General features: G+C 43.5%; 1 protein-coding gene across 9 annotated transcripts; it reads left to right on the top strand.

The window, feature by feature from the left end:
- The first annotated feature begins 5,679 nt into the window (after positions 1 to 5,679).
- Positions 5,680 to 50,458, top strand: MOBP (myelin-associated oligodendrocyte basic protein). Of its 9 annotated transcripts, XR_003507737.1 has the most exons (7): positions 5,680 to 5,783; positions 9,515 to 9,592; positions 28,749 to 28,958; positions 29,241 to 29,532; positions 37,379 to 37,598; positions 47,745 to 47,816; positions 47,920 to 50,458. XR_003507737.1 is itself a non-coding variant. In XM_027522517.1 (5 exons), the coding sequence occupies exons 3-5, from the start codon at positions 28,753 to 28,755 to the stop codon at positions 37,416 to 37,418; spliced, it is 492 nt and encodes a 163-aa protein (XP_027378318.1). In that variant the 5' UTR covers positions 5,680 to 5,783; positions 9,515 to 9,592; positions 28,749 to 28,752; the 3' UTR covers positions 37,419 to 40,165. The 9 variants fall into 9 exon arrangements, 7 of the variants coding, with proteins under 7 accessions (XP_027378318.1, XP_027378323.1, XP_027378321.1 ...); XR_003507738.1 differs by lacking the exon at positions 29,241 to 29,532; XM_027522517.1 differs by lacking the exons at positions 47,745 to 47,816; positions 47,920 to 50,458 and having other exon boundaries at positions 29,241 to 29,486; positions 37,379 to 40,165.
- Positions 50,459 to 60,948: the final 10,490 nt, after the last annotated feature.

Raw genomic sequence — 60,948 nt, 5'->3', positions numbered from 1 at the left:
TAAAATCTGGTTTTTACACTTTAATTACTATTTAGCTTGGGTTTTCTTTAACACATCACAACAATACATTCTTATTCTGACTCTCTCCTCTTGCTAGAATCTTTGCTTATTGCTACCCTGTGTCCACTCTTTCCTTTTCTAATGGTAAAATTAAAAGGGGTAGTACAATCAATCCATGGTTTGGGTTCAGAAAGTTGAACAGAAGTGTGTCTTCTAAAGAGTGACTTTTAACCCAGCAACTGGATAAAATCCAGTCCTTTAAGCAGAGAACATAATGTACATATAGGTCACTAGTAGCCAGAACACAATTGTGACTGCGTCCAAGAAGAGAGAGAAAGAGAGAGAGACACTGGATGTGGAACTCGGGAACACACAGAGGCTTTGTCTGAATGGCTGGTAGCTAACTGGGTGTCGTATTCCTCTGATTACTGCTGAAAGTTGGGGACAGTTCAAAATTGGTAAGGTGCAGGTCAAAGTCTCGGAGGAGACAGATTTACTCTGAAAGTGAGGATTGAAGGGCAAACAAAGAGACGCTTCAGTTTGTTTCTCTCTGATTTGATCAATTCAGTATTATTTACCCTGCAATAATTTAATGGTTTTACAGTTATTTATAAAGGCCATTTTTTCATATTTCCACAGGAAAAATAGCATTGCCATTAATCTGAATGTCTGTCTCTAGCCTATCTTTTACAACACATACTTTGGGAAATGATTTTATCAGGTATACACCTGTCTAACTGTAGCTGTGACTTCATGCACATTTAACCTGCTAGGAAGAATATGGAGACATCCTCCTCTCATCAGTGTCTTTCCTAAGGTAACTTTTTCTATAGAGATTCCCTCACTTTGTATTAATATTCAGTGATGGCCAACACAGTATTTGCTGTATCCTCTTAACTCCTTTAATGTCTGACTCTACGTGCTGATATCAAATAGTATTATGTTTCACTGCTAATCAGTATGAGTTTATTTTTAGAGTGAGGAAAATGCTACATAATTAGATAGTGACGGTGCTTTCACATCCTTGTGATTATATTCAGTTCCGTTCAGTCGCTCAGTCGTGTCTGACTCTTTGCAACCCCATGGACTGCAGCACACCAGGCCTCCCTGTCCATCACCAGCTCCCAGAGCTTGCTCAAACTCACGTCCATCAAGTCAGTGATGCCATCCAACCATCTCACCCTCTGTCATCCCCTTCTCCAATCTTCAATCTTTCCCAGAATTAGGGTCTTTTCCATTGAGTCAGTTCTTTGCATCAGGTGGCCAAAGTACTGAAGTTTCAGCTTTAGCATCAGTCCTTCAAATGAATATTCAGGACTGATTTCCTTTAGGATTGACTGGTTGGATCTCCTCGCAGTCCAAGGGACTCTCAAGAGTCTTCTCCAACACCACAGTTCAAAAGCATCAATTCTTCCACGCTCAGCTTCCTTTATAGTCCAACCTTCACATCCATACATGACTGGAAAAACATAGCTTTGACTAGACGGACCTTTGTTGGCAAAGTAATGTCTCTGCTTTTTATATGCTGTCTAGGTTTGTCATAGCTTTTCTTCCAAGGAGCAAGTGTCTTTTAATTTCATGGTTGCAGTCACCATCTGCAGTGATTTTGGAGCCCAAGAAAATAATGTCTCTCACTGTTTCATTGTTTCCCCATCTGTTTGCCGTGAAGCGATGAGACTGGATGCCATGATCTTAATTTTTTGAATGTTGAGTTTTAAGCCAGCTTTTTCACTCTCCTCTTTCACTTTCATCAAGAGTCTCTTTAGTTCCTCTTTGGTTTCTGCCATAAGGGTAGTGTTATCTGCATATCTGAGGTTAATGATATTTCTCCTGGCAATCTTGATTCCAGCTTGTGCTTCATCTGGCCCAGCATTTTGCATGATGTAATCTGCATAGAAGTTAAATAAGCAGGGTGACAATAATACAGCCTTGATGTACTCCTTTCCTACTCTGGAAGCAGTCTGTGGTTTAATGTCCAGTTTTAACTGTTGCTTCTTGACCTGCATACAGATTTCTCAGGAGGGAGGTAAGGTGGTCTGATATTCCTATTTCTTTCAGAATTTTCCACAGTTTGTTGTGATCCAGAGTCAAAGGCTTTGGCGTAGTCAATAAAGCAGAAATAGATGTTTTTCTGGAACTCTTATGATCCAGTGTATGTTGGCAATTTGATCTATGGTTCCTCTGCCTTTGCTAAATTGAGCTTGAACATCTGGAAGTTCTCAGTTCACATACTGTTGAAGCCTTGCTTGGAGAATTTTGAGCATTACTTTGCTAGTGTGTGGGATGAGTGCAATCGTGTGGTAGTTTGAACATTCTTTGGCATTGCCTTTCTTTGGGACTTGTATGAAAACTGACCTTTTCCAGTCCTGTGACCACTGCTGAGTTTTCCAAATTTGCTGGCATATTGAGTGCAGCACTTTAACAGCATCACCTTTTAGGATTTGAAATAGCTCAACTGGAATTCCATCACCTCCACTAGCTTTGTTCATAGTGATGCTTCCTAAGGCCCACTTGACTTTGCACTCCAGGATGTCTGGCTCTAGGTGAGTGATCACACCATCATGGTTATCTGGGTCATTAAGATCTTTTCTGTATAGTTCTTCTGTGTATTTTTGCCACCTCTTCTTAATATCTTCTGCTTCTGTTAGGTCCATACCATTTCTATTATACCCATCTTTGCATGAAATATTCCTTTGGTTTCTCTAATTTTCTTGAAGAGATCTCTAGTTTTTCCCAATCTATTGTTTTCCTCTTTCTCTTTATGTTGATCACTGAGGAAGGCTTTCTTATCTCTCCTTGCTATTCTTTGGAACTCTGCATTCAGATGCTTATATCTTTCCTTTTCTCCTTTGCCTTTAGGTTCTCTTCTTTTCTCAGCTATTTGTAAGACCTCCTCAGATAACCATTTTGCCTTTTTGCATTTCTTTTTCTTGGGGATGGTCTTGATCACTGCCTCCTGTACAATGTCATGAACCTCCATCCATTCTTCAGGCACTCTGTCTATCAGATCTAATCCCTTGAATCTATTCGTCACTTCTGCTGTATAATTGTAAGGGATTTGATTTGTGTCATACCTGAATGGTCTAGTGGTTTTCCCTACTGTCTTCAGTTTAAGTCTGAATTTGGCAATAAGGTGTTCATGATCTGAGCCAGTCAGCTCCTGGTCTCGTTTTTGCTGACTATATAGAGCTTCTCCATCTTTGGCTGCAAAGAATATAAAGGATCTGATTTTGATAGTGACCACCTGGTGATGTCCACGTGTAGAGTGATTATATTAAATATTAAATGTCTCTAAATTTTACAGTTTAAAATCATGACTATTATAGTATATGAATTATGTTGTTGTTGTTTAGTTGCTAAGTCATGCCTGACTCTTTGTAACCTGCCAGGCTCTTCTGTCCATGTGATTTCCCAGGCAAGAATACTGGAATGGGTTGTCATGCCCACCTCCAGAGGATCTTTGCAACCCGGGGATTGAACGCAGGTCTTCTGCATTGCAGGCAGATCCTTTATTACTGAGCCACCATATCCCAATAAAAACAATAATAGTTTTTTTTTTTCTTTTTGGTTAAAAGTGACAGGTTGACTATACAAGCTTATTTATCTACTTTTATCCAAAAATTTTTACTAAAATTATAGTACAATATTTTTTAAAAGGTAAAGAATGATTTTTTAAACTCTCACAGGGGCAGTAGAGAATTTTTAAAAAGGTTTTAACCCATTAAACAAAAGATGGGTAATTATAACACAATTTGGGAAAGTAGAAATGAGTGGAAGGCGGTAACTGGCTTGGCTGTCTGAGAAGTTCCATCGTAAGAGCTGGCAGGGGCCATGCCAGAAAAAAGCATGTCACAATCATGTGTCGAAACACCACTCATCTCCAGGCTTGGGTGGCAGGCAGAGCAGAAAGTGTGGCAAGGTGTGGGAAGGTGCACATTCTGAACAGATTTCCAGGTTTACTGCACTGACCTGCCCTGGTTCTGGGAAGTTTATTACGGAGAAATTTCCAGATTCAGAAGCTGGGCAGAGCAGGGTGATGGGCAGGGCTTAAAAAGGGAACATCTACATAACTCATGTAGGCCCCTTGCCCACCCTGATCACAGAATATCAGTGGTAAGATACTCCAACTCCCCCACCTTCCCTACCCTGCTAGACTGGAAGATAGATTGCTCTTTGCTGAAGAGACGGAATGACCAAATGGGAAAACCTTCCAGCTACTTGGATTCTGAGGTCTGCCCATGCGAAGGCCAGCCTGTCTGCCCATTCCACCGCTTGTCAACAAGCCCTGGGCTTGTACTTAGAGTCGGAGTCCTGTGACCATCCCAGTGCTCAGAGCCCATGCTCTCAACCACCTCACTCTACCTAGCCCTCAAACACATCCCCTGCAGCACTGGCAGAGCCCTGGCCTCATGGCAGGAGTCAGTCAGCATACATTCATAACTCCTTACTCAGAGACACATGTTTAACTAGCCATGAGGTTAGTGCACAATGAGATTTCTTTGGATGTCTGTAGTCCAATAGGTTGCCTTTTCAAGGTTCCCTGGGTGATTCTTTTTTGCATACAACAGACAAGAGCCTAAAAGGAAACTTGACAGCAGTGTTGGCCTTTATATCTCACCATCAGGAGCTCTGGAATTTACGAGGCAAGGCTGCTGTTGGTTGGATTAGTTTCAGAAGTGATCTTTCCTCTTTCAAATCATTTGTGTATTGCTCTATGTACATAAAAGGAACTTTTGCAGAAGCACAGGCTTATAGGAACCATGAAATTTAACAGAGGCACAGAGCTATAGGACTCAATGGTATGACCCACAAGTTACCGGACAATGATAAGAAAATGCAAATGTCTAAGACTGAAGTCGATATTACCATGTTAGTTGCATGAGATTAGTTACAGAAATCAGGTACCAAAAGAGATGATCTTTTTCAAAAGTTTGCATAAATTTGAATGCAACAGGTAATGTCACAGAATCTTCCAAATCCAAGCTCAGTTGTGACTAGACCAAGGTGCTCTTGTTTAGTGTATGAGGGCATGTGTGTGAATGTTATCTTGGGCATGTGTGGGGAGGTGTGTTAGGGAAGGCAACATGTATGTGTATTTAATCTGCATAGAGTACAGAAACAGAAGCCTAAAAATAGACATGTACCAGCGTGACTCCAACGCCTTTTGTGGTGGGTGGGTTTGGCTTGTGGTGTGTGGTGTGTGTATAGCACGATGGGGTGACATGCTCGCTGAGGTGGCGTGGCGCACTGGAAGGGTGTGTGGTGTGGTTGGACCTGGTGTGTGGTTTGATGGGGTACAGTTGGTGTGGAGTGAGCCTTAGTGAGGAGTTTGGCAGGAGTCTGATGACATGGGAGGTGGAAGACCAGAGTTGGTGCGTGCATGGGGATAGCATGTAGTATGGTGTGTGTGTGTGAGGCAGTGATGCGGTTGTGGCTTAGCCCAGCTTTTGTTTAGATTTTCTTTTGCCCTTTGTTTTGCTCTTTGTTTTTGTCTTTGTTAGGCCTTTGTTTCGCCTTTGTTTCCTTCTTTGTTTAAACTTGCTTTGGCTTTTGTTTGGTCTTTCTTTAGCCTTTTGTTTAAACTTTGTGTGGCCTTTTTGTAGTCTTTGTGTAGCTTTGTTTTTAAGTGGATCTTGGCTGAGAACCCATCAAAAACACCTTGTGTAATGAAAACCCGGATATGTAATCTGCCCCTATATATTCTGCATGCACTGAGGGGCCCCCACCCCACCCCGGGACCTGGTGCAGACGTGGAGCCTGTCTCAAACAGCTGCTGCTTGAAGGTAAGGGGTTCCACGGGTTTTCCTCTCGCTGCGTGTTGTGCTTCACTTTTGGCGGCGAGCGCGCATTTCTGTACGGGTCAATTTCACTCTATCCGAAGGGGAACGGGGTAATAGCAGCCAAGGTCGGGAGGACACAGAAGAAAGGAGGAAATAAGCACAGAGGACCCCAAGGGGATTCTGCTGTGGGCCGTGGGCCTTCCTGGAAGGTTCTGGCTAGTGTTTGGGATTGTCTGAGACTCGACAGAGTCTCCAAACCTCAACCCAGGCTCTCCGGGGTGTAAAGTCCCATGTTACCGGGGCTAGATCAATAGCATTCTTTGGCTTCTTTTTCCCCAGTTCTTTTATTGCTTGTCATAATTTGAAAATGAGTTTCTCTTCTTATTTAGGATCAGCCTCTTTCCTCATACAGCTGGGTTTACGTGTGGGGAATACTTGTGGAACAACAAAGCCCACATCTTGTTAGAATTTTGCTCCCTGTAGACTAGCAACTTTCAATGAAAAGATGCTAATGCTTTGTCTCGTACAGAATCTCCTAAAAATAACCATTTTCAGCGTTGTGGTTGATAGAAAAAGGAATGAAAAGATTATGTGTGTCAGAGGAATAAAACTATTGAACTTGGCTAGCATACTAGGAGGAAAATGGGGGAAAGAATTTTGAATGTTCTGTGAGTAAAACAGGGAGGCAGAGAACAGACTGCCACCAGATAGGCAGCTGTCATTCTGTGTTCATTTAGAAAAACAGGAGAATGCCTTGGTGGGTAGATTTTAAGAATTGTTTCAGATTTACAAAAAAAAAAAAACTGCCAACAGTAGGAAAATTTCAGATGTACTTCCATCACTTGAATGTTGACACTGTGTCATATTTGCTTTACCACTCTCTCTCTGCATATGCACTTATATATTTTTTCTAAGCCTTTTGAGATTAAATTACAGATGTGATCCAAATCAGAAAATGACCCTGAGGAAATGCTCTCATCTAATCAACAGACATCTAGATTTCACCAACCATCCTTGGAGTGGACCGAGGATCAGCCATCACCTTTAGTTAACGTGTTTCTTTAATCTCCCTTAATCTGGAAGGGTCCTCAGACAGTTGTTCTCTCATGATCTCTACAGTTCTGAAGAGCACACTGGCCTGTTATTTTGTTAAATGTCCTCAATTTGGATTTGGTCTGATGTCTTCTCATGATTAGGTAATAACTAGGCAGTTTTGTAGGGATAGGCTTGTATTTTAGCTCATACATATCCAAATTCATACTTGAATTGTACACACTTTTAATTCGAAGTCTTATTCATCTAGGATGAATCTCATTGACCCAGGATTTTAAATGAGTACCTAAAATATTACAAGAAAATACAAAAAACTAAAAATCCAGAGCTTTTATATGCAATTCTCAAGTATTCAATCAAAGTATGTAAGTGCTGTCCTTGAATTATAAATGGTAATTACAATGATATGTACAGGAACTTGCTAGGCAAGTAGTGAAGTATTTATCGAGTTTCTTTTGTGTGTGTTGGATTCATGCCTACTGCTCTGAGTATTCATTTCACCAATATGACCCTTCTTTTCTAAGCAAAATCATCTGCTGAAAACAGAGTTCAATAAAGTATTGTCCTGAGGAGCAAGTCCAGATTCACTGGCCTTTAGCATGTTGACATGGTGTCTGGTAGAGGAAGAACTTTCATCTTGTATATAAGTGGGAAAACTTTTGTTTGTAAGTATTTGGCAATTACCATTCCAGAATTTCCCATCAAACATCCTTTGTTTGGGAAATATTACCAAACTGGATTCTTCAGATATGCAGATAAAAATCATCCTTTTTTTTTTCCCCAGAGAAAACTTTGAAGTCATCATAAATCTGAGTATGGGGCAATTGATTAACTTGATTACAATCTCTTTGGTTAAGTGAATATATTATGGCTTTAACAGAACTGTTCCCTGGATTAGGTAGATACTTTCAAGTTTGGGGTTCTGCTCGTGGTGTTATTTAATGTTGAGGAACTAAGCTTTGGAGAAAATGTATATTACCGATTTACCTATTAGGGCCCTTTATCTGGGCCACCAAAGTCACCCTGGAGTTTGAGGAAGTATTTCGACTTAAAGGATTACGTGTTTCCATGGTGAACATTTTCCTGTATCTTCCAATCCTGTAAATTTATTGTGGGCTGAACACTGTAGTAGCATGATATTAGGTGGCAGAGGTTCTGGATTAAGCTAAATTACTGGAGGATCACCTTGGTCCTGTCCAGGTTTGGTTTTAGGCCTTGTTAGGGCTTGTTTGTCTTTGCCGTTTCTCCTAGGCATGCTCCCCTGCCCTAGGGTGAGATCTTTCTGGGGCTTCAACTGAAAGTCTAGGGTGTTCACCAGGGTCTTGCAATTGCCCCAGTAATGTGCAAGCCCTGATGTTTCTACGTAGTTATCAACCTCTTTGTAACTGTTGGCTTCTTCCCCCTGGCCTTCCCACAGTTTCACCCTGCAAACGCACAACTTTGGAACTGGCCAAGGATCTGAGAAAAGTTATTGTGTCTTCTTAGCAGGTCCCTACTATCTGTTGCTTGCATCTCAAACCCCTTCTGGGTCCCTGCAGTCTTAGCGACCCCTGGCTCTGATCTCTGACTCTTCTTCTCCACGCTCAGGCTCTTTTCCCCTGTAGGACAGTTTGAAAACTATCTTCAGGCAGAAAACCAGGGGAAATCTTCTCTTGCTTCCTTTCTCTCAAGGATCAAAGCCCTGCAATATTTGCTCCCCAGTGCCTGCAAACAATTCTTTTGCATGTTTTGTTCAGCTTTTGTGGTTGTGTAAGTTCAATACTTACAGTGGGAGTGTAAGTTCAATACTTGTTAGTAGATCATGATTAATTTTTTAAGTAAGAAAACTTGTAGAGTCATATGATTTCAATTATTCTGTCAAGTAGTTGGGAGAAGAGGAACATTCTAGTGATCTTCATCTGATCTGACAGAAAAATCTTACAAAGATTTATACAGTTAGACAGAAGTTGCCAATTACAGCATTATCACTAGAAAAAGTATCAACTAAGACAACCAGTTAGAATTACAGATTTTTTTTCTGGAGGTTTTTTTGTGTGTGTGTGTCTAGAATCTTCACAATTTTATAAGACCCCTTTGAACATTTCCAAGATCTGAGATGTATTAAGAACAGGACAAATGACATGAATAGTCACAAAGATCTCTGTAGTACAATGAGAAAACTACATTGATATTTTCTAGAAGTTCTCAATTTGCTACCTTGTCAAAGGATATTTCATTGAGTTTACAATGCAAAAACCACGTCTCTTTCCAGAGCTGTAAGCGAGGAGGACATTCCTTCAAATCTTTTCTTGGGGTGCTTTACTTAATTATGAAGATTTGCATTTTTAGAGCAGGACTCTGGAATTTTATTAGCATTATAAGCAAAAATCAGGTTTGTAGAGCTCAGATTTATTAAGAGAAATGACTATTTTTTACCTAGTGATGGTGAATTAACTGGATATATGTCATTTTTCCTCTATGATGATGAGGTGGACTTTAAAAAGTTTGCATGTAATTTTGTCATTATACCCCCTCCTAGCCAGCCCATCCTCCATCTGACAGACAGTATCTAGATGAAATACCATGATCCTTCCTGGGGCTGTGTGTGTGAAGCTCTGTGATTAAGACACTTGAGTTAACTACAACTTCAGTCATCAAAACACTAAATTAACCAGAATACATTCTACTGCTTCATTTTTTAGGGAAAAAAGAAGCAAATGATACCAAGAGAAGCCCACAACAGAGATCTATTCACCAGATGTGCACGGATGAAAATACAGGTACAAATGAATCTCCCACTCTCTTTTGGATCAGCAACTAAATTATGGTATAATGATTACTAGTATTCAGAATGTCAAAGTGGAATGTAGAATCAGCGACAGATGGAGCAATCAAACTTTCAGTAAGAGTTACGCACTTTAGAAAATGATCCCAGGTGTCTTACAGTATTCTAGGCTTGGGGAATAGAGACATGATACACTTCCCTGTATCAGGCAGAGGCACTGCGACCCACACCACCACTTGTTCACGTCTGACAAACCCACGTACCACAGAGCACAGTGAAGTTCATCCCCTACAGCCTTGGACTCTCCTCAGGAGCTTCTGTCCATCTCATTGTCTTAACTGAATCCAGCCAGTCTTCTGAGAACAATGCCTCGTCTGTCAGCCTGTCGAGTGAGGACCATTTTACACTCCGAGAAGCTCCAGATTTGAGAGCAAGGCAGCATCCTCCCCATGCCACATTCAGACCGCGGCTCCTTCACTCCCTCGTCATTTCTCCGTAACCTGAAGCTGTGCTGCATCCCCTGCGTCAGTCTTCATCTGACTTCCCGGTCACTCCTTGTCATTCACTGATAGTTTTGTTACCAGATTCCGTGCTCCCCCACTCCCTCTCCGTTTCAGTTGCACCCACCTAGACGACGTTAGTGTCTGTGTGAATAAACTCTTCACCGCTCCAGGGAATTATGCGCTCTGCCGCATCCACCCGCTGCCATGCTGGAACTTAGCAATACTCGAAACTCTCCTCTCTGAATCAAATCGCGCAAACATCTAGCTAGCACCTGATTCACAACCTTCCTTTCTTTCAACTTTGTTAAGTGCCCCACTACAACCATTCTTTCACCAGGTGCTTCGGATTGACTTGCCCCTTCATCTCCCCATCCATCTATGAATCCATTTACTTATCCCTTCATCAATGCATTCACCCATCCATTCAACAATCACTCCTTTCGGCCTTTCTTTCTATTATGAATAGACTCTAGGGTTTATCACTTCAATTCTTCTGCACATTCTCTAGCAAACCCCAACCCTGGATGCACCTATGCGTCTTCTCTGTGTCTCCACCCGGGCTGCTGCGAACATTTGGAGAAAAACACCAGGCGGCTTGGTATCACTGCAAATTAATGGTCAGTGACCTCGACTGGGCCACCAGTGTAACTTGTTTCAACCACTCCGTGGAGACGGTTCCTGTTAAATTCACCAAATATCTCCCTATCCCTTAAGCGAATGTACTCTTTTTGGTTTTCTATCTCACCACATCTCAGAATCACTCTGCATACAGCTCTGACCACTCCCTCTGTTTAAACGCTCCTGCCCCTGGCTCCCAGCATGCCGCATGCTCTGGGTTCCCTCCTTCCTCTCTGATTCTTCTCTTCTTCCTTGGTCAATCACTTTGCCCCTCCACCTGACCTGCAAGTGTGGGAGTGCCCCGGCACACGGCCATGCTCCCCTCTCAGGCCACGATCTGCCACCTGGGCAAGTCTATTTATCCCATGGCTTTAGTCACCATGCACTCTGGCAACTTTCGAACTCCATCTCCTGCCCAGATTTCTCTGAACTCTCCACTTGATGTTGCCATCTAGATGCCCCTCAAACACTTCAACGTGAATGCATCTAGAGCTGAACTCATGATTTAGCCTCTCCTCTCAAAACTTCTCCTCCAGTAGGGGCTCCTACCACTGACCTAGCCGCTCAAACTATATACCTCGGAGTCACCCTCGACAGCTCTTGCTTCTCTTGGAAGAGGTGAATGAATTCAATAAAATATGGTAAATACAAATTGCGAAAGGGAACAAAGATAAGTGGCATTTCATCGAGCTGAGGAAGTCCACAAGTATCACCGCTGTTGGCTGACTCAGATGGTGACCTTGGACACAAAATTTGGGAAAAGGTGTGGTTGATAATCGGCTTATCTCTAGCCTGGTTTCTTGGTCTCCCTGAGACTGATGCCCTTTGAAAACCCAAGGCAGAACCCAAAGCATGTTAAACATTCTGAGTGGAGCGATAAATCCGTCAGTCAGCTAATTTAGGTTCTCTTCTTCAGCACCTCCACCACCCCACTATGACCACAGGCCAAATCAACATTTGGGGTTTTAAATACGACAGTGCAAATCTGGAAGATTGGTTTCCTTCTCCATCATTCTGGAAGGAATTATGAGAGAGAGGATTTGTGTTACCTATGTTTGTGTGCATTCAGAACCCCATCATTTTCACAGAGAAAGAGAAACATCTTTATTTTTGTATCACAAACACTGGATTAAGAAAGACAAACAATTTTTCACATCTTGAAAAAATGAAATAATAATAATATAACTATTTTATGTTAAGGCCTTATTTCTTAAAATAGCCTTGCTGGGAATCTGACAAAAGCAGCTTGAGTCCTACATGATATCCCAGGGGTCACTCCTAACTTGATCCCAGTTAATACTCATTCTTTGAGCAGAAGCAGTGGCAGAATCCTGAGGATTCAGACGGAAACCTTTCCCTCACAGAGTCCAAGTGGAGGTTCAGACACACGGCCACACTATTATAACAGTGTGATGTGCTCACCAACAGAAGTACATACACATTACCTCCCAGAGGAGAGAGGATCCTTTGCTGGGCTGGGACCTTAGCTGGGTTACTTGGTTCTTTTCAACTTTCCTACCGTACTTGTTGACAATAGGTCTCGTGCTTGTTATTTAGCCTTAGATGGAGTTTACCACCCACTTTGGGCTGCATTCCCAAGCAACCCAACTCGGGGAAGATCCATACTGGCCTCACACAGTCCACGGGCTGGGCCTTGATCAGAAGGCACTGCCACGTTGGAAATGTACCCAGTGGTGCCAGGTCGCCAGCCGGGGGGTGGTCTCCTGCCGACCCCACCCCCGCCCCCGCCAGCCCACCCTGACCAAGCAACCACGCGGGTTGTCTAGAGTGAATAGTGGTTTACTACACAGCCACCATGGGGAAAACGCATTCCAGGAAAAGGAAACAGGCACATCTTTTGATCACAGGATGATGTTTCTGACCTATAGAAGTGTGTGGGTTTGGGGAGGGGAGAGAAGGGAGAGAGGTGGACAGGGCCCAGATGATGAAGAGTCTTATGTGCCATATTAACTAAGAAGCAAGGACTTTGCTCTGTAACTGGGAAGAGTCTCTGTGGTTTTGAGTAAGGGAATGGCTAAATGAGGAGACAGCCTTATGCTTTTGGTTCCTTCTCTTGGACTTGCTTGCCCTCTTCTATAGAAAAGCATGAGATTACTCATTCACATTCAATTCCAGTGTAAATTCACAGGATTAAAACAACGCACTCTGTAATTTCAGATGTTAAAAAAATGAACATTGTGTTACTAAAATAACTTTCAGAAACTTAATGCATTTCTTACATGTTTATTTAGCTCCACTATAATAAGGAAGGTTTTGACTCCTAAAACATTTGCTAAACATATAATCTTTTAAAAACTTTTTATTTTATATTGGGATATAGCCCATTAACAGTGCTGCCACAGTTTCAGTTGCACAGCAGAGCCACTCAGCCATACATATACATGTAGCCCTTCTCCCTCAGACTGCTAAATGTATCTTTGTGCTAAGGATGCCAACCCATGCCCCTCCCCATGCTCTGATTGACTGCGTTTCCCCCTTCCTTCCACAGCGTCATCCTCCAATCCCATTTTTGGGCCAATCACAAGGGGTGTGAATTGACATTCCCTTGGGTTGGTATCCTAGCTGGGATTGGGCAGACTTTGTTCAATCAGAAAGGGCTTTTGCATGAATCTGTGAGATAGTTGTCCGTGGGCAGTGTGGTCCTGAGGCCACTTTAATTTGTCTTTATCACTTGGAAATAAAGTAAAGCAGTGAGGGCTTCGTCTTCCAAAATTAGTCACCAACTTCAAGACATCAGCATCCTCTTATTACTGTGATGTTTTCAAGCCTCAGCAGCTCTGCAAATCAGTGTTGGATTTTGGCAGGATGTTGCTGTTTGTGGAAACGCACTCTGATTCAAAAGAAATATCTGTATGAAAAGTTTCCATTACTGGGGCACTGGTTTCCCAACAAGAATCTACTGTTCAACATTCACTGTACTAATTAGTAAACGTTTTGGTTGCTAAGGCAACAAATGAATAGGCAAGGACAAATGGATACAGCCATCCTTAGAAACAGCCTTTAGTAGTTACAAGCAAAGTTCTTTTCCCTCGTTGTGTTTTTGCTGCTGTGGACAAACACGGAAGGCACTGTCTTTTACTATGTAAAGCTGCTCTCAGAGGCAAGCATTAGCCCCTGACCTGAGAATTCGCAAGGTTTAAGAAACATTCAAGATCTCTAAGGGAGGTGGTGAACATGGAATGAATTTGCTGCTCAGCGATAATGGTTTTCACAGCAGAGGATTTGAGGCTGGGCAGGCTGCAGAAGGCTGTGGGAAGGCTCGGTGAAAGAAGCCCAGGCCTGCAGTGGAACTTTCAAAGTCGCAGCTTTTATCCTGGAAACAGCTCCTGGGCAAAGCACCCAGGTGCGTTCCTCTCCTGAAGGAAGCCTGGGCTCTGGCAGCCTGGGACAGTGCCTTGACCACAGAAGGTGCCAGCCCCTGTGCCCCTCCCATGCTCTGACTGACTGCCTTTCCCCCTTCCTTCCACAGCGTCATCCTCCAATCCCATTTTTGGGCCAATCACAAGGGTGTGAATTGACATCCCCTTGCTGTTACTGTCTCTTTCCTAGAGTCCTTTAGAGTTAAACATATTTGTATATGATTATTGGCTTTTAAAGAATCTTCTCTTTCTATTATTTGGCTGTTAAAAAAATTGTAGGTTGTTTTTTCTTAAATATTCTGATTATTAAAACTACACTTTTATGTGTTTGTATATTTTCTTCTCTACTGTCATAGGGTTTTAAACTTGTAACTGCACGGTATGTTTTATTCTATAAAAATCATAATCTTTGACTTGCTTCCCTCCTCTTCACATCTGCTGTATTAGAAACTGTATGCTGTGAAGATTAGCAATAGAGATTAGTCTACTTTGCTTGGGATCTTAGGGCTCCTGTGTTCTAGTTCTGTGTCCTCCAGTGGGTTATTTGGCTTCTCTGTACCTTGGCTTGCTCATTTGCCAAGTGGGGCTATTGTGAGGTCATGAGGATTAAGTGAGTTAAATACATAAAGCCCTTTTAAATAGTACCTGGCTTCCATCACATGTGTTTGCTATCATTTTTCTTGTTGGGATCTTTTGTCTCCCTTTTGAATAGTTTAAAAAATGCCGCCTCTGTCATGAACCACGCTTCTATACACATGTGAGTCTGTTTCCAGGCGCTCTGTTCTGTACCACTGATCTGTTGGTCTATTCCCAAACCACTACTCTACTGTTTTAATTAGTATATTTCATGACTAGTGCTAATGCTTGGTAGGGCAAGACCCTGTTCTCATTCAAAATTGTCTGGGCTCATAAGAATCATAAAATCATCTTACTAATTCCATGAAAATCTGCTTTTTATTGGAATTGCATTAAGTTTATACATGTATTAGGAGATCTTCAGCATACTTATTTCTATTGTAGCCTTGCAGATTCCTTCATGGAAGTCTTGCATTTCTTCTATCAGATATACATCTACCAGTAGGTGTCCTGTGGTTTTGTACTCAGTGTGAATGGCTCCTCTTATTTTACATTTTCACACTGGCTCTTCCTGACCTAGAGAAATGATTTTGATTTTGGTGTATTCTCAGGTGGCTCAGTGGTAAAGAATCCTCCCGCCAAGCAGGAGATGCAGGTTTGATCCCTGGGTCAGGAAGATGCCCTGGGGAAAGAAATGGCAACCCACTCCAGTAGTCTTGCCTGGAGAACCCCATGGACAGAGGTGCCTGGTGGACTACAGTCCATAGTGGTCACAAAGGGTTGCACACGACTCAGCACGACGGAACAGCAGCAGCTGCATATAGATCTTGGGTCCAGAAATCTCGCTGGACTTTAAGTTCTAACAATCTGTGGAGTCTCACAGTTTTTTATTTCGAATTTGTACTAGTTAGGATTTCAGGTGCCATGTTGAATGGTAGTGTTGACAGCACCCTCCTTGGGGTGTCTGATTTGTATGAAAGTGTTTCTAAGATTTTACCAGCAGTAAGCTGTTACTGTGGATATTTTAGTAGCTAGCCCATTATTATAATGTTAAGGACTTCCTGTTCCTTTTCCACTAAGGATATTTATCAAGAATGGCTACTGAATTTTTTCCCCACAAGGATTTACACATTTTAATTTCTGCTTTACTTCTAGGTATCTGAAGATTCTTGTTGCTATTGTGAATGAAACGTTTTCCAGTTTTTCTCCCCTTTCTTATACTCCCTTTCTCCCAGGGTGTTCTGTGTTCCATTGGCTATAAATCTCATCCAGCATCAAATACTCTTAAATTTATTTCTCATCCTTTCTCTGTCTCTCAAGATCTGACCCATGTGGCCAAATCACTCTCTTTCGTAGCTGCTTGGAGACTTCATAAGTTCTTCCAACTTAACATGCCTCAGACGAAATTTTTGACTATTCCCTTTTCTCATCCCTAAACCTTAGCTAAATGATTCATCACCTAACTTAATATGTCTTGGAGAAATCCTGTTTGTCCCTCCTCCCTGCCTGTGTTCAGTCTATCTGCATGTCCTGTTCATTGCTGGGCTTCCTTTCCTGCTCAGTCTCTACGCCTACCTTTAGCAATTTTGAGGAGTTGAGAGGATGCCTAGACCAGGTTAGGAGGCTGCTGAGTCGGGGTCCTGATGGCCAGTGGCTTTGGTGGGTCAAGTAGCCAGCAGCAACTTGTCATTCATGGCAAGGGGCTAGGTGAGGCCACGCAAGGCACCTATGACAGAGCCCAGGAGGGCAGACACCACAAGGACCAGCCTCGCCTTCCCTCATTGCCCCAGGACTCTCAGCTTCTCCATACTCTTGTCTACCTTCAGAAGGAATGGAGGGAGGCAAGGAATAGTCCTGATAAGGAGCTGAACTTTGACTACTTGTTAGCAAGAGACAATTCATGCCGGAAATAATCGAGGCGGTATGCGTTCAGAGGTTCTCATTCCCCCTCCCCTATCCTTTCTTATAGTATTGTATTACTTGTACAAATACAGAGCAATGAAAAAGTCATATATATATATATATATATATGTATATATATATATAGGTACAACTGAGCTTACTTTTAATACATCTGAAACTTACTGCTTTATTAACTTAAATTACCAAGTATATATTAAACTTTCTTCTCCTTAATCCACATAACATATTAAGGGGTCTTAGGACTGATCATTTTCCTCCTTTAGAGTTTTGATATCTGAAGCCAGAATATTGTTCTCTCAGAGGGCTCAGGCCCTGGGTAGTCAGGGTGAAGGCTGCCTCCTGTCCTTCCCACGCTGAGTTCTCTAATCACAAGACAAGGGCAGGCTCTTGCTCACGGTGCTGAGGGACCTGATTGACAAGAACTGGAGACGTGTACTGTAACCTGCGCGCCCCGTTCACTCGGTAGCGCCTATGCCCGTTTCCATGTCCGACTTCCTGTGATCCCATGGACGTTTAGCGTGGCAACTTACTACTTGCACTGTGTTTCCAGAGGACCATCCACAGCTGAGGGCCACAGACTGCTTTTATTAAAATTACCCACACCCCAACTGCCTTTTAAAAAAGATGTTAGGAATGGATGAACAGAAGGAAGAAAATCCATTTTATGTTCATGATTCTCATTTTCACCTGCAGTGTCTCAGGGAATAGTGAAAGTGTGTTTAAAAATCCCCAGGACACTGGTGGGAACACAGATATGCGAGTGCCATCTCTGCGTGCTAAGTCACTTCAGTCCTGTCCAACTCTGCGGCCCCATGGACTGTAACCCACTAGGCCTCTCTGTCCATGGGATTAAAAAAAAGGCGTAATATGCTCACAATTGGTGAGAATAGCCATCATTAAAAACCACATATAATAAATGCTGGAGAGCGTGTGGAGAAAAGGAAACCCTCTTACTCTGTTAGTGGGAATGTAGCACGGCAGAGCCACTATGGAAAACAGCATGGAGCCTCCTCAGAAAACTAAAAATAGAATAACTGCATGATCCAGCGATCCCACTCTTAGGCATCAGTCAGTTCAGTTCAGTCGCTCACTCGTGTCAAACTCTTTACGACCCCATGGACTGCAGCATGCCAGGCTTCCCTGTCCATCACCAACTCCCGGAGTTTACTCAAACTCATGTCCATTGAGTCGGTGATGCCATCTAACCATATCATTCTCTGTCGTCCCCTTCTCCTCCCGCCTTCAATCTTTCCCAGCATCAGAGTCTTTTCCAATGAGTCAGTTCTTCGCATCAGGTGGCCAAAGTATTGGAGTTTCAGCTTCAGCATCAGTCCTTTCGATGAATATGCAGGACTGATTTCCTTTAGGACTGACTGCTTGGATATTCTTGCAGTCCAAGGGACTCTCAAGAGTCTTCTCTCACACCACAGTTCAAAAGCATCAATTCTTCAGTGCTCAGTCAAAAATAGGCATATACCCAGACAAAACTATAATTCAAAAAGATACATGCATCCCAATGTTCACAGCAGCACCATTTACAATAGCCAGGACATGGAGAAAACCTAAATGTCCATCAACAGATGAATGGATAAAGAAGATTGGTACATATATACAATGGACTATCACTCAGCCATAAAAAATAATGAAATAATGCTATTTGCAGCAACACGGATGAACCTAGAGATTATCAAACTAAGCAAAGTAAGTCAGAAAGAGAAGACAAGTACCATGTGATCTTACTTCTATGTGGAATCTAGAATAGGACACAAATGAGCTTATCTATGAAACAGACATAGAGAACAGATTTGTGGTTGCCAAGGGGGAGAGGGGAGAGGGGAAGGAGGGTTGGGAGTTTGGGATTAGCAGATGCAAACTGTGGTATATAGCACAGATAAACAAGAAGGCCCTATTGTATAGTGTAGGAAGCTATATTCAACACCCTGTGATAAATCACAATGGAAAAGAATGTGAAAAAGAATATATAACTGAGTCACTTCACTGTACAGCATAAATTAACACAACTTTGTAAAGCAACTATACTTCAATAAAATTTTTTTAAAAAGAAAGAAAAGCAAAAGTGTAGTGGGTTCACAAAGTCTTTTATTTTTTCCTAAAGAGCCCAGTTCTATAACTTTCAAGATCAGTTGGAAAAGTCCCTTCCTGTGTTGCCTTTTTCACTAAGCAGACCTGCCGTCTGAATCAGAGCAGAGGTCCCCGAGGGACATGGGGACCACGAAAGAGCATCTGGGGACAGGCAGTGACAGTCTGAGGGCCCCTGCAGAAGCCGTGAGAGGTACCCTTTGTTCACGCTCTTGATATTCAGCATCTACGGAACACCTGCTCTGAATAAGGCACAGAACAAGGGCAGCCTCCCAGGTTCCAGATGCTCTCCTAGAGTTATGCACCACATTCAGGGCTGGCTTCCCTGGTGGCTCAGAGGGTAAAGCGTCTGTCCGCAATGCAGGAGATGCAGGTTTGTTCCCTGGGTGGGGAAGATCCCCTGGAGGAGGAAACGGCACCCCACTCCAGTACTCTTACCTGAAAAATCCCATGGACGGAGGAGCCTGGTGGGCTACAGTCCATGGGGTTGCAAAGAGTCGGACACGACTGAGAGACTTCACTTTTCACTTACAGGGCTAGGGCACAAGAGAGGGAGTAGTGATCACTTCTCCTTGGGGGAAAGGAAGGTTCTGGAAAACCCCCTTGGGAAGTGACTTGACTTTGGGCTGAACTCCAAGGTGTTAGAAACATTTGCTGTGTTAATTGTTAGGTGGGAAGGAAGTAGGGGAAGGAGCCCTAAGGCTCAAGGTCCAAAGGCTTGAAGTAATCTTGCCCCTTGGGGGCCAGGAAGAGTGGGTTGGGCTGAATGCCCTCACCAGGGGAGAGTCCCTTACTGAGTAAAAGCCTTATTACTGAAGGAAAAGGTCAAGTATCCAGACTTTTGCCTGCGTCTTCTTGGCCAGAATGTGGTCACATAGGAAGTTATGTGTATTTAACAGGGCAAATCAGCAAGGTTTGTTACAGAAGGCAGTGCAGATACTAGGTAGTCAGTAGGCATACTGGACATTATGGGGTTTCTGTCATTTTTATTGTTATCATTACTATACAACTTTGGAGAGTTTATGTAACTTCTTCAGGTCTCAATTTCCTCAGCTGTAACAGGGGGACAGTAGAGACGACCTGGAAGGTTATACTGGGAATTGGAAATGACAGGTCGCTCTTCAGCCTTTTGGCTAAGAGCACGTGTAGAAACAACAGAAAGCATCTGGAGCATAGTAGGTGCTCAAGAAATAGTGAGAGGAGGTTCTTGTTCTCCCTTTGGCTCCTTTCCTTTACTTACTTTTTCTCCTTGTTCAAATACCTGCCTCACTTTCCCCTCCTCTTTAGTTTTAGAGTATATGGAGACACCTGGAAAGCCTGGAAGAAATGATAATTTTAGAGTTTCAAATTCAGTCATTTTTTTCTCTTCATCCTGTCAGACAGTTTATATTTTCTCTGCGATTAGGTGGTACGGTTTGTGAAAACACATGTAGTGTTTATAATGATCTGCTTTTAGTCACAAAAGTAAATAAAGATGTCTTTACTTTATTAAACATGTAATTAATGCTTGAATTAAATGTCATGTGAGATACAAAAAGAGTGTGCCTGAAGAAGTCAGTGGGATTAGACACGTCGTTTGAATGAATTCTTAGTGAAAGGAAAATGGAATTTATGAAGCAAGTTACTTATAGTAACTTGGTAACTTTGGTAGTGCTAGGTTCTTATCCTATTTATTTTACTTAATACTATCAAAGGCCTTCTGAGCTAAATAATATTTGTTATTTCTATTATGGACTGACCGCTTGTGTCTCCCACAATTCATATTTTGAAATCTCACCCCCAGTGTGATGGTAGTTGGAGGTCGGCCCTTAGGGAAGTTATGAGGGTGGGGACCTCACAGATGGAATTAGTGCCCTTATTACAGAGACCCCAGAGACTCTCTTGTTCATCCCACCATCTGTGAGCCAGGAAGTGGGCTCTCACCAGACCCAGAATGGGCCAGCACCTTCATCCCAGACTCCCCGGCCTCTAGTCTATCTATGAGAGATAAATTTCTATTGTTCATAAGCTGCTCAGTTTATGGTATTTCTGTTATAACACCCAAATTGGCTAAGACACATTTTTAAGGTGAGAGAACTGAGTGTACTGAGTCAGAACTGTATTTCACCACATGTAGCTGAAATAGTGGTTTAAACAAGGTGGAAGTTGGTTTGTCTCTCCCATAAAAGGTGGTCAGCACTTAGGGGTCCAGGTCTAGAAGGACTCTCATCAGTGCTTCAGGCTCCTTCAGCTTTGTGCTCCACCAAGGGGCTCTATCAGCAAGGTTGAGCTATGATCCAAAAATAAATTGCTAGATTGTAGTCTGTGCCCAGAATAAATTACTAGACTGTAGCTTGTTCACATTCCTATCTTCCCTGCTGCTGCTGCTGCTAAGTCACTTCAGTCGTGTCCGACTCTGTGTAACCCCATAGACAGCAGCCCACCAGGCTCCTCCATCCCTGGGATTATCCAGGCAAGAACACTGAAGTGGGTTGCTAGATAATTCCAAATTGTTTCTGGAAATGCACAGTCTTTCAAAGCACACATGGAACATTTTACAATGTTGACTGTGAACACATGAAACTCAACCAAGTTCAGAGTCACTGTCATTCAGACCACTCTCTGCCTAGAATGCCTTAAAGCCAGAAGTCAATGTAATAAAAATAGCTTCATACACTTGGAAATTCTACAGTAGATTTTTAAAAATAATTGATGAATCAAAGAAGAACTTATTCATATTCAAAATGAAGAGAAACTGAAAAATTTTTGTTAAGATTGTGGTGTGCAGCTGAAGTTGTAAGTAAATGTTACAGTCATAAATGCACATGTGAGAAGAGTATGACTCAAGAATAGAGAAAAATAAAAAAGAATAGAGAAAAAGCACAAGAACATAACCCGAAAGAAAACTGAAAAAAAAAGAAATAATAAATACACTCAGAAATTAATGCACTAGAAAAAAAGAGCAAAGACAAGCAAGAAAACCAAGAGGTTTTTTTTTTTTTTAAGTCACAAAGGGGATAAGTTCTGTCAAGATTAATCAAGAAAATGAGAGAATATGCAAATATATGTTATAAACCGTAAAGGGGACTGTGACTATAAATTTATTACAGATTTTAAAAGGTGTAAGAAAATGCTACAAGTACTATTACATCTGTATCTATAAGACTTAAAAAATGACTGATTTTTCAAGCATATAACTTGAAAAGTATATAAGGTATGGTGTGACTTTATTAACTATATATTTACATGTAAAATTCTCAAGGCAAAAAAAAATGTTCAAGTATTTTATAAGTGGTTAACTATGAGATAGTAATTTAGGAATTTTCATTGTTTTCCTTTATCCAGACTTTCTAATTCTCAACAGTGAAAATAGGTCTTAAAACCACCTCAGGCCTGGTTGGGGAGGGATGGCGTAAGCACCTGCGGGTCCTACTCCCCTAGGGAGTAAAATACATTTACATTCCACCCTGGGCTCCGGCAGGGGGTTGTGATGTCTCCAGACTCCACCCTCTGCCTTTCTTCAGGGAGCTGTTTCCCCAGCTTCTGGTGTTTGTCACTCTGGGACATAGGCCCGTGCATCTCTGTGCCAGCATCCCATCCTTGGGCCCATCTCCGGGCCCTCATAGTACAGGCTGGTCCCATCGCCTGGACACCTGCTCCCCCGGGAGCACAGGGAGCTCAGATGGTGTTGAGCTTGGTCAGACAGCACCGGAAGCTGGAGTTACAGGGACCTAGGTTCAAATCCCCATCTGCCTCTCACTGGCTTTTTGAACTTAGTCATGTTCCTTAGCCTACCTCATCTTTAGTTTGTTGATGATTATGCAATATTAGAAAAATGAGATAAAGAATATAAAACAACCACCATAGAACAGGGTCTCAGGAAGCATGAAGTATCCCCTCTCCCATTAGTTATTTGCCTGTGTGTGTGTGCTCAGTCACGTCTGACTCTTTGTAACCCCATGGACTGGTCATAACCCTCCAAGTTCCTCTGTCCATGGGACTGTCCAGGCAAGAATACTAGAGTGGGTTGCCATTTCCTCCTCCAGTGGCTTTTCCCGACCCAGGGATTGAACTGCGTCTCCTGCATTGGCAGACAAATTCTTTACCACTGAGCCACCTGGGAAGCCCTGTTTGCCTGTAGTCACAACTAAGAGGGCGTCAGAGGATGAGATGGCTGGACGGCATCACTGATGCAATGAACGTGAATTTCGGCAAACTCTGGGAGATGGTGAGGGACAGGGAGGCCTGGCGTGCTGCAGTCCATGGGGTCACAAACAGCTGGACATGACTGGGTGACTGAACGACACAGCTAATTTACTTGGAAGCCTGATGTGGCGGGAAAGGATGGCTTGTTGTTGCTATGGCTCAGCACAAGGATCTTAGCATTCTTAAGCTGGGGCGTGGTGTGGGCAGAGTTGGAGGAGTATGTAAAACCAATTAACCATGTACCCCAACCAAATGCAGTATTTCTGCTTCCATAGGCAATAGTAGCCAGAGACTTTCCACCGACTGTAAACATTTTACTAAAGGAAGGCGGGAAGTGCTGTGTTAAAGCTGGATGAATTTTCAGCTGGTTCTCTAGAATGTCAGGGTTCCAGGGAAGAGAACTGCTTTCCCCTTTACAACACACTCAATGGGTAACACGGAGAAGGCAATGGCACCCCACTCCAGTACTCTTGCCTGGAAAATCCCATGGAAGGAGGAGCCTGGTGGGCTGCCGTCTATACAGTCGCTAAGAGTCGGACATGACTGAGAGACTTCACTTTCACTTCTCACTTTTATGCGTTGGAGAAGGAAATGGCAACCCACTCCAGTGTTCTTGCCTGGAGAATCCCAGGGACGGGGGAGCCTGGTGGGCTGCCATCTATGGGGTCGCACAGAGTCGGACACGACTGAAGCGACTTAGCAGCAGTAGCGGCAATGAGTAACAAGTGGTGAGGCTGCCCCCTGCTGGCCATGGTGGGTAAGGAGTCGAGTAAGGAGAGTTGTCAGGGAATAATTTGAGAACTCTCTGGGCAGGGGTCTAGATGAGTATAGAGTGGGCCCAGGCATATTGTCAGGTGGGTGGGAATTGAGAATTCAGTCAGAGCGGGAATTCAGAAGCACCGAGACTTAAAATCTCCCTCTAACACCAGGGAGCAAGATGACCCGAGCAGGCTAGAGGGACTGGTGATGTTTGAATTGCCTGTGAAAAGCTGAGTAGCATTGTCTCCGTGTGCTGTGACCTTAAAGAGGGTTTCAGTTCATCATTTCCCAGGGGAGCAGAAACCTGAGCTGGACTTTGCCTGTGTGTAGGGTTTGGTAAGGCTTTGGAAGATCACCAGGGTTGTAATTACAGTGAATCAGACCCTAAAAATCAACTTCAGGGTCTCACTGGTCTAAAAATGCCTGTTTGTACGAAGCAGTTTTTTCAATACTGATGATCCATGTCCTCCTCCTGCAAATTTGGAGACTTTCAAGAGGCTCCTCCAGGAGAAGGCAATGGTACCCCACTCCAGTATTCTTGCCTGGAAAATCCCATGGACAGAGGAGCCTGGTAGGCTGCAGTCCATGGGGTCGCTGAGAGTTGGACACGACTGAGCGACTTCACTTTCACTTTTCACTTTCATGCACTGGAGAAGGAAATGGCAACCCACTCCAGTGTTCTTGCCTGGAGAATCCCAGGGACGGGGGAGCCTGGTGGGCTGCTGTCTATGGGGTCACACACGACTGAAGTGACATAGCATAGCATAGCATAAGAGGCTCCTCCCACCTCCCTGGCTGCCCCTACGGCTCCTTCTTCCCCAGACCCTCTTCCTGGGGCTTGGTAGGCCCACTGCTGCTCCTGGGAGCCTCGCCTGGCCTGGCTCCTCACTCAGCTCACATCTACCACATCCACTCCCAAGGTGGTGCCTCTTCCATGAGGGGAAGGACCCTCGAGACGACAGCTCTGGCTCCTGAGTTTCAGGTGTCCATTTCCACGCGGATGTTGCGAGCATGCTTCAACTCATGATAACCCAGACCAATGAGATGATCTCTCCCTCTCCTGGATTTAGACTTCTGATTGGCTGATGGCATGACCCACAAGGGCTAGAGCCTTCACAGAGACGGGTAACTGTGTTACCTCATCACCCGTGTCCTGACACCATCACCTCTCCCATGCTGGCTGGCAGACAGGGCAGACTCTCAGGGTGACTGCAATTCACCTTTGCTTAGGATCTTTGCTTAGGATAAGCAATGTATCTTTGCTTAGGAATCAACCGCTCCCATCCTTCCACAAACCCTTATCTCTGACTGTCCAAATCTCAGGGCGAGATGAAATGTTTCCCCTTATATTCTAGCTGCTTCCCCAGCCGACATGTGGCCCCGCTCTTGTGGACTCTCTGTGCCACTGCTCAGCACATTCTCATGTTCCAGAGCATGCCATCCTTGCATTGAACTTACTGACATCTATGCAACATTCCTCATGTACACTGTGAGCTCGCCGTCAGCGGGATGTCTATCTGATCCAGAGATGTGTACATATTTGGGCTCAATAGATGGGCCTTGTTACTCATGAGCATGCCGTGTGCGTCCTTGCCTGTCTTTCCAGCTGGTGGATACATTTCTTGAGGACAGGACTCAGTATGACTCAGCTTTGTGTTCTTTACAGAGGCTGTGCCTGGTACAACTGGAACATATAATAAACGCTGAATTGGATGCTTGAAGCAACCCCATTAATCATTTAGTATTTGTTGTACCTTGAAGAATTCCAACATTAAAAGTTTTGGACAAAGCAGATGAGCCTATGAGAGATACTGGGATGGAAGTGCTAGAGATGGTGGAGGGAATCTAAGAGAATGTCAGTGACCAGACAGGGAAGTGTTTACATGGAAAGAGAGCTCAGACAAGAAGACGGCTGGTCTGGCAGCATGGAGGTCTTTATGGGAAGCACTTCTCTTTGGGCAAATAGGAACAGAAGCCAGACAAAAGTGCACGGATGGGGAGGAGATGTGGAAACAGAGAAAAAAGAGTATTTATTGGTAACTTCTCTATAGAAGTGAGGAGTTATAGAGAGAAAGAGACATGAAAATGAGGTTCAGAGAAGATTCTCTTCCAAAATGGGATATTCATGACTATGACTAAGAACTTCTGAAGTGAGGAAGACTTTCCTAACTAAAATATAAAACCCCAAGTAAGAAACTGTATCGTGTGTGCACGCTCAGTTGTGTCCGACTCTCGGCAACCCCATGGACTGTAGCCCACCAGGCTCCTCTGTCCATGGAATTGTCCAGACAGGAATACTGGAGTGGGTAGCCATTCCCTTCTCCAGCAGATCTTCCTGACCCAGGGCCTGAACTTGGGCCTCCTGCACGGGCAGGCAAATTCTTTACCACTGAACTCCCTGGGAAGTGGGAAACTGAATTACCTAAAAATTAATAATTTGGGGAACTTCCCTGGTGGTCCAGTGGTTAAGCATCCACTTGCCAATGCAGGGGACCAGGGTTTGTTCCTTGGCTGGAGAACTAAGATCCCACATGTCTCAGGGCAACTAAGCCTGTGTGCCACAACTGGAGAGAGGCCCTAGTTGCTGCATCGAAAGATCCTGTACGTTGCAATTAAGACCTGATACAGCCATTCATTTTTAAAAAGATTAATTCTTTTTGACATGATACACGATGGCGAAACATCAGGAAAGAACATTTGCAACATATATAAGAGGTGTAACACAAAATTTGGACTCTACAAGGTCTATGAGGTGAAAAAGGATGTATTTTCTTTTTATAACTACACTCAACTTGCTCCTCAGCCCTAACTTCTAACTACAGCAGAAGACAATCCCATCAAAAAACAACAACAAAAATTACACACTATAAATCAACTCTACTTGAATGAAAAACAAAAGAAACCGAAAACAAACATCAAAATATTCCTTCAGAGTAACTTAGTTGTTTTTAACATAGTCTTCCTTAAAACCCAGACCCAGGACTTCCCTGGTCCAGTGGCTAAGGTTCTGTACTTCCAATGCAGGGGGCCCAGGTTCAATTCCTGGTTGGGGAACTAGATCCCACACGCCCTAACTGAGGATCTCGCATGTCGCCACTAAGACTTGGAGCAGGCAAATAAACAACAGCAATAAAACCCAACCCAGATTATCTGCTCTGCTTTCAAAGAATTCATCACTTTCTCATGGTTTCCTTGATCTTTGTACTTTTTTCTGTTGGCTGACATCATCCTGTCTTGCAATGACATATTGCATGCCTGTGTGTGCAACTTGACTTTGAGTTTGCTGAGCGCAAGAACACACTCAGTGTCCAGTATATATGCACATTACCTGTGTTTATCTGTAGGCTCTTGTTGAGTAATAGTCATTTAAGTCCCCTGTGTGCTTCAATGTTTTGGAGTGTTAGGTAGGACTATTTCTGCATGTGTCACATTTCTCAAAGGATGTTGTAGTAATTAAGATTTTACCCACCCTTTCATAATTTTTCCAAGAATCAAAATTCCCTAGTTTCTTGTCTTCCTCCTCTTGCTCTTCCTTTTTAACTTAGGTAGTGGTTTAGTTGCTAAGTCGTGTCCAACTCTTGCGACCCCCATGGACTGTAGCCCGCCAAGCTCCTCTGTCCATGGGATTTCCCAGGCAAGAATATTGCCATTTGCTTCTCCAGGGCGTCTTCCTGACCCAGGGATCAGATCCAGGTTGCCTGTGTTGCAGGCAGAGTCTTTACTGACTGAGTCACCAGGGAAGCCCCCTTTTAACTTAGGTAAGCAGTAAAATGCACAAAAATGAAGTACAGAGGTCACTGAACTTTTATATACATATACACCTGTGTAGTCATTTCCCTGGAGAAGGCAATGGCACCCCACTCCAGTACTCTTGCCTGGAGAATCCAGGGAGAACCGCAGGGATGGGGGAGCCTGGTGGGCTGCCATCTATGGGGTCGCACAGAGTCAGACATGACTGAAGAGACTTAGCAGCAGCAGCAGTCATCTCCCAGATCAAGATCCAGAACATTTTCTGCTCCAGCAGGCTCCCTCCTGCCTCTTCTCAGACCCCACCTCCTCCAAATATAACTATATTCTGATTTCTAGCACCATGCACTTGGCTAGTTTTACCTGTTTTTGAACCTCATATAAATTGAATCATACAGCTTATACTTCTTTGTGTCTGACTTCTTTTGTTCAATATTATGTTTGTGAGATTCAAACATGTTGATGTGTGTCTATAGTCTGTTGTTTCTCTGGTGTAGTATTTTATTGTATGAATAGCAATTATGTTTTTAATAACAAATCTTTTTTGATTCTGTAGAGAAACAGTCACTCCTAAATCTACAACATTATTTTGCCATAGATGTATTTGGCTTTATAATATTTTTTTCCTGTCCTAAATGAGTGGCTAACACATAAGAGAAAAGAGAGTCTGTTTTCAGAAAACATGATTTTAAAATATACAAGTAGAAATTAACAAACTCTTCCCTTATACTGCCTAGGTATAAACTATTGGGTGTAAGATAGGCTACAAGGATGTATTGTGCAACATGGGGGATACAGCAAAAATTTTGTAATGACTGTAAATGGAATGCAACCTTTAAAAACCATATAAATATTTTTAAAAAAATTTCGGATGGGATGCATTGAAAGGTTGGGATTGACATATATATATATATGTATGTATATATGTCTATATATATACTATGACATATATACACTGTTGATTCCTATAAAACAGGAAACTAATGATAACCTGTATAGCACAAGGAACTCTGCTCAATGGTCTGCAGTGGCCTAATTGGGAAAGGAATCCAAAAAAGGGGATACATGTATATGTACAGCTGATTCACTTTGCTGTACAGTAGAAACTAACACACATTGGAAAGCAACTACACTCAAAATTTTAAAAATAATTTTTTTTTAAAAGTGCAATTTATTCAATAGCTCCTTTCCATAGAGCTGGGCAGGAAACTGACCTAGATTCAGGATGGAAGACAGCTCTGAATGTGAGCTGGGACCACGGGAGAGGCTGGGAGTGGGTTCCTTGAGTAGAAACCTCCCTTGCCTGACGTGCTGTTTTATGTCTCCCCACTCCCCCTGCCCCCTTCACTGTTTTTCCCAGTGAGATGAGTCAGAAAGTGGTTAAGGAGGGCCCCAGACTCTCCAAGAACCAGAAGTTCTCCGAGCACTTCAGCATACATTGCTGCCCGCCGTTCACCTTCCTCAATTCCAAACGCGAGATCGTGGACCGCAAGTACAGCATCTGTAAAAGTGGCTGCTTCTACCAGAAGAAAGAGGAGGACTGGATCTGCTGCGCCTGCCAGAAGACCAGGTGAGTGGTCTGTGCTGCCGCCGGCGCCTCTGTCTCTGGCTCCGAGTTCCCCCTTCCCGCTCTGCTCTGTGACGCTGGGGCCGGGGCTCTCTGCAAACTGCGCTTCCCCCAAGCCCCTGGCAGTCGGCTCCCCGTTAGGCTCTGCCATTGGAAGGTACTGGAGGGAGACTGGAAGGCGGGAGGGGGAGCAGGGCTGCCTCCCTGTTCCAGCTCCTGTCAGCATCACTTAGGCAGCAGAGGAGAGCCACTGCCCCAGCCTGCAGCTTCTTTTGGCCCTCTCAGAACCAGCCGCCGCGCAACGTCCCCTCAGAGGCCCAAGCGCCAGCCAGCTGCACCCCCCGCGGTGGTCAGAGCACCAGCCAAGCCACGGTCCCCTCCGAGGCCCGAACGTCAGCCACGCCCCCGCCCAGAAGTCCGACCTCCACCAGCCAAGCAGCGGCCCCCTCAGAAGGCCAAGCAGCAGCCGCGCAGCAGCCCCCAGAGAGGGCCAGGCACCAGCCGTGGGGGGTCCCCCGTCAAAGCTTCTAGGTTCTGGTAACACCATCTCTTCCCTTTTGCTCCCCCCAGCCCTCAGGTTAGTAGCTGCTTCCTGTGTTTACTACCAATGGGTTATCTCAATGGTCCTCCTTCATTCAGCCTTACAAACACTGTGTCATCGGTTACCTGCATTAAATCCCCTGGTTTGAAACTCCTGGTGTGGCTCCTGTTTTGCTCAAAGATGCTGTTGGTACAATACTTCAGGTGGCAGTATGGGTTGCTTCCTTTGTCTAATAGGGCTGGAAATGATTAATTTATAAAGTCAGAATGTGAACCACAGTGACAGATTGAATAAACAAGGCCCCCGATTTCTGTGTCTCAGAGAGAGAAGGAATGGGGACTCTCAGGGGTATCTGTGTGTGTGCTAAAGGAGAGGGTCAGCCAGATCATTCATCCCTCCCCACAACCCACTTCATCTGATGTTAACCTCAATGGCAAGACCATTCATTCATTCAACAAGCTTGATTGCGTATGCATAGAGTTCCACATACTATGTTGGGGATGGGGATGCAGCTGGAACAACCAGGTTGTTTGTGACTCACCAGGACCAAATGAGAGAATAGTTAGCCCAGTGTAGGGCTAAATGCGCTAGAACTCTCATAATCAGCATGTGCATTGGGCCATGGGAACCTGGAGAACGGCTCCCTGTTTGGGGCTTCAAAGAGGCTAGGTTAGAATAAGTAGAGGATAAGAGGGAGACGGAGAAGAGGGCGACAGGATGAGATGGTTGGATGTTATCACCGAGTCAATGGACATGAACTTGGGCAAACTCTGGGAGGTGGTGAGGGACAGGGAAGACTGGCATGTTGCAGTCCGTGGGGTCCCGAAGAGTTGAACACAGCTTGGTGGCTGAACAACAACCAAAGAGGGTGATGCTTGTCAACAGAATAGATGAACCGGAGAGCAAGTGCTCATCAGCTCCATCTTAGGCAGGTCAGCCTTTTGTTGTTTTTTTTTAATAGATGGCTTTTTCAGATTAGTTTTAGGTTCATAGTAAAATTGAACAGAAGGTTAGAGATTTCCCATATACTCTCTGCCCACACGCATGGCAAGCCAATTCTTTAATCCTTTTAGTATTTGAAAATGAACCTGTTTTATAAGTTAACAGTGGGTGGTAATTGTATTTGAGATTCTCATATATGCTCAGAGACTGATGCTCTGATCAGTCTCTGATCAGTCCCTGATGCTCAGAGACTATATAGCGTATAATAGTGTGTGCATGTCTCATGATGTTTTCAGATTTAGTACATAGAAGAATCAACTGCTACTGCTGCTGCTGCTAAGTCACTTCAGTCGTGTCCGACTCTGTGTGACCCCATAGATGGCAGCCCACGAGGCTCCCCCGTCCCTGGGATTCTCCAGGCAAGAACACTAGAGTGGGTAGAAGAATCAACTGGGGAATGTTAAAATGCTCACAAAAAATCTAATTCCTTGGGTCACTGCTGAGGTCAGGGGAGCTGCGTTTTCAGCAAGTAACCACCCCACCCCCAACATAGATGAGCTGAGGTTAATTTGTGAAGAGAAATAGCAGATTGGTAAGTGACTGCTAAGTCACTAAAAGTGTGTATACCAGGAGTTGTATACCAGGTAATCTGGTTGTTAATTTATGCCTTCCGAAGGGGCCTGAGTACTAAGGTCCTGTGACGGGTAAGTTTTGATACATGGACGTGGTGAGGAAACGTGGAGAGCAGAGGAAACTAATTTAATATGGCAAGGCATCCATGGTGGTGGCTTCAAGCCCGCTATCCCCAGTGAGTTGCGTGATGGGTGTTGGGTGGGGGACATCAGGAGGAGGAAGACAGTGAAAGCCAGTCTCCTCTGAGACACAGATGTGTCTGGATTTAGCCTCGCTGGTTTTCCTTACTTAAATATTTGAGTGGTGGTGTATTTTGACTCCCCCAGTTAGCTGTTCTCGGTGGGTATCAGAGAAGACACCTCTATAGGCTGTTCCTCCTCAGTTGTTGCCCTTCCCTGGGACCAGGGGACCTGACAGGCTTCAATCATAGTGTCCAGTGACATCCCAGACTCATCTGAACCCTTCCTGGGGTACTCATTCTCCCTTCTCAGGTTCCCAAAGGTCCTAAGGCAATGCAATATGGCTACTACTTCACCATACTATGCAATATGCATGCAATACTCTATTGACACTGACTGTCCTAAATCAAAGCGTAGGAGGAAGGTTAATGGGAAAAAAATTCACTCTGAAGCAGAGCTACTAAATTCCACCTGAAGAGAAGGTCACAAAAGGCTTTCCTGAAATTGACTTATTTTTAGAAATGGTGTCATTCTTGAGATCTGACCTTTAGAGGTTATACAATTTTGACAAAGGCCTTTTGGGTCTTTAGTAATTCCCACTCTTCCTCTTACCAAGAATCTCAGCAAATAACACCACAGCCCCTCTAGTCACTCCCACTGGAAACCCAAGCCCCCGTCTGACTTCCAACCTCTCACCACACACGCAGGCTTGCCAATTTTACTTTCTGGATTTTTTTTTTTTTAACCATAACTTAAAGTACATTTAGAGTTGATGTGAAGGGATGCAGAAGTGAGACTGAGCCTAGAAACAAAGGAGAGGATATAGAGATCGTGGGTAGAGTAAGGCTCCTTCATAGTGTGTGTGGAGGGGTGGGCCACTGATGGGAGCACAAAAAGCTGTCTGGCTTTGGAAAGCAGAGAGACCCATTAATGGGCTAAGATGAAGGCAAGTCATACTCTGAGGAGGAAAGAATCAGAGGTTCGGGAAGGTTGGGGAAGGAAATGGGAACCCACTCCAGTGTTCTTGCCTGAAGAATCCCAGGGACCGGGGAGCCTGGTTGGCTGCCGTCTATGGGGTCGTACAGAGTTGGACACGACTGAAGCGACTTAGCAGCAGCAGCAGCAGCAGGGTAGGTTAAGAATACCAGAGACACAGGCTGCGAGGCTGTGCTGAGGGCTTGCTGAGCTCTGCTGGATGGAGCTGCGTCTGGACCATCTGTTCTTATGGAGTTTATTCTCCAATGACGGAAACAAAGAGCCAGTTCTGAAATCACCAGTGGACTCATCCAACTTATCAACAGTCTGCTTTTCTCCCAGCTTGCGCTGTTAAGGGTTCCCACAGCAACTGTTCTTAAACTTCACCAGGTGCCTCTGGCTTTTCCTTCTCTCTCTCCATCAGACTCCTTTTTTTAATCCTGGTAGTTTGATTTTAAAATGTTTTAAGTGTTCACTATTTAAATTATTTTAAGTTCTTCAGTTTATTTAAACTAAAAAAAAAGTCAAAACAGTTTACCCACTTCTCCTCCCTACTCTGCCTCTATTCTCTCTCTCAGCTTGTTTTTCATTTGGTTGTTTGCTTTTTTTAGATTCCACACGTAGAAGAGATCCTATGATGCGCATCTTTCTCCGACTTATGTTTCTTAGCATAATGCCCTCCAGGTCCTTCCCTGTTGCTACAAATGGAAAGATTCCACACCTCTTTATGGGTGAATAATAATCCATTGCATACATGGATTATTATACATATATACTATACATATACCTGCAAGATGTTATGGAAAAACCTGAATGAACTTTTTGCTTTTTGGCCAACTATATGCATGTATGTATATGTGTGTGTGTGTATATATATGCTCTACAGTTTATTTACTTATCCATTGATGGACACTTATTTCCATATCTTGGCTATTCATAAATAATGCTGCAGTGAACATAAGGGTTCATTTTATTCTTGTTTAGTCCCTAAGTCGTGTCTGACTCTTTTGTGACCCCAGGGACTGTAGCCCACCAAGCTCCTCTGTCCATGGGATTTCCTAGGCAAGAATACTGGAGTGGGTTGTCATTCCCTTCTCCAGGGGATCTTCCCAACCCAGGGATCAAACTTTCGTCTCCTGAATTGGTGGGCGGATTCTTTACTACTGAGCCACCAGGGAAGCCCTTTAAAATTTTGTCCATTCTAACATAAGAGCTGTGGTACCTCACTGTAGTTTTAATTTTGCCTTTCCTATTGATTAATTATGCTTTTTAAATGAACTTATATATCATCCACCAAAGACATTTATTGGTGAAGTGTGTGCTCGATCTTTTGCTCACTTAAAAAGCAAATTATTTTATTATTGTGTCTTAATATTGTATTATTGTATAACAATATATTATAATTATATTATTGTAAAATAATATAATTATTTTATATGTATCAGATATATAAAAATATATATCTGGATATAAGGCCTTTGTTAAATATATGTTTTGCAAATATTTCCTCCTAATCTGTGGTTTACTTTATCATTTTCTTAACAGTGTCTCTGTGAAGGACCAAAGTTTTAAACCCTGGCTAAATCCAACTTATTAATTTTTTATTTTTATATATCATGTTTTTTTGTATTGTATGTGTGCTTTTTGTATTGTGTGTAAGAGTTCTTTGCCTAACCAAAGGTCACAAAGATTTTCTCCTATATTTTCTTTTCAAAATTTCAAAATTTAACTTTTATATTACTATCCATTTGGGGTTAATTTTTTGTAAATGGTGTGAGATATGGATTGAGGTTCAAGTTTTTTTTACATACAGATATTCAATTGTTCCAGCATCATTTGTTGGAAAGATTCTCCACTGAATAACTTTTGCAGTTCTGTCAAAAATCAGTTGGTCATGTGTGAATTTATTTCTGGACTTTCTATTCTGTTTCATTAATTTATGTATCTTTTCTTTAACCAGCTTCATTAACTATGGCCTTATAGTAAGTGTTACAATCAGTTTAATGTAAACTCTCCAACACTCATTTTCATTTTTGAAATTGTTTTTGGCTGTTCTCATTCTTCCACTTTTCCATAGGAATTTTAGTATCAGTGTGTGAATTTCTACAATACATCCTGGTAACACTGAATGGGATAGTGTTAAGTTTGTAAGTCTACTTGGGGAGAAGCGTACATGGCATATCTCCCCATTCATTTAGCTCCTTTTTGTTCTGAAGTTTGCAGTATACAGATCTTACACATATTGTTCACTTTATACGTAGGCATTTCATGCTTTTAGGTACTATTAAAATAGTTCTTTTTCAGTTTCAATTGTTCATTGCCAGTGTATAAACATATAATTGATTTTTGTATACTGATCATGTATCCTGTGATCTTGCTAAACTCACTTATTCTAGTGTTTTTTTTTTTGTGGGAGAGGGTAGATTCTGGAATTTTCTACATTGATAGTCATGTTATCTGTAAAAAGAGACAGTTTTATTTTTTCCTTTTTGCTCTCTATGCCTAGATTTTGTAGGTGGTTTAAACTGCTATTTTACCTAGAACATTTTATTTTTAGAAAATATTTTAATAAGATTAAGTCCTTGCCAAATGGTCTTTTTTGAATAATTAAAAAGGATTAGATTCCAAAGGCCTGGGCCCAACTAGATATTGGACTTGGGTTGAGTTGTAGGTTCATACCTGTTTTTACCTCAAATTCTTCTTTCAGGATGTGGCTTATCTTTCCTCATAGCTCATTGACATCCTCTAGCATCACACTAGAGAATGGGCATGAATATGCTTTGCATTTACAGAATCAAAGAGGTTCCCATCACCACTAGAATTCTTAACTTGGGCAATTGCCCAGGATCACCGGGTACTGACATCACCCTGATGCTTATGAGAGACGAAGCTCCCGGGGGTTGCATTTACATGATGGACTTAATTCTAATCTACATTTAGGGCCAGCTCTTCTTAAGGAGAACTAAGACCCCAAAGAACAGTCCTGTGATGGTTGACTATGTGTAGGCCAAACTCACGCCTCTTCTTTCCCCAACCCCACAGGGTCCCGAGCCGTTTGTTTCTTCTGCTCTGCCATGTGGAAGGCCTTTACAATTTTCACCCTTCAGAGCTAGGCTACAAGATGATGATTAGGACATGTTATACAGCTTTGGTTTTTGCTTAATAGTGGCCAGTTATTTTCCTATTTTGGTTTGGCCAATGGCCAGATGGGGCCAATGGGGATGATATGCAGAGTAGGTCATGTAGCCAGAGGACCCCCATGTCTGCAGAGTCGTCATTGCTTCAGTGGGAAGGAGCCTGGGAATGGCCAGCAGAGGCCAACTCCAATGTGAGCTCAGCTAGTACATTTGACACCCCAGGGTCCATCTCCCTTGCTGGAGGGTGCAGGAGTCGTGGGAGCAGGGATTCTTTTTTTTTTTCTTTTTGTTTTAAATATTTATTTATTTGGCTGTATCAGGTCTTAATCGTGACACATGGGATCTTTAGCTGTGGCATATGGGATCTAGTTCCCTGACCTGGGATTGAACCCAGGCCCCCTGCATTAGGAACACAGAATCTTAGCCACTGAACCACCAGGGAAGTTCTGGGCTGTATCTAATACTCACAACCCCAGGGCCCAGTCAGTCCAGCCCGGTGGAAAGGTCAAACCTCAGCATCAGATTTGAGGCTAAGCACAGCTGCCTGTCCAAGTCACTTATTCTCTTAAAGCTGTGTTTTTCCCATCTGTGACATGTGGCTATTATCTACCTTATTTGTGATCATGGTAAAATGCTTAGTTCATCATTTTCTACTACTAGTAAGTGGCTCTTATTAGAACTTTTATTTAACAGATATACTGTGTCACTCAATCCTAACTACTAGCAAGTCTTCCCCAACTTGGTTGCTTCCCTTGGTTGAGAAGGAACTCAGGGGCTGCTGCTGCGCAGGTTGGACACAGGGGAGCCCGTGACATAACCAGGTGCTCAGAGTATCTAAGATGCTAAATGGTCTCTGTGCAGTGGTCTCTGTGCAGTGGTAACTGCAGAGGTGGTACCCAGGCTACATGAGCATACACACGAGTGTCAGCATCCAGGGTTTTATATTCAGCAGGATCTATAGGACGTTCTAATGTGAACATGTCTGGAAGGCATGGAAAAGATCCAGAAGACAGATTCTCTTCCTAAATGTCAAGAGACGTGTTCCAACCTATCAGGCTACAATTCACTAGGCAAGTTTCAGCAAAGTATTTCTTCATTGTTTTTCCCGGTGTCCTGGGTCCTTTCTGATGGGCATTAGCACTTGCCATATAATTTGGGGTTTGGGAGAATGCTGTTGTTAACACTTTATTTTTATTTTGAATTTTATTTTGAATTTTTCAAAGTCCCCAAATTATAGGAAAAGCTGTGATCCTCATAAGGTTAGTCTCTGGTGGAAAAATGCATATTCCTGATGCACCTGTCTTGGTATTTTTTTTCTTATTTATTTTTTACATTAAGAACTTTGGTGATATTCTGAAACTATTTGACATGACCTCATTTTGAAGGTAACCACATAGACTTCTGCAGTCTAACTAATTTAACCCCTCAGTTGGAGAATAAACTTTCAAGCAATAGTATTTTGGGATCACATATTTATAATGATTACATATTTATCAGGAAATAACTGGGTGTTATCTCCTTCTTGAAAAGTCTATTCTGCATCAAAATAGGAACTCATCAATATGGCCACAATTTTATAATGTGCATACACACCCCTATGTGTATTTGTGTGTATGCTCACGTGTGCATGTCTATAGGCAGTAAAACTAGCTTTTTCTAGAAGTGGTGGTATTTTGATTTTCTTTGTGTTTTTCTGTATTTCAAAATATTTGCAATGATTAAACATAAAAACAATAATCACTGGACATAAAGACAGAAGAGGTTTTAAAGAATATCTTTCCCAGGCTCAGGCCCAAAATATAAAATCTTATTATAAAATAAAAAAATATTATCATATTATTTTGGCCAGATACTTCCAGAAAGTGAGAAATTAAAGAGAGATTTTTAAGGCTGAGTTTACCAGACGTGATCACCTCAAACGTAGTCTATAAATCTACAGTTCCATTAACCGAGCCCCGAGAAAGGACACATCGCTCAGCGATGCTGACGGCTCTTCTGTTTCTTTTTGTTAACCAGATTGAAAAGGAAGACCAAGCCGACCCCTCGGAAGAAGTGATGGAGGAGTTTCAAGTGAACGGTCGGCCTCAGCTCCTGGACTCACTGCTTCTCGACGCACGTGCCCTGGGACAGGTCACCCGGCTTTGAATATGACGCAGGGGCCGCCACCTGCTGATGTGGCCAGAGCCGATGCCCACAGTCCCCGTGGGGCGGGCGCTGCCGGGCAGCCTGCCTGGAGGTGAGAGGGGACACCTCTGTGCGTTAGGCTCCAGGCGGTGGGTCCCCGCAGCACCCTTTGGTCTCAGCCACAGTCCTGTCCCCTGAAGGATGTACACAGGCTTTCAGGATCTCTGGAGCAGGATGGCCCCACTGCCAGCCCATATGTTGTCATTCAACCTCAAGACGCCTCCGTGCCTAGCATCTTGTTGCCTAGGCTGACTTTTAATCCTGGCTTCCTTCTTTGTCATTAGCCCTCTGCCTGGGCTCCTCTGTCCCCCTGCGCCCTTTGGTCTCCATCTGACCTCCTTAATCAGTCCCTGTACTAGCTCACAGTCAGAGGCCCAGTTGGCTTCAAGTGTGGAAGATTCAAGTTCTTTTGTAATAAGACATTAGGCTGCCAAATGGTCCGGAGATGCAAAGAGATTCCCAGGGAGGGTAGGAGCTGTCTAGATGCCAGAGGCGGCCAATGTGCTGGGTCAGAAGCTGGAGAAAAGTCTGAGGAAGGCGCTCCCTCCCACCCCCAGGCCCCTGTCTCCAGCCTCACACAGGGATCTGTGGGTGTCACCCCTCCTGGGTGACAGCAAATACTCTCAGGAAACCATCTAAGTCCAACCCCTCTATGCTATGCTATGCTATGCTAAGTCACTTCAGTCGTGTCCGACTCTGTGTGACCCCATAGATGGTAGCCTACCAGGCTCCCCTGTCCCTGGGATTCTCCAGGCAAGAACACTGGAGTGGGTTGCCATTTCCTTCTCCAATGCATGAAAGTGAAAGGTGAAAGTGAAGTCGCTCAGTCGTGCCGACTCTTAGCGACCCCATGGACTGCAGCCCACCAGGCTCCTCCGTCCATGGGATTTTCCAGGCAAGAGTACTGGAGTGGGGTGCCATAACCCCTCTGGACAGTCTCAACTCCAGCACTACCTGCTCTGTAAAATGTGAAACCCTGGGCAAGTAATCTGGGCTCAGAACCCTGGCCGCCTCCCCTCTCCCGAAGGCTCAGAGACAAGGCAGCTAAGTCGGCCCCTTGGGAGGCAGCGCTGCTGTTTTCCCCCCTCCCCACCTCAGGACACAGGCAGACCCCAGGGCACCTTCGCAGGGCCAGAAAGGGTGCTCAGAGAGTTGTTGTTCTCAGGCCATGGAGCCCCAGATTCCTTGGGGAGGGCTGAGACCTACCCCCCTACCCCCCACCCCCGCTGTCTGTGCCTGGACCCCTTTATATACTGTAGAGGGATGAGGAAAGCTAGGAGAGGAACTTGGCTTTTGGGAGAGGAGAATTAAGCCAGGGGAGGGGTGAGTTGGGGCAGCTGAGCAGTCCAAGACTTCCCTCCCTGTGTGTGAACCCACTCCGTGGGGTGTGGGGGTCTGAAGCCAGTTATCATGGAGCAGGGTTGGGGTTGACTTCTCATCTTTTTGATTTGTTCCCACTATCCGTAACCCTAGGCTCTTGAAAAGGACGTTTTAATCTTGAGGATGGATTCTTGATCAGGGCCATAGGAACTTACTCCCTCACTCCACTCTGGTTCTACTATACTCCCTATACATATGCACATGTTGGGGGGCAATGCCCCCAGGTAAACAGAGGACCCTCAGATCACCTGGTGCTCCTATGGATTGGTGTGTGTGTGTGTGTGTGTGTGTGTGTGTTTAGAAACTTGGCTTTGGGAGAATATCTTTGGGCTTGTCTTCGCTCCCAGGCACAAATACTGGAGAGCCCCTCTGAGTTCTATGTCAATCCCACGGCCCTGGAGGACCCTGAGCACTGAAGCTGATCATGAGAGAAGACCACGCTCCCTTCAGGGCTGACCTTGATGTAGGATTCCACTGTGTAACCCAGCAGTGGCCTTGCAGGAGCACCCCTCCTTAGGCTACTTTCCCTACCCAGCTCAGAGAGGAGGGATGGAAGGAGAGAGTTGAGGGCATCCATCTCTCTTCAGGCTCCAGTGGGGTCCATTCCAGAAGGCTATTCCAACTTGTTTTTGCCAATGTGCCTATTGGTTTCTAAAACCAGGGTTGAAGGGTGGAGGATACAGGGAACAGATCCTTCTCCCAGTCCCCCACCCCTCCAACCCTCATGAGGCTGGAGGAGGGAAGGCAGAGCCAGGCCCCAACCACAAAGGGTACAGAGCCCATTGTTCTTCCAGACTTGGTCCACTTTGCTTGTGACTCAGAAGCCCTTTCGCTACCGAGCAAGACCACACTCTCTTGCCTCTTTCTGGTCTCTGCTTTTGTACGTGTAAGTGATATGTTGTCATATCTGTTAAGTGCTTGTGCCAACCTCAGGGCTCTATTCTTACTGTTCATTCTGCCTGTGATGTTCTGGCCCAAGATCTTTGCACTAATGCCTTCAACTCAAATACCATGTCAGAGAGGCTTCCCTGGGAAGTCAGTGTGGTTTCCATAGTTACGCTCTACCGCATTGCTCTAGCAGTGATCACCTTCTTGAACCATCTTGTTCATATAGTTACTTGTTTATTACTTGGGACCCCACCTCCTTCTAATGTAAACTCCACAACTGCCATACTTGTTTACTGCCACATTCTAAGCTCCCAACACTAGTAAGATCTCAATAAATGCTTGTTGACTGAATGGGTGTTTGTTTGTTATTCTTAAAATAGGCATAATTTTCCAAAAGTTCAGAGAGAGAAGTCAAAGGTGTCTATTGTATTCAGCAGCAAGGAACCTTCTAGGGTGTGACTCTGTAGGGCATCCTCTGTGAGAGTCCATGGGAAGTGAGAACAGAAATTGGGCAAGGAAGATGCAACTCCCTCAACTCAGCTCCACCAGGAAGGGAGGCAGAGGAGGGGACCATAGCAGGGGTGTTCCATGAGGCCAGCTGACCCCTGGCATGTTGAACGCTGCTGGGAAGGAGGCAGCGGAGTGGGTGTAAGGAGGAGGAGGAGAAGATAACTGGTGGAGTCAGGAACTGAGCAAACTCTGGGAGATGGTGACAGACAGGGAAGCCTAGCATGCTGTAGTCCGTGGGGTTGTGAAGAGTCAGACATGACTTAGTGGCTGAATAACAGGAAGTGAGGAGGCTGGCTAGAGGAAGCCAGGGCACAGGTGAGGGCATCAGGTGTGGAGCAGGGGTTCCTTCTCATCAGCAAAAAGGAAAGGACAGCATGGGTTCTGGTGGGTTTGCAGGGTCAGTGACAGGAGCCTGAGGCAGTTCCTGCCGTGGCTTTGATTTCTACTGGAGTAGGAGGGAAGGTGCCCTGTTCACAAATGGGGGTGATGGTGGTGCTGTTAGGGGTCAGAGATATGAGGAGAGTGGAGAGGATTATAAAGAAATCACTTTATCTAAGGTCTTTGAAATCTTCTTAAACCTTTCTCCAGATGAATTTCATTAATTAAGTTACAATTCAAGGCAATATCTTGACACTAAGTTGTTGTCTGTAATGTCACATTTAAAGGTGAATCTAAGATCTAAATCTGAGACTCGGGTGGTCTCAGGAGAGGAAGATGGAAGAGTTGGAGAGGAAGGGCAGAGTTTAATCTCCCCAAAGAATATAGAATTACAAGGAAGCTTTCACTATGGGAAGCTACAAAAACGCTGACACATCACAGTGAGATGGGGCTGTGCTGTGGGACAGTAACTTGCTGAGTGTCCATCTGGGTTGCTGTTCAGACACCAGAGAAATGTGAAAACTTATTCTCCCAGGAGAGCTTCTTGCCTGACTCCATAGCATACACGTCAACCCCATTAATAACATCATAACAGGTACTTACTATCTCTACTGAAATAAAATGAAGTATTTTTAACAAACAAAGATGCTGCTGTTGGCCCAAGAGTGGGGTGTTTTATTTGCAATTCGGAAAGATTTTGCCTACTGATTCTTCTTATTCGTAACACAGATACACACTTGCAAGAATGCTGGGTAAGGATCGTGATAACATTTTTTTGTTGAGTATCAATGATTTATCTATCCTGTGCCACATAGAGTTTCATGTTTGTAAATAGGAGAAGTTGGTTATGGCCTCCATGGCCATTGAATCATGACCTTGACCTTATTGCTATTATGTTGCAAACTGAAAGTTGCCAAATTGAGCTTGGTGAAACCCTGGGGTACTTGGAGATGCCACCTTATGAGATAAGTGGGAAGGAGAACCAACAAGGATCCAGGCCACCTCCATGTCAACTAAAGCAGCTTTTAGGGTCTATGTTGATTTCTAATTTTATATAGATAAAGGGTCCCACTAGGGTAAAAGAGTCCAACAGTCTCTACTTTCATGGCTAAAGCAGAAAAAAAAATTTTTTTTTTTTTGGCCTTGCCGTGGGGCTTATAGGATCTGAGTTCCCTGACCAGGGATTGAACCTATGCCCCGGAAGTGAAAGTGCCAAATCCTAACCACTGGACCAGTAGGGAATTCTCAAATATTGATAGAATACTTATGATGGTAATTTTCTAAGTTATTTCTTGAAGAGTGTATTCTTTGGCAGTGACATTATAGATTTAGGTTCAGTTGATGGGTAAGGGTATTTCAATGACTACTTATTTCCTCTAAGGCAACATTCATGTACCATCGAGTTGAGTGTTTTGACTTTTGATCAAGGTTTATCCAATATTTGGATGAGCAAAAGAACATAGATTAGCCAATAGTTCTGATAATTATTTTCCTTTTAAGCAAATTGATATAAAAGTTTTATATTCAACATGGATCATATTCAAACTCATCTCTGTTGCACAAGATACATTAACTGTATAAACTATATTAATAGTACATAAAACAGGTTTGAGGAGAGTGGAGAAAATGAAAGGTGAAAGCTCAAGGGGTGGTCTTCATAGCAAATCAAATATCTATCAGATTTGAGTCATTTGGTTCAAAAAGATCTCTTAACAATAAAACTAAATTCTGAGCTATGCTCAATCTCTAAGTCATGTCTGACTCTTTTTGACCCCTTGGGCTGTAGCCCATCAGGCTCCTCTGTCCATGGACTTTTCCAGGCAAGAATACTGGAGTGGGTTGCCATTTCCTCCTCCAGGGGATTTTTCCCGACCCAGGGATCAAACCCACATCTGCTGTCTCCCCTCCATTGACAGGTGGGCTCTTTACCACTGAGCCATCTGGGAAGCCTGAGTTCTAAGACAGTGTTCACCTAATTACCAAAATAACATTCATAGTGGATTTTGAAGCATCCCAACATATCCTGAGGCTGGAGTCTTGGGGGAGCAGGTGGTAATATCAGGAGAAGCTCCTTTCTAGAACCCATGCTATGCTAAGTCACTTCAGTCGTGTCCGACTCTGTGCGACCCCATAGACGGCAGCCCACCAGGCTCCCCCATCCCTGGGATTCTCCAGGCAAGAACATTGGAGTGGGTTGCCATTTCCTTCTCCAATGCATGAAAGTGAAAAGTGAAAGTGAAGTCGCTCAGTCATGTCGGACTCTTAGCGACCCCATGGATTGCAGCCTAACAGGCTCCTCCGTCCATGGGATTTTCCAGGCAAGAGTATTGGAGTAGGGTGCCATTGCCTTCTCTGTTAGAACCCATAGGCTGCATGTATTCTGTAGTGAGAGAATGAATGATAATCTCAAGTAAGGAAGGTCAAGAAAGAAGGTACTTTCTTATAGCAAGAGGGTCTATGTTTCTAAAATTTCCTATAGCAAAAAGATATAAGCTCACTAGGAAGAAAGATTGGGAATGTGTGGGTCCATGTTTGAGAAGGTGGCTGATGGCAATGTTAGTCATTTTTGTGTTGAGTTAATGGCAGATATTCCTGGTGAAGATGGGAAGTTATTGGCACCGCCATTAGCTAAGCCAGCCCTCCCTGGAGAAAGTTAAGAGCTCTTAGGGCCATTCTTTGTCAGTGAAGCCAGGGCCAATATTAGTTGCTGATATTTTATCAGATCCTGAAAATAGTTTCTTGGCCCAGGTGATGGTCCAAGCATAGCCCTGTGTTGTCTACCAAGCAAGTCTGTTTGATTAGCGATGAAGTGGAGAAATCCCCATTGTGTTCACCATTAAGGAGGGCTGGGTAGTCTGTCATTCAGAGAGTGTGGGATTCAACAGACATTCTGGCAGTTTTTCATCAAGTCATGTTTACAAATCAAAAGCAAAGCTTTTCCTGATACCTCATAGGTACCTCTACCCAGGTGTTGCCCATTCACAGATAATTCACTTGTAGGCATGCCTCTTCCATAGCAAGAAGCAAGCGAAGGTCACAGTGGGGTCGAGTGCCCTGGTACTGCCAGGGCGTGTGCTCAGGGAGCCTGAGCTTCCAGGATGGCTCCCATCCTGGCTCCCAGGATGGCTCACTGATGGGAGTTACTTAGTGGTCTTCCTGGATTTGGTTAATTTCTGAGACCTCTGAAGTACATCCATCTTTGGCTTTGCTATCTGCAATTCCTGTCTCTGCAAGGCAGCATCTCTCTTCTCTCCAGGAAGAAATCTTGATGCATCAGGAATAAAAAGTCTGGTTTCTTGGGCTTTTTTTTTCACCACATGATGATCTAACAGATTTTTACATAATCTATCTTCACTATAATTCATCTTCCGTTTCTTGAATTCTCTGTGAACATCCCCTTCTGCAGCTGACAGCTTCTTTCTCTTCTGGCTTATAAGCTTTGTGAGTCAGACCCTTTAAGAGAATCTTAGTTTTCTGCTGATGGAGATCATTAAGGACCTCCACTGCCAGCTGCAAGATTTTGCATTTATTTTCAACCAGAGCTTTGCCTGCAAGCGATGAAAAAGAAAATCATTTTCCGACTTTTTTTCTTCCAGCTGATACCTCGCTGACACTTCATTATTTGGCTTGGAATGTAAATAGTGCCTGTTTTCTTCAACTCTTGTTACTGTGGATTTTGGTATCATCTACTTTCCTGACTTTTTTTTTTTTTTTTACAATGGTAATCTGCCAACCAAATCTTTATTTTTAAAACGATCCCATTCACTTCCTTCCCTATGGTTTTTCTCCTCTGATCTTTCATGACTAGGTTTTAGCTGCAGAGCATATTTATTGAGAACTTCAATGCCATTATTTTCCTAAGTCACAGCTTGTTCCCGAGATGTGAACTCTGACCTGATTTGCTCACCAGTCCCCATGGCCAGGGCTGGGAGGGTAGGAACAGCAAGGGGCAGAAGGGGGTCACCCTGCCTCCTCCAACGGCTTCCTCTCCTTCTAGCTCCTGTCTTCCTTTCATCTCTTTCCCTCTCTCATCTGTTTTTCTACAGTTTAAATTCACAGAAGATCTTGGTGCTTAGATTTCTAGCAGAGCTACTAACAATTTTTACACATTTTTATTGCTTTGGGTTTCACAATGTCTTCGCTGCCTTCTCCAGACACTGTTCTCAGCTGTTCATGGAGATTCTGCCCAAATCAGCATGTTGATTCGTGCAGGCCCCCACCATCAGGTGACCGAGAGTGATGCCGAGAGGGGTGCTGACCCACACCCGCGTGTATTCTGGCTCCAGGTCTCTCCAATCCCTATCCTACACTTCCCTAACTGGCCTTGCCCAGGTGCCATCATGTCAGGCTCTCTTGAGTCACGATGGTTGTGTCACTACTGAATCTGCCTCCTTAACTTGCTTTCACCCACAGTCTTAATTTGCAGCTACCTGCATCTTCTCCAGTCTCCAAAAGTCCTCCAAATACTTGAATCCGGCTCCTCAGATGACAACTTCCCTTTTCTTCTGGTGTACGTTTCCCTTCAGTGAGCTCTCGAAGTCCTAGTAAGAGAATCTCTGGAGTCCAAAGGAGGAGCTGGGGGCATTTAGCACCAAACTGGTGTGTGTGTGTGCGTGCATGTGTGTGTCAGAGACAGACAGGGAGACAGAGACAGAGTCTTTCTTTTTTGTGGCCTCTTTCCTTCTGCTGCTTCATGTGCTCTGGGGAGGCTGGCTCCCTTCCTTCCACCGCCTGACTCCCTGTCTCCCCTGTGCTCAAACTCATATGCAGATGGTGGGAGGTACTGGGTTCCCCGCAAGGGTAAACCCACTGGTGCTTCTTGCCCAAACAGGAGGAGGTTTGGTTGGCATGTCATTCCAATTCCCTCTCTCTTTTGACTTGTGAAACTCATGTTGCTGTGAAAGTGGAAAAGCTTTAGTGTACATATATCATCCAACAAAGTTTCCTAAAGCTACTTCTTAAAGCAGCTCTGTTTTTTGAACACTTCTAACCCCTACTGAGATATAACTGACTTAGAACAGTATTATACAGTGACTTTCTCCTACAGGGGATTCATTATGCCAATGAAATTGTTTAAACAAGGCCACTGTTTACATGGGGGCAAATCAGGGGTATATGTGTATGTACGTGTTTTCCCTTCCTAAATGGAGAGCTCATTTTGCCTCAAAATCTCAGCCCCCATTAAAACATTTTAGAGGACTACCTGACTTTTGCTCTCCACCCGTAATTTTTAGGAGCCCTCCTTTCACATATGACCCTGGAGCAGTAAGGACTTTTATATTTATACCTAAGAGATCAAAACAAAAGGGTCTGTCCTCAAGTTCACAGATAAGTCTGCGCATCCCCAGAGTCATTGGCCAACAAGGTCAGTATTTGCTGACTGAGTAAATAACGAAAATATATTGAAAAAATTATTTAGAGGCTTATTGAGTAGTATGGAAGTAAAGACTCAGAAATGAAAATGCCAACCAGCGGGCAGAGGGTCCAGATGACAACCTGAGATGCTCAGGGTCACAAAACTCTTTCAGAGAATAGTAGAGCAGACCTAATACTGCACTGCCATCTCCCCTCACCCTCCAGCTCACTTACTCAGTGATTACAGCTGTGACTTTGACAAACAGGCGATTATTTTCCATGCCCTGGCCCTAGTGAGGAACAAGGCATTTTACTTGAGGGTCTGTAGCCAGAGACTCTATGCCAAGGAAAGACCAAATATGAACTCATGTTATCAGTTCAGAGCAAAAGAAATGGGCAGAGTCATTCTTCTGTTGCAGGGTCCTCTGTCTCCATTAGAGTATCTAGAAGGAGATAATGATGTCAGACCCCACATGTGGATCCTTGCCACTGTTCCCCAGAGTAACTCTTATGATCAAGGTACCTGATTTTACTTAAGCTATGGCTTTCAGAAAATAAGAATCTACTGAGCTAAAATTCTTCGATTTTTCAAATCCTTTTTTCTCTGCCCCGAGCAATATAACTATGAATATTTCTATTTAGGCTTTATCCACAATAAATATAAAGTAAGATTTCATTTGAATATGTTAACCTCTCAGTATAATATATATCTGGATTTTTAAAAAATTATCTGATTTCTAAACATACATTCAGTTTCTTGATATTTCTTATCTTGCTGTCTACACCTTTACTTTGCAAAATTTTAATACCTTCACATAAGAGCAAATATAGTAAATTAGTAAGTTTTTCAATTGCTGGCATTGAAAATAGAGGCTCAAAGAAAGTTTCAGGAAAATGGACAAAAATCCTGGATTCTGGAAAGGGCATTTATAACAAAAACTGACTCAGACATGTCTTGTTTCTCATCAGCTGTATGACTTGGGTCAAGTCATTCAACTCATCAGTGCCGTGGTTTATTTGTGAACGGGAAAGGATGATGCCTCCCTTACCTTCACTTTCTCACAGGGCTACTGTGCAGAGTGAAGAAGATGAACTTTTTGAATCTAAAAGATTTAGCACACTAAGATGGAAATAAATTTTTGGAGGGGCTACTTTCAGAGGCTAGTTGACAGAGGTCGGCTTACCACTTTTCAGTCATCTAGAATGCCAGGAACTTGGCTGCTATGATGACTGCTGTGATCAGAGTCTAGCCAATCTGTTTATTGATACAGAACAAGGCCTGGAACCATACTGGGCTGAGAAAAGGATATCTTGGTCCCTGACTCTGGACCTAGACTCATGCATGCCTAGGGCTGAGCAAAGTGAACCAAGTTCCCTGAGGTGGGGCAGGCTTTTGGAACAGGAAATACATGGCTTAACCAGAGCACTCTGCCTTGCCAAGTGGTATTTACAATCCTAGGGTAGAGTGAAAGGGCACTGAACAAAGGAAAGGACCAATCACGTGGCCAGAAGGCATGAGGTTCTAGCATGTGCCCAGCTTCAGACACCCACCCATCCTTTCAGTCAAGGAACAGTATCTATTTCTGAAGAAGGTGGGGAAGTCAATTGAGATGCACAGACGCAACCACTGGGAAAATACTTTAGAGTTCTCATCTGACAGGTTTTTTTTTCCCCCCTCTCTCAACAGCATTTTGAAAATACTGTCCTGTGGTCTGTTGACCTCTATAATTGCCAATGAGAAATATGCTGTCCTTCCATTGTAAGTAAATTGTATTTTTTCTTTGGTTACTTTTAAAGACTTTTCTCTTTGTCTTCACTATAATGTCACTAAGTATGGATTTATTTTTATTTATTTTGCTCAGGACTCAAGTTTCTTTCAATTTGAAGAAAGTGGCATCTTTCTTCAGGGATGTGTAATAAAACCACAAGATATTGTTGTACAACCATGATAAAGGCAAAAATAAAAATTATCAGTTGTTGGCCAGGATGTGGGAAAAATTCAAGCCACTGTTGAGAATTTGTAAATTATTACAACATTTCTGGGGTGCAATCTGGGGGTACCAGCAAAATAAGATACTGTATAGCCTATGATCAAGTAATTATGATATTAGGCACCAATCCTGAGAAAACTTGCATTCATAGAAAAAGGAGATACAAGTACATCTGTTCAGTGAAGCATTGCTTACCATTGGGGGAGAAAAGAGAAAGAAATTAATCAAAATGTCCATCAATAGGAGAATCAATAATGTAATATCCAATAAATAAATCCTGAACAGCAGTTAAGTGAATCAAGTATTCTCATACCAGGTAGATAAATTTGGAAGACAAAATGAGGAATATAAAAAATAGATGGTAAATGCAGTGATGCCCTATGTATAGATTTTAACCACCCACAAAGCTATAATTGTCCAATATGCAGAAACAGTAAGATCTCTCACTCTCTAGGGTGCAACAAAATTAAAAAAAAAAAAAAAAGAGAGAGAGAGACAATAAAAGGCAATCCAAGAAATATCTATCCTCTTGGAAACCAAAAAGAAGATCTGAAATAATTCCTGGCTTGAAGAAATAACAGAAATTAAAGGCTGTATAGAAGTGGTCAATAGTAATAGCCAGACACAAATGTGCTTGGGGAGGTAAGGGGGATAAATGACCAACCTGGGGTCTCTCCAGGCTTAAAAGTCTTAGAAAACAAAGATACTTGTTTGGAGTCCATTTTTAAAAATCTGAGTTGAGCTGTGGTTTCTGACAGGGGAAAAGGGGAAGGTTAGAATATACTCCTCCCTCCCAAGCTTCCCTTGGTGACAGGCAGGAAGGCACAGCAGAGGATAATGGAACGTAGTAGAATGTGGAGGGATGTAAAATGGGCAGTACTAGGTGGAGGGAAGCTCAGAGCAAGGAGAGCGAGGGTACGTGGGCCTGCCCGGCGCTGGGGGCTGGGACGGCCAAGCACAAATGCCTGAAGTAAGTACCAACAAGGCCACGGATCCGTGTCCCTGAGTGGGCACGCCAGACGGCGCCAGGCTTGAGGGGCACGTGAGGAGCTGGGGGAGCGATGCCAGGGGAAGTCCTGCTTGAGGTGGGGGCTGGGTGAGAGGGAGTGCCAGGAGCCGGGAGGAAGCATGCGAGACTCAGATGGGCTGTAGCTCAGAACACCATCCTCCCGGAGAGTGGAAGTCAGCCAAGTACTATCCTGAGGCAGCTGGAAGGAGAGAGTGCCCTGGCTTCCTCACGTAGGGAGGTCACTTCTCTGTGAAAGTGGTGATGTTAATAACAGGCAGGGAATCGAACGACACAGAACTTTCAGATAGACATGCTTCCTGCCTACATTCAGGTGCTAAACGACCAACCAAATGAGAACCTCTAATGAACAGTTTCCAAGGATGAGAAATCCGAGGTCATTACATTCCTGGGAATAACACCCGGGGTGCCATGACAGACTACCAGAAAGCACAGATTAGTGGGCCAGCCCCACTCAGACCCAGTGAGGAAACTTCATGTTCTTTTAGCTCGTTTTAGATCTTGGCAAAGCCAGACCCCATGCTCCAAGCTTGCTGGGTTCTACCCTTCATATCATCTAGGAGATACAACAAGGTTACTACAGAATGTGACGTTGAGGAGAGAGCATGGTGTATACTAATTCATGTAGAAATTGTATATCAGCACAGAAATGTTAATAACTAGAAATGACTGAATTTTCTATGTTGTCTGTTGTGGAAATAAAGGCTGCTGTGAGGTGGATCAAAAATTATCTGGAAATTACTTGAAACTGATGAATAACTAAACAGAATGATAACTAAAATGTACCATAATCCAACTGTATTTTGTATCTTTTAATGATTGGTTCTGGGGAGCCCTATGCAGTGAACATTACAAAAATCACATGAAGCTCCCAAAGCTACTCTCGGTAAATTTCTTGAGTGGGAATTCCCAACTGTAATGTTTGGCGTATTATTCTGATAGTTCTCTATGTCAATTGATTTTGTTTTGACATTTTGACTGTTTTTGGGAAAACTGAGGTGTGTACCATAAATTGTCTTGATACATGCTTAAATTGTGATTCTCTGGGTGGAAAGTCCTGGTTGATAGCGTTTGCCAATTTTCGTGCTGTAAATACTTCCATTATGGCTGGCTGCAAGCTACAAAGGCGGTATCGCTGAGTGAAGAACTGGGAGGAGGTGCACGAAGTGGATCCTTGAGGGTCGGTACAGGACACTGTATATACCTGTGGGCCTGTGTAAAACTACAATTTTTTACTAAACATATTGCCCCATAACTATACAAAGGCGTTAGTGGAAGAAAAAATAAAAGGAAAAATAAATTCCAACTGGGAGCTCAAACAGAGAAAACTGGCAGAGGATTTTTAAAAAAACTTTGTCTATATTCTACATTTTATTATTATCTTTTATTAAGCATCTATGTTTCACCCTGAGTGTTCTGAACTCTTCGTTTCTTTGGTGTTCCCCTGGATAGAGGCTAGGGTTTCCTCTCCTTTCAGATATTGGTGCTAAGACGATGCTGACCAAAGAATCGATGGGACCTGCTCACCGTGAAGCCAGTTTCAGGATGGCCGAACTGATGGTGGAGACAGAAGAGAAGACACAGAGCCTCCTGAGTTTGGGGACGCGATGTTGATATTTAGATGTATGGTTTGGTATGATAATGTATTACTTTAAAAAAATTAATGCTCATGAAAACAAGAAAAACCAGTTATTCAAAAATTGAAAAACAATGGAATAATAAACTCTTCTATTAGAGTAAGCCAAGAAGAAATTTATTAAACTTGAGATGAATTGGAAATTTCAATAAGAGTCCATGGACGTGTTTTTAAAGGAGGCTTTATCTGTTCTGTCCCTGCAGTGATTCATGCCATTGGATATTTTTGCTGCCATCTGTCAAACTCCAGTCAGAAAGTAGGACAAGCTTATTTGTAGAACTAGTGCTTATGGTTTCTAAAACTATTCTCCAGTGAGAGGGACAGATGCCCTTGGGGGATAGTTGACTCCATATTTCTGGGCAGGGGAAAAATTCAGGGTGAGTTTGTAAATTCTAGATGTCGAAAGAAAGCAAGGTTGCATCTGCAGCAACATGGGCAGACCTGGAGACTGGCATACTGAGTGAAGTAAGTCAGAGAAGGAGAAATAGCACATGACACCCCTCATAAGTGAAATCTAAAAAGCAGTGATACAAATGAACCTACAAAGCAGAAAGAGACTCACAGACTCCGACAATGAACTTACTCTCTAAGTTTGGTGGGGGTAGGGGAAAGGACGGAGGGAAGGGATAGTTAGGGAGTTGGGGATGGACATGTACACACTTCTGTATTCAAAATGGATAACCAAGGAGGCCCTACAACAGTAATGTTATATGGCACCTGGATGGGAGAGGGGTTGGGGGAGAATGGATACACATACATGCATGGCTGAGTCCCTTCACCGCTCATCTGAAACTATCACAACATTGTTAATCGGCTATACCCCAACTGAAAATAAAAAGTTTAAATTTAAAAAAAAAAGCAAGGTTGCATTAAGGTATCAGAGTCATAAATCCATAATGATTCAAAACAGAAGATAAAACAGAACTGCCTGAAAAAAATACAGCCAGTCTCTGAAATTGTTTACTGAAAAGGCTATGTGTGTGTGTGTGTGTGTGTGTGTGTGTGTGTGTGTATAGTCGCTCAGTGATAGACAACTCTCTGCAACCCCATGGACTGCAGCCCGCCAGGCTCCTCTGTCCATGGGATTCACCAGGCAAGAATACTGGAGTGGGTTGCCATGCCCTTCTCCAGACTGAAAAGGCTATATGTTGATTAATAAAAATTATGTGAGGCCTACACACAAGCAACAGTTTGAAAATGCAAGAAACTGTCTTTTTCTATAAGGAGATGAGCTCGTAACAGGACATAGTCATGGGACAATAGCAATATTCAAGATCTCTGTGAAATGTGGTTTATTTGATAGAAAAGCGAATTGGAGGGAGTCAGGATTTTTCATGATGCCAGGGGTGACTTTTAAAGAGTAGTTTCTCTTATCTTTCCAGCAATAAATTACAGTCTTTCCTAAGTACTGCCCACCGTGGTTGCATAGTGGAATAGTGGATAGTGGATAGAGGCACCCCCTGAAAATTGTTGGATTTTTAATCAAGTAGTCAACGCACATGCGCTGTGCATGTTATAGATATCATGCAGCTTATGGCCATTTGGGCTTCACAGGTGGCACAGTGGTACAGAAACCACCTGCCAATGCAGGAGATGCAGGTTCGATCCCTGGGTCAGGAAGATCCTCTGGAGGAGGGTATGGCAACCCACTCCTGTATTCTTGCCTGGAGAATCCCATGGACAGAGGAGTCTGGCGGGCTACAGTCCACGGGGTCACAGAGAGTCGGACACAACTGAGCACATGTGCACGCATGCTCGCACTCACACACACACACACACGTGATCATTATCCAACAATGATTTGCTTCGCACAGGCAGAGGCTCTACATCCTATTTCTACATTATTTTTACCACCCTGTGATTGTGTGCCTCAGCTGGCACATCAGAACCAGCTTTTCTCCCTGCAGTAACCCTCGCCGTGCCCCACTAGAAGAGGAGAAAATCTCAGAGATGTCAGAAAAATGTTAAGTGGACCCTGAAGAATAGACAACTCTGAGTCAGCAATATCAAATAGAAAGAAAGCATGATGGTAAAGTGTATCAATGCTAGTTTTAAAGTAAGAGGAGAAAAATAAAGGGAAAATGTGCCATAAAAACATAAATTTTACATAAGCATCTCTTTCTAAGGAGACTTTAAAATTAAGGGAGTATAGAAGGTAAGTGAAGGGACAGAAAGTAGAACAACAAGGGACAAGCTTGGTCATGAATAGATGAAGAGAAACGCCTGCGCTAACCGCAACCAAGAGCACAAAAATCAGGTGGAAAACAGGTCAATACAATGTCGACTGATGTCTATAAGAACTAAATGTATGAAAAAACAAATGAGGAAAAGGTCATTCAGACATGAATTGGTGCTGCTGAGAACATCTGGTTCTTTGCAAAATCAGTATCTTAGGCACATACTGTGCTTTACAGAAGATCGGAAGGAATCCACCCAGCAACAGGTTTATCATCAACAAAGGGGAGCAGGGTGTCAACCGTGCAAGGAGGAGGTCGAAGCCTCTTCCCAGAGGAGGTGCTGTGGGGGTGTGAAGGGGGCTGCTTTGAGCAAGAAGTCAGCACATGGAGGGGCTGCTCAGCGGCCGGCATCAGGAAGTAACGGGTGGAAATTGAGTGAGGAGGGCTTTGGGCTTTGTTTAAATGTGTAAGTCCAAGCATGGGTGTTTGTGAGCCTCTGAGCACTGCCCATGGTCGGTGTCAATCACGCAGGGCTGTGTCAATCACACGGGACTGGCAGCTTTCCCTTCCTTAGTCTCCTCTTCTCTCCCATGGGTGTCCCTGTGAGAACTCACACCAGGGGCTGTGAGTCAAACTGGGTTCACAGTGATGGAGACAGCCTGCGGCTCTAAGCAAGCTGCCCTTTTTCCTAATGTCTCTGAAGGATACATGAGACTCCTGAAGAAGGGTGAAAAGGAAGGCTGTCACCTTGTGAGCACTGTCCCCGTCCTGGCTCTTTAAATCTCTGGACATGATTTAGGGGATATGGCTCTGGCCCCGCTGAGACCCTGTGGTCTGGATCTAGTAAAAGAATCCAGAAGGCTCTACCTCCAGACCTTCAGAGAGCAGAAGAGACGGGAGCCCTTGCAGATGGGAATGTCAGCTTGAAGAGAAGGCACATTTAACGGGAATTGCTGAGGAAGCCTGGGGGTCAACCCCACTGTGATCACTCAGGAAATTCGAGTTATTTTGTTGGGACTTGAAGTTTGTTTTGGGAGCATTAATATATGTTATCCCATGTCTATAGTCACAGGCCGCTGAGGTCACAGTCAAAATAACATTCTAGATACAAATTCTCTCAAACCTGCGCCTTACACTCCAATTTCCCTTGCTCTGACTTTTTTCCCTTGCTTTGGATTTTTATCTTGTAGTGTTTTTTTTTTTTTCCCCTGATGTTGCCCGGCTTCTTCTTGGTTTTTGCCATCACCATCTGAACTTTGTGTGGCCCAACCCAGCTTTCCCTCTAGGTCCTGGGCAGTAGCTTCCTCCTGATTCTGAGAGGCTGTCTGCTCCTGGCTTCGTTCCTCTGCCTGAATTCTATTACCCACGGGCCTTCATGCCACACGCCCGAGACACAAACACACCCCGCTGATCCTCTCTCACCATGCAGTCCGTCTCTTCTCTGTACTCTTATAAACCTGTGGGCATTTCACCCCAATTAATTCTTCACTAACATTATTTTTACACAAAATGGATCCCACAGTTTCTCATAAGAGCCAGTAACATTTTTGAGTCAGAAATGTCCTCATGCACAGGGGTCATTCGAGTCTATAAGACGGAGAAGGTTGTAAAAGCACTCCCTCCATTCAGCCCTGTAGAGCAAGTACAACTTTAGACTTCACATAGTCCAACAGGCCTAATTTACAGGTGAAAAGCTGCATCCCTGAGGGGTACATGATCTGCCGCAAGTTGCTCAGAGAAGCTGTGCTGAAGCGACACACCCGGACTCATTGTTCAAAACACTTTCCATCATTAAGAGCAGTTTAGTAAGCGACGTCAGTTCTGGAGGCTGTGAGGAGAGAGATGAGTGGGGAGGAGACCGGCAGGAAAAACATATAGGAGGATGTTTAAAAGTCCAGAAAATAGTTGATGAAGGAATAGACTGTAATGTCAAAGGGGTAGAAATTCTTCTGTTAGATAAACTGCCTCACCCGCAAATGACCCAGAGACCCACCTGCCCATCCCTAACACTTCCCAGGAACCAGACTGTCCTAGGTGAGGTAACACTGTGTATGGTCAGACGGAGGCAGGAAAGTGAGCTTTGAGTGGTTCAGCTTGGATGGGGTTTAAGAGGCATGTAGAGGGAAAGCAGGTGATAAGGCCACTTCTATGGAATCAGGACTACAGGAAAAAATTCACTGTACCCAGGAACTGCCTGTGGTGAAGTCCCAGAAGAGGGTTCAATATATGGTGGAAATACTGCGAGCCCAGTAATGAAAGGAGTGCAAATGGAATCACCCACAACTTCTGCTGTGCACGTTAGCAGCACTGCTAATGCAGAGGATGTGGGAGACAGGAACCCATGAAGCAGCCCCTGAGTAGGATGGTGCGCCCACTGGAGTCGTTCATAGCGTCTTTGCGGTCCTTGACAGCACGGGGACCAGCTCGCCACACACCGGACATTATTAAGCGTTTAATCACAACCAACCATGCTTCCAAGTGTGGTTTGTGGAATAAATTGAGTTGTTCACATGCCCGACCCAGCCACTCACCCATCAGCACAGACCATATAAACATGATTTCCCTCCTTCCACTGACATCTGTTAAAGATTTACTCAGCTATATCCTATCGGTTATTCCATAAGATACCCTGTTATCTTCTTTATTCATCACACAGCAATTTAAGACAGTATTTTAGATGAGGAGGAAGTAAAGTTGAGAGACTCACCCCAAAGTCACACAGCTGATATTTAGAGGATCTGAGATTTGGATGCCCATGCAAACCCTCTTTTCCTGGTAAATCTCAATAACTGACAATCCCTGGTGCCCCCCTGCATGGGTGGGAGGCCTTAGGGGTGTCTTCCCTCAGGCTGGGTGATTCCTGCTATTGCTGCCCTCTCTCCCCCATGTGAGTGGCCAGCAAGCTCCTACGTGCTGTCTGGCCACTGGTGGCCACTGGAGGTGAACCACGGAAGTTGCAGGGTAGTGGGATGACTTGGCTACTCCTCCACACTTCAGATCCAGGTGGGCCAAGACCGAGAACCACATCCCACTGCATCAGAGGGGAATGTCTACATTGGGCAAAGCCTGGTGCTCAGCTCTTGCTGGCCAGGCTCCTGCTTTGCACTGGATCCTGATGCTCCCAAGGTGTGCTTGATCATCCTTCTCGTTCATATGAATAAAAAACAGTCATCATTTACTGAATGCTTATCATGTGCCAGACACTGAACTAAGCCCTTTAGATATATTTAATTCTCATGATGCTCTGAATTACATAGCTTTATTATCCAAGTTTTATAAGAGAAGAAATCAGCCCAGAAACATGAATAAGTTGTTCAAGATTCCATAACTAGTCAGGAATGAAGCTGGGATATGGACCCTGCAGCTTGGATCCTGGCTTTGTTGACTTCCACACAGACCTGCCATTCCCCAGGGCTCTTGATTTTGCTATTTGACTGACTCCAGACACTGGCCACAGACTTCTTCTTGGTTTCACATCAATGGCTCACAGACAACGCGGGCTCCTCAGTCTCCAGTTATGGTTCTGTGTTTTGAACTGGTGATGTCCTTCAACTGGACACCTCCTGGCCATGAAGGTTCCCGAGGCTCGGTGGACACACTGCACAAGTGTTGTGGGCTTACCCCTTCCGAGGATTAACTAACCTCTTCCTCCAGCTGAGACTTACTCCAATGTCAAAAAAGAGGACGAATTAATTTAAAGCCAGGCATGCCCTGAATTGCCATTTGCTGCCTGGATCTCTGTCTAGTCTATTTCCCATTTGTTAAAAGACTTTCCAAAAAGAAAATATAGGTTTATTGTGCTTTGTGTCAATTGCATGCATTATTTAGGCAACACTAGGCTGAAATAACAAACACTGATGAATGGATCAAAGACAATCAACATTTGGGCCTCGGCTCAGGGGCCAGTCCTGGGAAGGCATGTGGATTGGCTGGATACCTCTCCCTCACAGAAGTGTTTAAGACCTAGGCTGACAGATGCTCTGCCATAATCAGAGCAGGGCTCTGCCATGTCCCTTCCGGTCAAGTGGAAGGAGGAAAGAGTATGGAAGAATGTAAAGGAAGGCTTTCATGGACCACGACTAGTACACACAACTTCTGTTCACATTCCCTTGGCTGAAATTCAAACTGCAAGGGAGGCTGGGGAGTACAATCCAGTTATGTGCCCAAGAAGAAGTAAAACAGGATTTGGTGAACAATGAACTGTTCCTGCCACTCTACTTCTGATAAGTAATAGTTTACACACTCATATTTGACTTTGTTCTTCAGTTTGTTCTTTTGCATTTTCTTGATTTCAGTTTTACATAGTAAGAGTTTTCTACTTCATTGTGTTTTTTCTTTAAGTCTTCTATGGAAAGTGGCAGAAAGTTAAAAAAATGAATGTAGTAGAATGTAAATTGATTAAGTTAGAACACACCCTCTCGCCATACACAAAAATAAACTCAAAATGGCTGTAAGACTTAAACATAAGACATGACAGACACCATAAAACTCCTAGAAGAGATCATAGGCAGAACATTCTCTGATGTAAATCATACCAGTGCTTTCTTAGGTCAGTCTCCCAAGGCAATAGAAATAAAAACAAAAATTAACAAATGGGACCTGATCAAACTTACAAGCTTTTCCCTAGCAAAGGAAACCATAGAAAAATAAAACTGAAAAGACAACCTACAGAATGAAAAGATATTTGCAAACGATGCAACCAAAAAGGGCTTAATTTCCAAAATATACAAACAGATCATTTAACTCAACAACAAAAAAATAAGCAACCCAGTTGAAAACTGGACTGACATACAGAATAGACATTTCTCCAAAGAAGAAATACAAATGGCCAATAGGCACATGGGAAGATCCTTCACGTCACTAATTATTAGAGAAATGCAAATCAAAACTACAATGAGGTGCCACCTCACACTGGTCAGAATAGCCTTTGTTAAAAATGTCTACACATAACAAACACTGGAGAGGATGCGGAACAAAGAAAACCTTCCTGCACTGTTGGTCGGAAGGTAACTTGGTGCAGCCACTAAGGAGCCACTAAGGAAAAAGCATGGAAGTTCCTCAGAAAGCTAAAAATAGAATTATTCCATGACCCAGCAATCCCACTCCTGGGCATATGTTCAAATAAAACTCTAATTCAAAAAGGTCCATGCACCCCTATGTTCATAGCAGCATGATTCATGATAGCCAAGACATGGAAACCCCCTAAATGTCCACTGACAGATGAATGGATATGAAGATGTGCTACATACATACAATGGAATGCTGCTCAGCCAGAAAAAGAAGGTCATGCCATCTGCAGCAACATGGATGCAACAGGTGATTATCATACTAAGTGAAGTAACTCAGAAAGAGAATGACAAAGACCATCTGATATCACTTCTATGTGGAATCTAAGATAGGACGCAAATGAACCTATCTATAAAACAGAAACACTCATGGAGAAATAGACACAATTGTGGTTACCAAGAGGGAGGTGGTTGGGGGCGGGGGACTGGGGTGGGAGGTTGGGGTTAGGAGATGCAAGCTTTTATATATAGAAAGGATCAACAACAAAGTCCTACTATATAGCACAGAGGACTATATTCAGTCTCCTATGAGAAACCATAATGGAAAACAATATATAAAAAATAATGCATATATTTGTATAACTGAACTCCTTTACTAACAGCAGAAATTAACACAACATTGTAAGTCAACTATATTTCAATAATAATATATATATATATATAAATGAATGTAGCAGAAAATGACAGGGTATAAAATATTTCTATCTCTTCTACACATAGATGGAAAAGAAAAGGGGAAAACAGCAAGTTTTTGCTTTTGTTTTTGTTCTTGAGGAAAGGCCTATATTTGGGTAACATTTGCCAAGGTTTTACAGCTCTCAGGTTATACACTGAACATGGTTCTCCTCTATATAGATATTCCTGTAATTGTAACACAGGTGACCTGATTCCCAACTTGTGATTATGCATATTATAGATCTATGATAGGAATTTCAATCCATCCACCTTTATCTGGAATTCTAGTTACAGTTTGCTTCATGAAGACAGAGCAAGTAAAAATCACCATATTTATAAACATTCTGTATAAAAAGAAGATTAAATGCATGGTCTTTGAGACATGTTTATTATTCATCACTAATATATTCTATTCTGCCTTCAGACTTGAATTTCATTAATAAGATGTCCCATTAATTACTGGGAATTCACATAAGGGAATAATATACAATACTTGGGAAATGAGTGAAAGCTTTGTTTGTTATTATTAAATAATCTCCAAGACATATAAATGAAGAAGTCAAGGTCCAGGGAAACTGAGACAATATAGAAACCTAGTTTAAAGAGCAAGTCCTGGTTTTTATTGGGAACAATTCCTGCTCATTTTTAGATGCAGGGGAATGGTACCACTGGTAAATGTGGATCACTTATACCTCCTTCCCATAGATAAATCAATACTTTTACAGGAGCCTCATAATCAGGTTTCCACTTAGGAATCTGTGGGAGAGAAAGGATCACAGTAAAACTATTTGAAAAAAAAAAAAACCCTGGAATTCCAGTTTGGACTTGTTTGTGTGAGATAGTAAGTGATCTTATTCTCTTGTGTATCGTAAGAGCCTGGGGTTATTCACATTATCTGCTAGATCACTGAATCAACTCAGCCAGAAAACAGCCATTGAAGAGCACGTATTGGATTGAAAATCATCAATAGCCTACGTGATCAGTGAAACAACTAGAGAGGCTGTCTTCCTGTTTTGTGGCAGAGAATGACTCAGAGTGATACTGTGATTATAATGGAAAAGGCACAATATTAGAGGTCAGCTCTATCTGTGGGGATCAGGGCATCAGTTCTATCTGTTCTGAGCTCAGGATATTTGCTCTGTCTCCCAGCATGGCTGTGAGGATCCTATCAAATGTGCTATCAGATCAGTAAAATGCAACATCAGTGGAGTTGAACATTTTTAATAGTACAACTGCTTTAATTTATTTTAAAAAAAATTTTGGCTGTACCCCACATAATGTGGGACCTTAGCTTCCTGAGAGGGGAGTGAACCCACATCCTCTGCATTGAAAGGCAGAGTCTTACCCACTGGACCACTGGGGAAGTCCCTCATATATTTTATTTAAGTGCCTTGAAATCAAGTGTTTTAGTGTATTAGAGTTCACTAGAGAAACAGAGCTGATAGACGCGTGCGCGCGTGCACACACACACACACACACACACAGTTGGCTCTCCTGATTATAGAAGCTGAGATCTGCAACTGTGAGCTGAGACCCAAGCTTGCCGATGGTGTAACTAGTCTGAGACTGAAGGCCTGATAACCAAGAGAACTGACATTTTCAGTTTCAATCCCAGAGCGGCCAGGTTCAAGATTCAGGAAGAGCTGAATCAGTTCCACACCAAAGGCCGGAAAAACCGATGCCCCAGCTCAACAGTCAGGCAGGAGAGTTCCCTCTTGCTCGAGACACGATCAGCCTTTTTGTTCTATCCAGGCCTGCAGCTGACTGCATGAGGTCCACCCACTCGAGGGAGGGAAATCTACTTTACTCAGGCTACTGATTCAACGTAGATCTCATCCAAAACACACTCACAGAAATATCCCAAATAACGTGCGACCAAATATCTGGGCATCCTGTCGCTCAGTCACGCTGACACACAAAATTAATCAGCACATTGGATTAAGTCTTGTTTTAAAATGACCTAGTTGCAAAGGTCGGTAATGACGTGTTAGACAACAATAGTTTTAAAGGTCCTCAATTCTAAAAGAACAGGAGTTATTTCATTTCCCCTAGAATTTGTTTTTCAAATAAATAGCCATTAGAGGGAGCTCTGGTTGCAGCTTAGAAACAAAATTGTCCTCCACGAATTGATGTTAATGGGAACGTTTCTAGGCTTTAATGGAGACACAGAAAATATATATTTTAAAAAAACTAAACTAAGAGATACCAAGTAACCTTTAGCATCACCATTCTGTATTTCTGAACTGAGTGAGCCCAGACTTGCTTCATGGAGCACAAGAGCTGAAATGATACAAAGACAAAGCTGGGTGGAATGGGACA

Source organism: Bos indicus x Bos taurus, chromosome 22, assembly GCF_003369695.1.
Source record: "Bos indicus x Bos taurus breed Angus x Brahman F1 hybrid chromosome 22, Bos_hybrid_MaternalHap_v2.0, whole genome shotgun sequence".
Classification (NCBI taxonomy): domain Eukaryota; kingdom Metazoa; phylum Chordata; class Mammalia; order Artiodactyla; family Bovidae; genus Bos; species Bos indicus x Bos taurus.
The sequence above is the reverse complement of the archived record's forward strand: the minus strand, read 5'-3'. Positions and strand labels throughout refer to the sequence as shown.

Bases quoted from the DNA above. Each gene is read 5' to 3' on its own strand.
- MOBP (XM_027522517.1), top strand. From the start codon at position 28,753: ATGAGTCAGAAAGTGGTTAAGGAGGGCCCCAGACTCTCCAAGAACCAG. The intron at 28,959-29,240 runs GTGAGTGGTCTG...TGGCCCTCTCAG, and splicing joins TGCGCCTGCCAGAAGACCAG to AACCAGCCGCCGCGCAACGT. The intron at 29,487-37,378 runs GTTCTGGTAACA...TTTGTTAACCAG, and splicing joins TCCCCCGTCAAAGCTTCTAG to ATTGAAAAGGAAGACCAAGC.